Source organism: Amblyomma mixtum, chromosome 8 (assembly GCF_055824585.1).
Source record: "Amblyomma mixtum isolate Tamu chromosome 8, ASM5582458v1, whole genome shotgun sequence".
NCBI classification, from domain to species: Eukaryota; Metazoa; Arthropoda; class Arachnida; order Ixodida; family Ixodidae; genus Amblyomma; species Amblyomma mixtum.
In genome coordinates this window covers 95434664-95506482 of record NC_143019.1, presented here as the reverse complement: position 1 = coordinate 95506482, position 71819 = coordinate 95434664, and the positions used below count along the sequence as shown (strand labels likewise).

The window sequence follows — 71819 nt, the reverse complement described above, 5'->3', positions numbered from 1 at the left end:
AACACCACACCGGGCACCGTAACACGCACACACCAAGCTGGAAACAAGCCCAGGACACTTGCACCAAGGAGACGTGACTGGTCGCCATGTCGTCACTGGTGGCGAGAAGGTTGAGGGCGAGGAAAAGAGGTGGGAAAAGAGAGGTCAGATAAGAGTGGCTCACCGGCGCTAGACCTTCTGATAAGTGCCTTCGGCGATAAGCGCGTCAATAGCGGCACGGTACGGAACAGCTTTGTACGTAATAGAAAAGGGGAAGGGGGGGGGGGGGGGGGGTCATTTCGCGTGTCGCGGTAGCCATGGTAACTCTAGAGATAGAGGCGGTCAGTGTGCATAATAGTTCTGACGATAAAGGAGCCGTCGACGGTGGTTGGGATCTACTTCTTACACCGTGGTTCGGATCTTATTGAGTGTGTCCGGTTCCTCTAGCGTGGATGTCAGCGAGCTTTGCTTTTCTTAAATTATTGAAGGAAGAAAGGAATTATTGAAGGAAGGAAGGAAATAAGGAAGGAAGGAAAGAACAAAGAAAGGAAGGAAGGAAGGAAGGAAGGAAGGAAGGAAGGAAGGAAGGAAGGAAGGAAGGAAGGAAGGAAGGAAGGAAGGAAGGAAGGAAATAAGAAAGAAGGAAATAAAAGAATGAAGAAAGGATGGAAGCTGGAAGTAAAGAAGGGAAAGGAGAATTAACGAAATAACGAAGAGAACAAAAGAATAAACACGAGAGGAAAGACAGAAAGAGAAAAGAACGAATAAACACAGGAGTAAAACGGCAGAAAGAAAGGAAGAGAGCAAATTGCGAACAAAAGGAAGAAAGAGGGAAAGGATGCAGGAATGAACTAAAAAAGAAGTTAAGGAAGCAATGAAAGAGAGGGAGAGTGCTGCCGTGAACCTCTGTACTGTCTGTTTGTTCATTCTTCAAAGCTGCCGGCATGCGGCTTTATCGCTTCGTTGGTGACGCAAGGTGAGACCAGATTTATCTCGATTGATCGCATCCAGGCAGAGCCGAACCTATGTTGTTCCAGAATGTTGTGGTAACTTTGCACGTGAACTTGGCACGTCCTACTTTGAAGTTAAGCTGAGAGCGGCAGGCATTCCGTTGACGACAGCTCAGCACACTTCACGAACAAAACACGCTTTATATAGCAGAGACGATACAGAGAAATTTCCATTCACTCGTAACAACACATACAGTATGATTCCACAAAACGATGCAACACATGCAAAGTAGCTCTCGAGACTGCAATACAAGAGATCGTGCAACTGAAGTGCACCTACATACGAGAGAGACAAACCAAACAAAACACAATTTGTTCACAGGGCGCTGCGACAGTCCTACTGCCGGAGGATCAAGGATGGGCCGTCCCGACAACTATCGCGCGCTGCCTCGCTGGTCCGTGGCCGGGCGAGTGGTGTTGACCCGGGACTCGTGCGGGAGCGAAATAGAGTTCAAGCTTTAAAGGCGGCGCGGGCTGACAGGCAGTGCTTAACGCCCTTCATATACAGGCGCGCGCCGCGTCTGTTCGTTTCTTTGGACCAAAAGCACGCATGTACACAAAGTATTAACCGTACAACTGCTCTCTCACACTTCCGCCGGGCGCACATCGCCATCGGTCAGGCGTGTAGAGTGGCTTCCTGACAATTCGAGTCCATTCTTTCCGATTCGGCGCCGCCGGCGCGCTCGCGAAGTGGGGAGGGCATTACGCACGCCCGAGATAACCCACTCTCCGTTAGGCAATGAGTCACATTTTCCTGTCTGTTCTCGAACCGTCGACAGCGCGCGCGGGGGAGATACCTTTCGCGCCGCGCTGGCTTTCCTAAAGCGCGCCGAATTGTGACACTCATTGACACGAAAACCCGGCGTCGCCTAAAAATTAGTGGTGTTACAAGACTCGCGATTGGTCGAAACGGTTTCAAGTCATCTAAGGGGGGAAAATAAGAAGCATTAACCGGCAATAGTCAGTAGTAGCAGAGTCCTTCAAAAGCTTTTGAAGGACACTCGTACTAGTAACTACAACGGCACCAACTACAACGGAGTAGAATATAACTCGAATAGACTTAGAGCGGAACTGGAATAAATTCGGAATATGATTACAATGATTTCGCATTACCCCCACATAAGTTCTTTATGTTACTGAGGTAATCTTATAGGCGGGTAATTAATGACAAGACGAAGTACTAGTGAGAAGACTACTTTGCGTTTTGATTATGTAGTTTCCCTCTAGAAGTCTGTTCCCGTGAACGTCTGTTGAAGTTCTATACATCGCTAAAAAGGAGGGCCTTTTCTTGAATACCAGTAACCTGAGTGTGTTTGGTATTACTCGCACAACCTCTACATTGTTAGACGCACATGAACACACGCGAACTCCGAACAAATAAAATAAAATGGTAGGGTTTTAACGTAGCTGAACCGAGTGAGACGTGCGAAAGCACCTGAGGCAACACCGCCCACAAAGGCAACCGCATGCAAGATCTTATTGGCAGCTGCTATCGGCAGCCACGCGCGGGGAGGTGGAGATAACCCCCAACCGCATGGCGGCCGCGGGAGGGGGGAGGGGGGGTCAAATGTTTAGGGGAATCCCCCAAGGGGGAGTAGATTTGTAATAAGGGATACTCATTGTAATAAGGGATACTCAGGGATCCACCCAAGAGCAGCCATGCGGCTACAAAGGAAAGCTATACAGCTTTCTTTTATAGCTTGTATAGCTTTCCTTTGTAGCCGTATTACTACGCTTGCTGGATGCCAAAGAGTAATTACTCCCTTATTGCGCTAATAGAGTAGCGGCAAGAAGCGGAAAGGGACGCACCTTGTATAGATGGGCCCAGTTTCAGAGCGGTCGTCGCGAAGCGCTGACGGTGGCCGTGTGAGCCATCTGTGCCCCGGAGGAGTCCGTACACTACAACCCTCCCCTTCACCCATAACGGTGAAGCTGCAGCACGTATCAAATAAACATTATCGACCCTATTTATTTGTGGCCTCTCCGACACGGCAGCCGGTTTTGGCGCGGCAGTGTCACCGGCGCGCAAGCGTTGGCGACCTTGCGAACGCATGCCTCATCGGACGGCGTTTTCCGCTACGACTGTCTGGAGTCACCGTGAAAAGTTGTAAATCAGGAATCTCAAACACGCTGTTTCCGGGCTCTATGCAGCCCAGCTATATATAAAATAGGCGGACCACCGGGCTATTCATTCTCAGCATCCATATTCTCTCGATACATTTATATGAGTGTCTGCATGTTCTCGCAAGCCCGTTCACTGTGCCGTAGTATTCGAATTTTGATTGAGGCAAAATTCTAGAGGCCCGTGTACTGTGCGACGTCAGTGCTCGTTAAAGAACCCCAGGCGGTCGAAATTTCGGGGGCCCTCCACTACGGCGTCTCTCATAGCCTGAGTCGCTTTGGGGCTTTAAACCACACAAACCGAACCAACCAACCCTAACGCGCTGTAAATGTTTAAAATTTTCTTGTCGCCATTTTCAGTAATTGCTGAGTCTGCTAGCTACAGCCCAAGCATGGTATACGGCTGTAGTACGAAACGTGCCATGCACAGAAATTCCGGATAGGTGCATTTTTCAACGGGACTTTGCTTATGAAAGCCATTTTTTGATATACCGTAATATTCCACAATAACATCCAATATAACCGTATATCTTTCCATGGTAGGCTTGCATTTTTGTGCTATTAACGTTTTTACGGCTATTGTCACGTTGTAGTGATGGCATTCAAGCGGTCAGGAAGACAGCAACAGGACTTGCAAACGAAACTCTTTATTTGGGCTGACTTGCGCCCGCAAAATAACTGAATCACTCGGCGGCGGCGTAAGCAACAAACGTGCTCGTCAGTCGTCGAACTACGAATGCCCGCCGCTCGCGGCATCGCTCAATTTAAAGCCGGCAAGGAAACTTCGAGATAACAGGTCACAATCATCTACAGTAATCTGGAAAAACGTAGATGCAGTTCTTCACGGCTGTGATCAATCGAGATTAGTCCGGTCGCTTCTCGCGTCACGAACAAAATTGATAACACCCTTTTCCTGCGGTCTTGCGCGAACGAACGGACACTAGAATGATACGTGGCACTATCGTCAAAAACGTTCCACATTGGTATCCTAACCGCTGCTCTGACTACTCGATGCAAGCGATAGGCAAAATTTAAAAAATATTTTGCTACGCATCGGAAGAATGGATGATTACAGTCAACATTTCCATAATAGTACCTGACAATATTCCGCAGTTGCCTCGCAATTAAAACTGATGTCCAAGAATTCTGAGCTATAGTACAAGCTTCAAGCAAAGAGACCTACTCAGCGTTAAGGAAACAAGCTGCGAGCCTAGTGGCCGCGCTCAAAGGCACTTTCTTAGGCTGCACCGTTGAACCGTCTAATTTCTCAAAGTGGAGAAACTGCTGCTCACGTTAGGAATAACTGGTGCACATTTGTGAAGGATAGTCACCGAGGGCCTATTGATGTGGACATTCCGTTAGCTGCACCGAATGAAGCCGCACCAGGCGTTAAGCCAGCGAGTTCGGAGCGTCTGCTTCTTCTTTTGTTTTTTTTTTTAGTCGGTGGTTTACCATTATGCGCGTAGCACTAGCTTTGGCTGAAAAAAATCTAGTAGCTCCCCTTCTCATAGATCGGTTTCCTTCCCGGCTCCAACATATTTAGGCATCGGTTGGCACTGAAGTCGCCGCACTTTTCAAGCACGTGAAGTTTCGCGACACTTAAACGGAATATTGAGGCGCTGCGAGTTGTGCAGCGGAAACAAGTTGAAACGCTAAAAACACAAGGCAGTTAACGTTAGGAAAAGTACGCTGGTCACAGTGTGGTATAGCAACGTAAGGGTTCTTGCTAGAGGCTAATTCATGTGAACATCCTTAGCGCGAAACAAGACATGTCTGTTTGCGAGCTATGAAGCTTCATATCTTTCCGTGTACCATAAAAGCAGGAGCGAATAACAGCAATAAAATTTACCTCGTTACTCACCACACTGGAAACACAGCCAATACAAAAAAACTTTTAACCTCAATGCGGACATGTTCTTGCAAGACAATAAAGTTAACAGTGTGAAATAGAAAACGCGCAAACTTTTTGGCTCACCAGTTGATCTGAGAAAAAAATACTTAACACCCCCCTGACAGTACAGTACAGTACAGTACAGTACAGTACAGTACAGTACAGTGCAGTGCAGTGCAGTACAGTACAGTACAGTACAGTGCAGTGCAGTACAGTACAGTACAGTACAGGGAGTCATAGTACCACTGCTAGCGCAGTGGTGCAGCATTTAAGCGATGCTGCTCTGCCCCGGCGGGTGGATGTTTCTAGCTTGAGAGAACCAGGTTACTGTTTCCTATCTCCTGTAAGGCCCACTTTTGCCCAAATAGTTATTGGGGAGGCTGTCTCCCTCTCGACCAATTAGCTTATGCGCTGTGCCACGGTGGGTAGGTGGCAATTGCATTGAATTTATTTTGAATTAATTTCATTTCCAATTGCCATGGCGGGCAGGTTGTCCACAACCTGATGGAGAGGTGGGCCACCTGCTTTTTGCGACACGGACGAACGGAGGCCGCCTTTTTTAGCGAACCGGGCCTGTCGCATTAATAAGGTGTTTCTTAAAGCACTGGTTCCGCTAAAATTGGCTGCAATGATTGTTCATGTCAGTGGTGCCTTTAAGCAGATGCGTAAAAATTCTACAGCTATATGTATAACCTTCGTCTACTCGTAGGGAAGAAATGGTATGTGCCTCAACTCCCTTGCACTTTCGTGGGTCGGAAACAGTTTATGAATGATTCGCTGCGTGGCGGATCTTTGTTGAATTTCTCCGCAATAAAATGCAGCCCCCTTTTTTGAGAGTTCAAAGCGTCGCGAACAACACATTTGATGTATAACGAACGTAATAAAGTAAGAAGGATGGCACTTATTCTGGCCCTCCTAAATTATAGCCAAAGAGATCATTATTTTTCAACAGCGTTGATAAAGCAACATGGCTTTTTAACGTCTGCATATAGGCGAAGTATACTAAGAACAAGCTAGTGTTGTATCCAAATTATTTATAGCAGGGAGGTTTTGAAAGTTTTATCCTGAACCTGGTGCATAAAACAAGCGCAGTGTTCCTTATGCTCTGCACCTGAAAACGCTCCTCCAATATTGCCCCGAAACACTGCATTGTTTGTTCCATATATGTTACTTGCACATCTCCGCCTGCACGCAGCCTTGTCCCTTTGTTGGCTACGTGAGACGCAACCAGAGCGCCCACACAAGAAACTCCCGCGGAAAGATGCCGCAGCTTGAAGGCAGCTACAGATGATGATAAAAATATTTAGTGCTGTGCAGTTAGAGGGTGGTGTCCGGGCCTCTATTGGTGTAGGCGAACTGCTGCCCTTGCTAGTTCGATAAGCTGACGTTGACGTCCTCCATCCGAGCTAGACATTGCTGCCTCCCACCCCTCCGCGTTGACTGAGTTATAATGACTTGTTTTTTTGTTTTGCAGGCCCGTACCGTAAGGTACAGGTCTACCTTTCCCCCCAAAATTTGCATTTTGATTTGATGAAATCCAGGCTTTGGGGCATCTAGTTCTTAAGGGGTGCGGAATATATCAGTCTGTACTCTACGAAGGCAAACCACTTTTTTGCTAAGGTTATTGGAAGGTGGTGGATATGTCTGCTTCTCTAATCTGGGGTGTTGTAGTATCTCATGGTATGTTGTGAGTGCACCTAAATGGTTCGATTCTGAGGTACATCTATCGAGGGTATTCTCCCTTTAGCCTGGGGTCACCCATGCTGCGACCCATGACCTGCCGGGGCCTTCTGAACACGTACGTTATCCGTGAGCTTCGCTGTAATCGCCGCGCAACGTCGCGTTATCTGTTCTAGCCATCGCAAAAAGCAAATATATTCTGTTTGAATAACGTCGCTTTGATACAAAGCACAATCTGCTCAATAAGCACATTTCCACTCGTCAAGGGCAACCTTCAGCACAACATAGTAAGTAGTCTGCGTTTTTCATGTTTGTTCCTACGCCTATATTATAGGCCAGTAATCTTTCTGAGAAATGCTGATAAGCTCGAACGCAATTTCCACAACTTGGTGGACGATAACGTCACACTTAACTGCCACCACTTCGCCAGCCCTTCACTGCGACATCTCTTGCAAGTACGGAGCTACTGGAGCCCAATTCTCTCTGGTCCGGTCGTTTTTGGAGCGCAGCTCTTAGGCGCCCGTTTCTACGTTTCGCGGCGTCGCCATCGCCGTCGCCATTGTAACAGCAGTAGACACCCTTTAAGCTGCGAAAGCAATGGAGCGGGAGCTTGAAAGGGAGAAAATAAAAGCGCAACCTCCTCCCCTCTTTAGCAAACCGGCGAGCCAGGGGGGGGGGGGGGGGGGGGGGCGCAGCTGTGCACAGCAACCGTGACGTCACACAGAAGCTGGAGAACGAGCACGCGCGCGTCGGCGGCCGCAGCTACACCAGCGCTCCTTCCCCAGGCGTCTGGTTGCACTCGAGTGAATGAGACGCATGGCTTCGAAGCGGCCCAGTGATTCCGCGCCAAGATGTTCGGGGAAGCGGCAGTGTGTTGACCACAAGGCTTTCGTCAAGCACACATTAGAATTTCCAAACTGTCTTCGGTATTTTTTGAGGAAAGGAAATGTGCAGTATCTGTCTCCCACAGCTGCGAAACCAATAGAGCGGGGCTTGGAAAGCAGAGGGTAAAATTTGTAAATTGGTTTTTTGAGGAAAGGATATGCGCAGTATCTATCTCACACATCTTGGTGGACACCTGAACCACAGGGAAGACGCATAACTGCCCTTTTGGAACAGTGGCCACCTCCGTCGTGCTTTAAGCTCTGTGGCGGTAGTGACAGATGTGCGTTGCATGCTTTGTCATTGACAACGATGTGCCAGAAAGGCTGCCAGGGTGGCAGGGTGGGTGGGGACTTTAATGTAGATATAAAAACAAGCGGGAATTTTTTTTTGCGGCAGCGGTGGTGGCTCGGCTCCAGCCAGTAGGCAGGCCTCTGCAATTTCCATTTCATCCTTCTCCCAGTCACAACAACAACTTACCACTTATGCGGGAGAACACCCCGTTCGTCTCGCTCGTAACGGCTCCCACAGCTGTGACAATCTCGCGAAATACTTGCGCAGACCTCGTCTTTGAGAACCAGGCATTGGTGCAGCAAGTCGAGCATATATCCATCTATTTCTCCATCCACAAAGCTTCCTTCATGACAATCAAGAACTGTTAGTGCCGTGTTTCTTGAAGAAGGAATATGTGTGAACAATAACAAGTTGTCCGTAATTGTACATACATGTCTTGCTCGAATACTTTGACTCAATCTATCGATGGTGGTGGTGGTGAAAACTTTATTGGAACAAGGGAGTTTTGGACACGTCGGTCCTTGGGCCCCCGCACGGCCCCACTGCACTCAAACGTTCATGTCCCGGAGGCTCATGACGCTGGCAGCCCGGCCGGTGGCGATGGCTTGCTTGGCCGGGTCCCCAGAACGCAGTAGGGTCTCCCAAGCCTCCCAAGTGGTAAGGTGCTCCAGGCCCCGCGGGGGAGGATCCGCCGGGCAGAGGAAAAGGATATGGTCTAGAGTGAAAAGCTGTAACAGCTGATGAGCTGCGCTCAAATTTCGCATTAGGAAGTAACATAATAGTAGGCATTTTTTTTTTTACCGACAGGTGTCCTTCACCGCGTCTTGCACAGAATTTGTGCATTGTATATCCGCGGCCGGTGGAAAAGAGCATCAGAAAGCGTACAACTTGAATTTAGACACTGGCGAATTCTGTTAAAATAGGTTCGTTTACTTTACATACATACATACATACATACATACATGCATGCATGCATGCATGCATGCATGCATACATACATACATACATACATAAATACATACATACATACATACATACATACATACATACATACATACATACGTACATACATACATACATACGTACATACATGCATATTGTGAGCACTGTACGTGGCTTCGGCCTCACCTGTCTGCATGCGGCTTCTTCCTTCTCACCACAAATAGTTATCATCGCTTTGCGCTGTCGTCTTCGGCAAAGGACGGACACGAGCGAGCTGTTAAAAGAGCCGGCTGCGTTACTAGTGTCATAATGGTGTGGCAGATATACCTTATAGCTTGGCAGTGTAGCCCTGCCGCTAGCTTCTTGCAATGCGATCACGTCTGGGGTTGTAACAGACGGTGTTTTTTGGGTAAGGAGCTGCAAGTGGCCCCGCTTACGGCGGAAGCCATAGCAGTTCCATTGCCAAATTAGAAATTTTTGGCGTGGACCCACGTTGGGTTAAAGATGGCTGTGGCGTCGTGGGCACATCCAAGAGGAGGGTAGGCGGACCTCGATGGTTGCTAGTCTATCCATTATTTGCTGCATGCAGGTGGCTATTTGGGATACCTGTACCTCTAGTGTTGCAAAGCGAATATCTCTCTCGGCAAATTTGGTAGTAACGAGGCCTTGGAAGGTTGCATGTTCCATTGACATAACGCTAGTTATCTCTGACAGACTATTGATGTCTGCCCTGAGTTTTGTAGGCGCTTTCATCGCGCACACTTACTCTTATTAATACAACCCGAATTCTAAACACTGTGGCCAACCCGCCATCTACAATCATAATCTATCGGATCGCAAAATAGAGCCACCTACGGGTGACCTAGTTAACGCTTCTCCTCTCCAGCGGTGGGAGACCGTGCTGGCTAGCTCTGACCCCAGAACGCAAGTTCTGGCGGTGGAGTGGGCTGACAGAGTCGTCGAGGGCTTTGTATTCTCAACCACTTAACACCACCTCTTAGCACCAACCTCTTTCCGACGAGTGTGAGTGAGTGAAAAACATTTATTGTCCAACAGAATGAGACTACCTCACCCAGACCTCCCCTGTCCCATACCCTCAGTTGAGGGAGGAGGATCAGGAGAGATCCGGCCGCATAGGTTAGTCGCGTCAGATGCTGGCCGGGATCTCTTGTATCCCGGCGGCCTCTTCAGCCAGTCGGACGGCGGTGAGCTGGAGCTCAGGGTCCGAGCTCCGGAGCAAGGTCTCCCAGGCGTATCTACTCTTAATGTCCTTTGCCCTGCCTGGGGATTGGCTACACTCCCATATTATGTGGTCGAGGGACCCTCTCGCTCCGCACTTCTTGCATTTATCGTCTTCTATTTCTGGAATGATATGTTTGCATAGAATTGGGTGTGGGTAGACATCTGTTTGTAGACGCCTCCACGCCACCGCCTGTTGATTGTTGAGTGTTATGCTAGGCGGGGGAAAGTACCTGCGATGTTGTCTATAATATTCTGTAACTTCGTGACAGAAAATTAGTCGCCCTTCTCTCCCGTGATCTGCGAGCGGTGGACCGTCGTGTGCAGCTCGGTGGTAGAGATCTCGAGCCACCTCGTGGGCCGCCTCGTTGCCACGGACAGATTCGTGCGCGGGGGTCCAGATTATATTGATTGTTCTATTCAATGTCGCTTGTCTTAAAATTTTGGCAGCGAGGGGAGAGACTCTCCCTCTACTAAAATTTTGGACTGCAGCTTTGCTGTCGCTTATGACGTATTTAGCTTTGGAACCGACGCAAGCTAGTGCTATTGCGACCTCCTCCGCCGTCTCAGTGTTTGTCCCCAGGACGGTTGCGGCCGTAATGAGGCTACCCGCTCCGTTCACTACCGCGACGGTCGTGTACTGACTATGTATATCACCCGCTGCGTCTACGTAGGCGACCTCCTCCTCAGGCTTGTCACCGTAAATGTTTTGCAATCAATCTTGCTTAAATAATGTTCATTTGTCACGGAGCTCTGAAGACGTAGGTCTGTCGTCCACTTCCCGCTCCGCCGTGAGGGGTTGTAGCCATACGGTAGCCTGGTTTCTTGCGGCTGTAAGGTACGTTCGACATACTGCTTACCGTTTGCATCATTCGCGACACTCCGTGGTGGCTAGTGGTTTTGTCGTTCGGTTGCTCATCCCAAGCTTACGGGATCAACCTCGGCCGCTTGGGTCGTATTTCGATGAAGGTGAAATTAAAAAAATCGACCGTGAGCTGTGCGATGTGAACACTCATTATAGAACTCCAGGCGATCTAATTTAATCCGGAGCCGCCCACCATGCCGTCCCTCAACCGATGAATCGCCTCGGGGCGTTAAACCACACAATTTGCAACGTATACGTCGCCTTCCCTTCCCAGAGTGTTACTATTAGGCAAATTCCCGATGGTGGCGCAAGCCGTCATTGCAATGTGTTTTACAGACAAGCGCTTAACTAATGTAATATACATAAAATGTTTGATACACAAGAGACTGAGACCAATAAAAGTCTTCTTGTAGAAACGCTGCTACCACACTGTGGCTTCCCTACCGTCCCTTCATTTTTTGCTTTGAACTCACAACGCAAAATCAACTGCCTTGTCTGAGCTGCAGTGAAATGTTAATCTGCATCTGTGTCTTTGTTCAGAAAGCATCCTAGAAATACTGACAAGCGTGCGTACTGCTACCTGGTTTCTTCAATCAGAAAGTCCTGTTTCGATTTTTGCGAGCAATGAAAGTATAACTTGCTGCACAAAATCTTAAGTATTGCCAGGGCGGCCTTGTTGCCTACCACTGAATGCCAGACATGATGAAATCGCCGCCGGGTTTGCTAACTGTAGATGAAATTCATGACGCATGAAATGCTCTGTAGAAGACGTCAGTGCTGGAGGACGGTAAAGCGACTCAACCGCGAGTGATTGGCGATTCTCAGAGTAAATATGGTACCATATAAGGACTCAGCGCATTGCGCTGTAATCACCAAAGCAGGGGAGAGAAAGGGAGAGTTGACAAGCCCACCGCCACGTGAAATGAGCCTGGATTGGTTAAGAACATCACAGGTAAAAATCAATTCACCGAGGCTAAGGCTGTGCGAACAGTACTTTTTTCCAAACCAAATTTTTTTATTTTTTTATTTACATGATACTGCAGACCTTTTTGGTCCAAGCATGGAAGGGCAAAAGCAACAAGAAATGGTTATACAGCATCTTACGTACATACATATGTTTAAAATTCATGCATGCAGATATAAAAGCACTCCGAAATACATCTTCGTCAATCTAAAGTAGTCACAAAATTCAGAAGGGCATTTTCAGACAGATTGGTAATGGCCTCTTTGAAGTCAGCACACGTAAAAACCTCTTCAGGTAGTGAGTTCCAATCACTGATTGTTTTCGGAAAAAATGAAAACTTATGGGAGTTTGTTTTTGCGAAGTGAGGAGTTAAGCTGTAGTTGTGTGTGTGTCGCGTTTTTCGAGCTAATGATGGAGTAACATAAGGACTTGCTGAGATGCCAAACATTCCCTGAATTAAGCAGTACAAAAATTCCATTCTTGCTACCTTTCTTCGGATGATGAGAGGTTTTATCTGGTTTGATTGCATAAGGAGAGATGGAGATTCGGAGGTTTTATATTTTTTGTAAATGAAGCGCACAGCACGCCTTTGAACTTTTTCTACCTGTGCAATGTCCTTTTTCGTGTGAGGGTCCCACACCACGGCAGCGTACTCGAGTTTCGGCCTAACAATGGATTACAATACAAATCGAATACAAATAGCGTAACTTTTTTTACCACTAATAGAATCAAAATTTAGACCGTGCAAGTTCAACGGCAGGTGTAAAATCTCCATGAATTGTACATCTATTTTCGTCGGTTTGATACAGCGAAGCAAGATACGGCGTTTTTCCTTGAGACCCTCACAGCTGGACGATGACTGGGCGCCTTCCGTTTCGCTGAAAGTGGCCAGAGCGCGCTTGATTATTGAACTGGAACCTGAAAGATCAGCTCGTGTCGAAAACGCCTGTGTACAAAAGATATTCTTGTCGAAATCATTCAAAATATCCTACTGTGCGGCAGCTAACGCCTGCACTGTCGAATGCATTCTTAAGACAACCAGCACCCCGCAGCCCACTCTGAATGCAGATTCTCGCTGCATGTAAGGTATCTTTTTTTTCCTCATGCTGCGGTGGTTTCTGCCTAAATCTAATGCCCGCATTTCTACATCCGACGTTTATCCCGCCTTGCAGAGAACCCAGACGACAACATATTTTTGCTGTAGAGGTTTACGTGAGATAGCAGGGACACAAAATAAGCGATTGACGTGAAGAAACGAAATCAATATGACGATGAGCGCAGATAATTGTACAGGAATCAAGGCAAACGCGTGAACTAAGCCGTTTCTTCGTCATCTCTATTTTCGCAGTTTGTTAAGAAAAGCTTCAGAAACTGTCCTGACCACCATGAGGCATCGCGGACTTTTCGCGCATCGTACACGACGTTTTGAAGGCGAAAGAATAAAAAAAAAGCATTTCGGGGAGAAACATTTGAAAGGCGAGAAGTCATTCGGCAAAACTCTCAGGCCACGCCGCAACGCCACGAGCCGACAGCTACGACGGCGACTGCCAGGGCAGGCGTCGCCACGACAGCGACAGCCTTCGGTACCGAACCGCTTCGTATCACAACCGACGGCTTCATCACCGGGTTCCGTGGTCGGCGGCACGTTCGTCGTCGTCATGGTCTTGTCGTCGCCCAGCTGGTCAGCGGTGACCTTGCAGAGGCCCGCGGTCTCTTTGCATTCCGTTTCTTCCGGACAGAGGGAGTAGGGCAGCCCGGACACTATACGTAGTAATAATCCACCCGCTCCCCTGTAATTTCTGTTTTGCGTGCAGCTGCAGCCGAAGGCTTAGGAGCGCGCCCAGGCGATCTGGTGAAGCATTTGGCACCTGCACCGCCTCATACTTCTCCATCTTATACCTATACGAGTATAGGTAGTTGCGTAGAACCAGTCCCGAGCAACGAAGTGCCAAATGACGAAGTGCCAGTCATACTCTTCGCCACTGCGCTGGCTGTACACGTGGCCCACCTTGGGAAATTTTACCGTGCTTCAGTCCTGTGGCTGGTCATGACTCATGAAGCCTTCTTTAGTGACGCAGCAATGTCCCAGCTCCTCGGCCAGCTCCTCGTCACATTTCGAGCATGTTGCCCGCCGCCGGGGAGTCAGCCAGATCTCCCAGAGATAGCTGCGGTAAAGGTTGCGCATACAGAGAACGTCGGCAATCAATTGGTGCGTTATGCTATCCCTTGACACGCACGCTCTTAAGTCCTTACCGGAGCAGAGAGTGTGGCCTGGCATCTTACGGCTCTCACCACATCGGCTCGGCGGTGCGCAGCGGCAGCGATAGGACCAGCAGCCATGCGGCTTCCATCTTCATCTTCTGCTCGCTCAGGTGGGTCACGAGGCGGGTGCAAGGAGCACGAGAGGTGCACAGAAAAAAAAAGAACAGAATATGAACTGTGCAGCGAGAGGAATTTAGCAAAACACAATATGCTCGATCTAGTTACTTACCGCAGAAAGAAAACAAATGAACAAAACAGTGGCTCGGTCTGAGAGACTGGGGTGTACATTTGCACAAGCTTTTCTTTACAGGAAATGTCCCGCATACGACCTGCATACGTAGGTGACAGGTGCAAAACCGTCACTGCAGCCCCGACTGCTGGGCAGCAGAACGGACTGCTAGCGTCTCAAAATAGTGTGTGTGTGTGTGTGCGTGCGTGCGTGCGTGCATGTGTGTGTGTGCGTGTGTGTGTGTGTGTGTGTGTGTGTGTGTGTGTGTGTGTGTGTGTGTGTGTGTGTGTGTGTGTGTGTGTGTGTGTGTGTGTGTGTGTGTGTGTGTGTGTGTGTGTGTGTGTGTGTGTGTGTGTGTGTGTGTGTGTGTGGATTGCTTACATGCGGCGAAGGCGAAAACATTAGTGTGCTGGCCATCGTGAGCATTCGACCTCGACGCAGGTTGCGCACTGAGAAATGAAACGATGGTGCACCTCCGAACGCTGATCCCAAATGGGTTCGAGTGAAACACACACTCGGTTCTAATACCTGTCGCGAGCTAGCCTCAAATAAAGTCCCTAGATCAGCATCTAGGGGCTTTAGCCTCAAACAGATGTATGCTATGTGCAACGAGAACTCGTATGACACCTCCCGGAAGGTCAGCCAGTGATAAAACTTTAGTACCGGTACTGGGAGTGATGAGCCCTCAGTCAGTGCTGAAGGCGACCTCTTGGGTTAGTGCTGTGACCCGGACTTGTACTTACGGATCAGAGCTGGCCAGTGGGGTCTCCCAGTTTTGCGAGTCTACAAGCTTCTGTAGTTCTTCGGCCGGTGAGCCTGAGGGGAAGCCCCAAAAGATGTGTTCCACCGTGGCTCTCTGGCCACATTCACAGCCATAGGGTTTTAATTTGTCTGGGTTGATGCGGTGCAATCTTACCGGGTTTGGGGCACTATTCATTTGAAGTTTTCTCTATGCCTCTTGAGCTTTGGTGATACTTTTGTGAGGTGGCGGTAGCATCTGTTCAGCTAATTTTAAGTGCTGGGTGATCTCCTGGTAGCTGATGTCGTGGCGCACAGGCTATCTCAAACCCGGGCTCCGTTTGGTAGCGTGTTCAGTCTTCGGGCTGAAAATAGCCTGAAGCTTCGAAGTTTGGGAAAACGAAAACAAGCGGGTTTAACGGCCCTTTTAAGTAACATATTTACATACTGAAGACAGAAGAGCAAAGAATCAAGAATTAAACGTTTGCGTCGAGCAACTGGGTGAGCCTTTTCGACATGGCTCAGAGCGTCCTTTCGCACTCAGCATTATCCTTAAATCCCCTAAGGTTCCACCCATACACCAGGCGGAGTCCAATCCAACACGATGCAGTTTTAAGCAAGATGGGCACCAATCTAAGTTTCACAGCACTGTAGCAGGCGGAGTTAGTCGCTCCAGAGTCAACCAGTTGGAACGGGAGACGAGAAATTGCAAGTCCGCTGCTATTTCCTGTAGTGCAGCAACACTGATAACGCTAATAACCTTGAACGTCACTGATAACGCTGAACGACACGCGGTTGCGTCACAATTTTGATACGAAAATTGGTTTTTGAGGAAAGCAAATAGCGGTCTCACCTCTCGGTCGACACCTCAACGACGCCTTAAGGGAAGAAGTAGGGATTCTGGAAAGGCATACAACTGAAGGCGCATATGTCGTCGGTTCGAATCCCTGTCGAAAGCTAGCCTCCAACTTCATTAGCACATGCAGGCTGTATATGCACTGGGAAGTCGTATGATACACCCGGAACGCTGTGCAATAAACGGTTGCGTCACAATGTTTGCATGAATATACAAACCCGGCGCCACATAGTGGTCGGCCAATGACGTGTATATGCAGACGAACGACGTGTATATGCCTGTCTGAAGTGGCGGTGCTAGGCTTGCTGTGTGCGTCACACGGACGCTTGATGACGTCACCCTTTTTTCTTGCCACCGCTGGGATTTTCTGTACCATCTGAGAGTACACACATACGCGCCGCCGGCTTTTCTCGCGACGAGACTAGTAATGATTTCGCATTACAACTGCGTTATGCCTGTCTTCAAAGCAGAGAGGGACCTACCGCGGCACTTTCCAGGCTCTCCATGGCCGATACCCCCTGCTTCGACATACAATTGACATTTTCTCAATACATAACTAGTACTGCTGCCGAACAAATCGTGGTAGAAGCGTCCACAGTAAATGGTGGTAGGCCGACCACATTGAACACAGTACTAGCGGTAGGAGACTGCTCGTACTTGGCGTGCATCGGCTTCGTAAGCACACGCGGCGCTGTGATGTTGTGTATGAGGATTCTACGTCCCAAAGCGACTCAGGCTATGAGGGACGCCGTAGTGAAGGGCTCCGGAAATTTCGACCACCTGGAGTTCTTTAACGTGCACTGACATCGCACAGTACACGGGCCTCCAGAATTTCGCCCCCAACGATAATTCGCGATCACCGCGGCCGGGATCGAACCCGTGTCTTTCGGGCCAGCAGCCGAGCGCCATAACCTCTCAGCCACCGCGGCGGCTGCGATGTTGTCGTCCACAGGATCCAAGGAAACATCTGGCCAGCTATACGCCTCAACGACGTGTTGCCACATGCCTGATCACGTGTTTGAGAGAGGAGCATCTATCGTTCCTATAGAATGCATATCTACTGCCTCATCAGTTCAAATTGCTTATGACCGTGCCTACTTGAAGTTTGTTGCTTTCAATGTGTAATGCGTCCCTTTCCTGCAACGGCCTCAAATGTGAGGCTAGCAGTATGTTCAAATAAATAAATAAATATATATAGGCACATGCAGCGACGAAAGTAGCTCATCGCTCGTGGCACAGAATGTATCAGCTGCACCGTCCGTTGTCTGCACGTGGTAGCAGTACAAAAGACGGAGTCGACGGGGCAGGCGGCACATATACCATGCGACCAGCATGGCGCTGAAATTTCTAAAATCGCTGCAGTTCATCCACTACCACGGGCTGTAGCTTCGTTTTCGATGATGCACCTGTCTCGCGCTCACCGCGCTTCTTCCACACGGGATGCTTTGCCCATCCGGCGAACACGCCTGCAATGACTGGCATTAAAGGGGCTCTGAAACACGTTCCGAGGAGAGCACATAAACTCACTCGATCACTGCATTATCTTGTCATGAATACCCGAGCCAAATAATAACTTCTGCACGCAGCAAAGAACCCACGATCACGCGAGAAAGTTCGCCAGTCCCTTCCGGCGACTTTTAGAGCGAAAAGCTCTACTCCGCATGCAAAGCTCAAGGTCATAACCACTTGACAATGACCTTCGACCAGGAAGGGGGGGGGGGGGGGTCGAAAATGGGGCTGTGGCGTCAGATCACGTGCCTCGCTCGCCGAAGCTGCGCTCGCTTCTAGACGCTGCCTCCCTCGCCTTGAGGAACACCTGCGCCACCGCTTGCCGAATCACGTGCGTACAGTGGAGGGGGACAACATAAAAGGCGGCTGTGTGGCAAAGCCTCGCTAGGAGACATCATGGATAAACGGCCGGCCTGCCGGGCCCCGGTGGTAAACTGTTTGCAATCCAAGGCAAGCAGAGTCGGATAATACGGCTGGCATACGAGGGGGTACCCAAAAGAAACCGGACTAAATTTTTTGGTCGACAAAGCTTCTGTGGTACCGCGTTTTGCCACCAGGAGCGCATAGAACGAACATTCCAGAGTCAGTAAGCCGAGTGCCGTCGTTGAAGGAGGTGAGACTAGTATAGGCAGAGTTTTAGAGTGACGACTGTTTTGTGCGAATGTCGTTTTTGCAATGGCTGATTTTCGTGAACAGCGTGCGCCGGTGAAATTCTGATTTTTGCTCGGAAAAAGTTTAATGGAAACTCTTGAAATATTAACAAAGACGCACAAGGAAGATGCTATGGGGAAAACTCAAGTGTTCCTGAATCGAATCCTGAATCAAAGCAACAATCATGCCAATGGAAAACTTCAAATTCACCTCGTCTCAAGAAAGCTCGTCAGCTGAAACCAAACCTCAAAACAATGCTGATTTGTTTTTTCGACGTGAGAGGAGTCGTCCAGAATTGGTTCCGCAGGGTCAGACAGTTAGCCAGGCTTTCTACTTGGATGTTTTGAAAAGATTGGGCAACAGTGTGCGGTGGAAGCGGCTAGATTTGTGGCGGTCGGGTGACTGTTTTTTCCATCATGGCAATGCCCCTGCTCACACAGCCCTGTCTCTACGACAGTTTGGACCAAAAATGGCATGACCCCTATTCCTCAACCCTCATACTCTCCCGACCTTGCCCCGTGCTACTTTCTTTGTTTCCTAGAATGAAAAAAATATGTGAATGGAAAGCGTTTCGCTTCTGTTGCTGAGGTGAAGAAAAAAACGACGGAGGCACTGTCAAGCATCACAAAAGATGAATTTAAACAATGTTTTGAAAAATGGAATGAAAGATTCGACAAGCGTATCATTGCAAGTGGGGAATACTTTGAAGGAGATCGAAGGTCTGTGCTTAAAATCTGTACAAATAAGTTCAAACAAAAATAAGTCCGGTTTCTTTTGGGTACCCCCTCGTATACATCTCGGAGACAAGCTGCGTCACAGCGAAAAACCAGGCGTAGCCGCGCTTTTCGCTCGTCTTACTAGGTTCAGCCTGGTTGAACCACAGCCATTTTTTCATCCTCGCGCCCTTCTCCGTCGCACCGCTTCTGCGTATACTAGTTCAGAGATTGCTATTGGTTAGACGTCAGCCAGCTACCATCGCCGCAGCAAATAAGCGGCGTAGCTCCGGGAGTCAGGAAGCTCCGCCCCCACCGGTGGGGCCGGCGGATGAGCGCCGACCTTTCAGCGCGCGGAAAATGATGACAGGAGAGAGAAAGACGCTGAAATTGAAATTTTTACTACATATAACTCAGCTTCTACAAATCACATCAAAAAAAAAATTCCTGGAAGAGGATATTTGTGAAGCGGCGCCCTTTAATATCACAGCCCTGCTGAAAAAAAGTTCTATGATGCAATAACCTCATAGATCATTCATCATAGAATATCACACAATCTGTATGATATATCATACAATTCCTATGATATTCTATGACATCTCTATGATTTTACAGAAATGTATGACATTTGAATGAAATTTTCTATGATTTGTATGATAAGTATATGATATTTGTATGATAAACTCTGAGTTCATTGCATCATAGAACTTTTTTCAATAGGGAGGCATACTGCAACTAAATTAGAGCTCCTTTAAGGCCATTGGCGCGCGGTTGGCCGGTGGTTAATTAGTTCCAAAGCTGCCTTTTTATTGCTCTTTTCATATGGCTCACATGAACTGATAGGTTTTCTAGCTCGTCCGTGATGTCATGGCCATCATTCGATGGTTGAAACCAAATCAACTTCCAACAACATTCGATTTATAAATTGTAGCAGGTGCAGGCAAATTCTGTGTGTTGATCCATGCATACTAATGTTTCGTGCGCGATTTAAAAAAAAAAGGACGAAGAAAAAATTTGTCGTTTCTTGACACCCTAATGAGCTTTCTTTTTGAAGAAAAGGTACCAACTGGTCCTTGCAATCTGTTGGTAAACCAAGAAAAATGGCCTGGCTTAGCTTACGGTTAAGCCTAGGATGCGAAGCATACCGCCGGCGGAGGCTGCGCGTCCGCAAGCGAGCGCACGGGTTGAGCCCCAGCTTTCACAGCTGTTGTGACGTCCCACAACAGGTAAAATTACTAGCATATAAATCTCTTGTCAGGTCAAAGTTAGATTACGCATCGCCAGTTTGGAACCCTCATCAAGTTTACCTAATCAATGCGCTCGAGTCGCTTCAAAACAGAGCAGCCAGATTCATTCATTCCTCCTATTCGTACGACATCAGTGTAACATCTTTAAAAGCGGAATCCAGTTTAGCGCCCCTTTCACTTCGTCGTCGTATTTCTAGCCTCTGCCTATACCATAAATTTTTTCATAGTTCGCTGCGCTGCGCTCCCTACATTGCCCCACCAGCCGGCATATCCCACCACATTCGTCATCCTTTCCAAGTGTTTCGCCCCCGTGCTCGTACTGTTACCTGTGCCGCTTCTTTTTTTCACCGTGTTTCTGTAGGCTGGAACGACCTCTCCAATGACATCGCTACCATCTCATGCCCATCCACATTCGCCGAAGCTGTTACCAACCATTTTTCAACATAACACTTGTTCATTTGACTGTTTGTACCCACCCCTTATGTAATACCCCCAGTGGGTCTTTAAGGTATTAAAATGAAATGAAATATCACGTGGTGCGCCGACGTAGGTCAAGTGGTAGCTACGCGGCCGCGCGCGGCGCAGCAAGGAAGAGCTCGGTTGTGCGGCTAGTATGCTTCGCATAAAAAAATGCTTCGGATGAACGCTGCTCACATTCAACCACACACAACAGTGCCAGAAAACAGACAGACTGGACTCGATCCAGAAATGGCACCTGCTGATGATGAGCCTGGCTTGTCTAATTCCACTAGGGAGTTACAATAGTATGGTACATCACATACAGCCAATTCCAGATGTATCCAAACGAAGAAAATCGCGAAATAAAAACATGGCAATAGATAAGCTTATCAACAATGCAAAAGCTAGGATACACTGGACCTACGCTAGCGTCATGCTTCTGCAATAAAGTGCTGCCCAGATTCCGAAGCTTACCGTCAAGTACACTCCATGTTCACCTTGTCAGGTAGTTTCACAGCTTTAGCGCCGCCAGCAGTTTTCTATGGCCATGCAGTCGATGCGCTCCGAGCATGAGACGTGTTCACAGGAGCACCACCAGGAGCGGCACTCGCAGAGCAGCAGTGTAATTCGATGCACTGAATGTTCCACTACAAGCGAGTTCAATAAACGTGCACCCTAGTGCTATACTTTTGCGTGAGAGTTTCAAAGGAACGTTCTGTCCATCCCATATAAGCAATAATTCAATATATCCGAGTTCAAATGCAATACACACTCCATGCTCCCGAGAGTAAATACATGCGAGCGGCCATTTTAAACAGGTGTAGAAAATGCACTTGGGATAGCTCTGCAAGTAAACACCAGTACTAGGCAGAAAAAGGAAGAAAACTCAATGGCAGCCAGTGCGACCAAACCTTGGAGAAGTCAGCACCATCAACAGAATCACTAGGGCAGAGGACAGCAAAATTTAAGGACAAATCCTGTTGACGGCACAATGCCTAATACAACTCCTGGCTGCTTCACCTGAGCACATTGCACAGAAAAATGACAGGATAAAAAGTTTTGTGATAGCTAAATTTTAATAAACACGTTTTAAGCTTACAAAGAAAAGAAGTGAAGAAAGATGGTTCTCGCACGTTGCAGCAAAAACTGATGACGAGGGTACACAAAAAAGGACAATAAAATACTGACACTCATTCACGAAGCAAGTTCGGAAGTATCAAGTCAGGCTGGTTCAGGAGCCATGCTACAGTGCGCAGAAACAATTTTTACGGTCACACTGAACAAATCATTTTCTTTTATTTTTTTTCACTACAGTTCAAGTTACTAGGGCTTCCACAAAAGGCAAAGGAGTCGTCAATTCCTTGCAATTTTCTCCAGCCACAACTCCTAATTAGTTCATGCAATAATTTTGACCTACGGTCCAAACGACAGCAAAGGCAGCAAGGCAACTACATTGCTTTGTTAGTTTCGGCTTGCGTCCCCATGACGAGCATGTGTCACACCATGTCTGCACGAGATGAATCATTGAGAAACGCAGATGTGACAAAATATAGGGGAAAATAGCAACCTACACGAGCAATCTCGCTTGTAAACATAATGCACTAAAATAAACTGCACACATGTGTTGAGAGATTTGGTTGCTTGACAAGTGAACACTGAGCAGGGTCTCACGAACCCACTCGGAAACTAACAAAACGCCCCGTTCTCGACAGCTCGTGTGCAACAGGTGGGCTTAATCCATCAAGAGAATAACTTGCTCTGCAAGTGTAACAGCGAGAGCAAAAGTTAATTGCCCCTGGCTGGCTGAAATGCTTTACATTTGGGAATAACGCACTAGCATGTCTTCTTCCTCTGCGTAAAAGTTAAGGACGGAGCAAGCAACACACGTTGTGAAACTGAACATTGCTGAATGGGTAAAAAATAAGTGTGCTGCAGCAGAACTTATCAAGCAAAGCTCCCAACTGTCATTCAAAGCTGTTGGCTCTCAGTATGGAGCACTCCGGAGATGCCCATTTGAACGACCCGGCTGTGTGAAAAATTACGACAACACCACTGCAGTCACAGTTGCGTCAAAAAAAGCCTCGGTGAGAATACAGTAATACAAGTCCATTCCAGCATCAAAAGTCCGAAGCCTGCGACTGTGGGCTGGCAGCCTTTCACACTTTTGGCACGTATCTGCGAATGACCACTCCGCATCGACGACACAGTCTTGAAGCACTTGGTCATCAACGCAATGGCGCACTCATTATGCAGGCAAGATCAAAAGCAAACTGAGCACCCAGGGATGGAAATGCTAATTGTAGCTCGAGAGGTGCATTAAGAACTAACACTTTTCATAACAACAAGCCAGCACATGCTCAAGTAAAACCTGGAGGTGCACCCAGTTAATACTGCATGCTCCAGTAAATTTGGTCGTACATCCATGCTGTGCATGCTCGTGAAATTTGGAGGTATGCCAGCATGTTCAAGTCAAAGTTACAGGTTCACCCAGGCAGTAGAACACCCAGGTTGTGCATGTTCAACTCAAATTTGCAGCAACAATGAGGTAGTTAGTGCATGTTCAAGTTGAATTCGGACACACACATCACAGAGTGCACGTTGCTCAAGTTGATGTTGCAAGCCTGAATTCAGGAACGCAAGCCTATGCAAATTAAAGAAAGCCTTTTTAAAATATTTTTTCCCTCTTGCCGTGCTTGCGATCGGACGACCTCTGTCCCTGCACTGTGTACGGCTTTTGGGCTTCAATGGCGGAGGTATCACGAAAGTGTTGTTCACCAGACATAGAGCCCGTACTGCGCAAACTTTAACAGTTCTACGGCTTCTTGCATCCACTCTGTCCACGCCGAATCACACCAAAATAATATGAATCTTGCAGCACTGGACAACTATCCGAGGCGAGGCAGTAAAACGCTTGCTCAAGTTCGCACAAAATCAAGCAGGATGCTGTCCAAGTAGGGAGGGAGACACAACTGAAGACGGGGACCTTGAAAAGAAACGGGGCCATCAATTTCTTGCGATATAACAGTTGTGCACACATGCACACAAAAGAGGTGCAGTCTTGCAAGTTCATTTCAACCAGCACAACCCGCAACACAGTCACAACAGCGTCCCCGGTAGTGCTATCCATAGTTAGACCAGTCATAACAGGCATAGTGTCCCTGGTAGCACTATCCACAGTTGACTGCTCGCTTGGCTGCAAACCACAGCACATTTTTGACACACTGCGGGCAGTGATGCACTTTGCTAGCAAAAGCCGCCCGCCTGTGCAGTCTCCTCACCCGACCCGCAAATGACGAGATGTATAAGAATGATGCAAGAATGCTGCAATGAGTCACGAACAGAAAACACTCCTTCCTCTCATCTGCTCACTCCACCACCTCCGGACGCCTTTGCATCGTGGGAAAAGCCCTCTCACGTAACACAGATGCTGCACAGTCTCTCAAAAGTGGCTGCACTCATCAGCATCTAGTCTCTGCCACCACAAAGGAATATACACACTGCAGCAGTAGTTTGTGGAATATCTTTGACATTAGACTGAATTAGTTATCTTCACATAGAAGCAAAGGGAAAAAGCACAGTATCAAAGAGTGCCTTCACTTCACGTCTGCAACATGGCCAGCAACACTAGGCAGTTAAGGACTTAAGAATGAGAAATAATGGAGGCAAGGTGCTTTATTTTGCCACTTTCCTTTCTTGACCCTGTGCCTGGTATTTCGTAGCGCAGGGCCATAAAGATACCGCCCCTGTTGGTGCACACAACACTACTGCCACAACTGTAGCGTTCAGTTCTTATCACCCTAGGTGTCAAATTTGTCAGAGACAGTATATTTAAGGAAAAGGGACTACCACAGCATGCACAAGTGAAGTATGACCAAGTGAAGGCTAGTTGTGATGCTCCTATGAATACGAAGGAGTGCACGATGAAATAATGAAAAATGAAGACAGCTCCTAGTTTATTTTACCATCCAATACGGCCATGCAAAGGTCACGGTTTCAACCGAACCCTTTACCTCAAGTTATGACTCATAACCGGAAATACCATATTCAGCATTCATTGTGACTTATGGAACGTGCAGACAGTGAAACCTGACACACGCATTTATGAGATGTGCAAATGCCAAGCATCACAAGCTCTGTGAAGCTGTGTAGAATTATCTCCCTCACATGTCAATATGTCTAATACCTGCAGTTGACAACAGATGAATCTATTTAAACACCTTCTACTCTCAACCTGAGCATTCCAAATCGCAGAAAGATAGATAAGTCAAACCAGCTTAGTGATGCGGTTTCAAACCTGAGCTGATAACAAGATCAGTGCATCCTCTACATGGTTGTTCTCCAGAAGCGAGTGGAGCAAAGACAATTATGTCTCATTTTTGCAGCACACCACTACAACCAAAGAAGACAAGAAAGAAAAAGAAACTAGTAAGAGCCTGTGCAGCAACTCTCCTGAAAATTCTTGACCTGCATTACAGTTTGCAGTGAAGTCAGGGAGGCAGTGTTACCGCGACGAAAACAGTGAGCAGTTTTCACAGATCCCAGCTCATAGCTAGCCATGTAAATCGGACGTCCTCAGCCTTCTAAAATGGGACCCAAAGTGCTTCCGTCTCTGTTCACTGCATCGTTCTCAAATAAAGTGAAGAGCCAAGCCAATCCGGCAAGAAGTTGTTAAGTCTGCAGACTGAAGAAGACAGTGGTGGTGGCTAGAGAGCAGGAGAGAGGAGGAGGAAACCGCGAGAGTGAAACGTGATGCAATCGGAGGATGATGTCTCGCTAGCGGTTGCCACCCAGCCGCGAGAAGACGTTCTGTGGTGCGGCTGTGCTCTCGCTGAAGCCCGCACGTTGGCCCAGCAGGACGGCACGCTTGGACATTGGCACCACAATGACGCCCTTTCTGGCAGCCACGGCCGATGTCGGCACTGTGGTGCGAACGGTTGTCTTCCGCACTGGGCCGGCCGTTGCCAGCGCCACCTTTGGGCCCAGACGGTCGCGCGCCGGGCCTAGCCTCTGTGAAACAGCAGCAGTGCCTGCAGCTTCAAGGAAAAGGGTGGGGGGGAGAGATAAGGCATGGTGCGTTCCATGGTGCACAAACCGATCATCATCAGCCCAACTTCCAGCTGACGCTAACTTCCTAATCCCTGCCGCGGTGGCTCAGTGGTTATGGCCCTCGGCTGCGGACCCGAAAGACACGGGTTCCATCCCGGCCGCAACGGTCGCGTTTCGATGGAGGCGAAATTCTAGAGGCCCGTGTATACTGTGCGATGTCAGTGCACGTTAAAGAACCCCAGGCGGTCGAAAGTTCTGGAGCCCTTCACTACAGCGTCCCTCATAGCCTGAGTTGCTTCGGGACGTTAAACCCCAATAAACAAAAGCAACCAAACTTCCTAATCTCATACGCCCACCTGACTCGCTGCTATCCTCTGCTGCACTAGCCTTCTCGTGAAATCAAATACGCTCTGTTATCATAAGGAACCTCAGTTCCCTTGCTTTCGTATCAGAGTGTAAACCAGTTGTAGCAATAACAAATATAACGATATATCGCTCATAACGATCAATTCTTTAGATTGATCCATTGCCCCTTTGTAAAAATAAACCATATAAAATGTTAAAACTATCAGTGAAATAACGGATACAATGATAGAATTCTGGCCGCCCGGAAGGTTTTTTTACCACCAAAATTGCTCTGAAAGTTTCATAAAAAATTAAGATATTTTGAAGCAAGTGATGTAACAACTCTGACAACGGACCAACGTGGCGAAATCCGTGAGGGCAAGTTGCACACTGACTCGGGAACCATGAGCAATGATCGTCAAAATCGCTGCCGGGGGGGGGGAAGAGCTTGCTTGACCACCACTGTGCACAATTTTCTCGCACAACCGACATCATTTCCATCATTTCCGCCCGTTTGTGTGTTCCAGAAGTGGGTAAAAATGGCGGCGACTTAAGCACAAGGCAATATCTCTGAACCCACACCCACTACTGTCGTTGAATATTTTACTTTTTTTTAAAATAATTTTTAAAGCATTCGCTTTTCTTAGTGCGTTCCTGCATTTCAATACGTCCACCGCATACCTCTGCAATGCACCAACATGCTGTGTGCCAATAACATGAGGTAATGCCTGCATGCATGGGGGAATTTGTGTGTGCTTTTTTTTCTTTTTTGTGTGGACCCAGATATAACAATGGTTATAACAATTAGATTTTCCTGTTTTCTCAATACAGTAGACTCCCGTTAAGACGAACTCGCTTAAGATGAACCCTTGGTTAAGATGAACAGTGGTGGTCATTTGTTTGGTTTCCCATAGAGTCAATGCAAAAAAAATCTGCTTAAGATGTACACTGCACACGTGCTAATTGGTTAAGATGAACTTTCACGACCAGCCGTGCCCAAGCCATGCAGCTTTACTCGACCATTTGAGCAGTATTTCAGCGGAAGGAAAGAAAAAAAGCTAAAAAACTGAAAGCTTTTTTGCACCGCCGACGATCCATGCGACGCGGGGAGGCACAGAGACCTAACCACGTCTCCGTTGAAAGGGCGATTTCTGTGAAAGCAGAACTGTCGCGGCTCCTCCCCTGTGAGGGCACTGAAGGATATCTTGGAAGGTTAAGTGATATGCCTACGCTTGTAGCAAGCAGACGATTTTCTAGACAGACACAAAAGAAAATAACAGACTGGGCAACACTCAACAGTGCCTGATGCACTGCACTAGTAGTGCAATAAATGCTTATGTTGCAATTATTTTTTTCCTAAAAGACTATTTCATGGCTTTGTTCACATATACGAAGTATTTGGACACACACTGCATGCTCGAACATCATTTTAAGAAGCACTCCTAATTAGATGAACTTCTGATAAGATGAACAGTCTTCATGGTCCCTTGGAGTTCGTCTTGAAGGGAGTCTACTGTATCATTATAAGTGGATTGCACTGTACTATCGCGCTCAATATGAGTTGCAACGCGCGGTCATCGACCGGGGCTCGTTCCGTGGTGTGCCTCCTCCAAACAGCCGCTCGGAATTCTGGGAGAAACTTTTTCCTGAGCGGGGGTGCTGTTGTTTCCTGGAACAGCAGTTTCTCCCAGAATTCCGAGCGGCTGTTTGGAGGAGGCACACCACGGAACGAGCCCCGGTCGATGACCGCGCGTTGCAACTCATATTGAGCGCGATAGTACATGCCCTGCCCATGCCCATTTCTTCCTCTTGATTTCAACTAGGAGGCCGTTACACTCTTTTCTTAGTGAGGCAAAACAGGCAGTGTAAAGGTTATGTGCGTAAATATTTTACTCAATCGTAAATTAAAAAATTTTGCACTTATTTGAGACACCACACAACCAGTTTTGGAGAATACTGGTTGAGTACAAAACAAAGCCCTTAACTCATACTTTATGCCACGCTAACGCTTATAACTGTTTCCACAGAGAAATGATTCCAAATGACTATTTGTGTGCATAGATTTGCTGAACGATAAAACGTTGTGCTCGATTTTGTTGAGTTCATAAAAATTGTGACCCAAGCTGTCACTTACCGTCACCAGTTTAGCCGATTAACGTGCATGCGATAAGTTTTGGGACAGTATCCGTGACGTCATAGGTTGGTACACCCAGACATCATAGTTTGGACGAAACCCAGTTTCGGTTTCCTAGTTTTTCCGTTTTAAAATAGCTCTACTTGGTATTTTGAAAACAGTTTTTTGCACCGTGGTGAGAGGGGACTTTAAAAAATGCGATGCAATTATCAGCTCGCAATGTTCAAAAAACCCCCGGAGCACCCTGTAATGTTGTAGTTAATGAGTGTCTAATCCATAATGATAGCTAAGCCTATGAAATGCAGATTAAAGCAGGGAACACATGTGCGACAACTTCGCCGACGCGCCGCACCGATCGTCGCGTGCGATCTGCCATCCCACTGCAAGCAGGGACACACGGAGCGGTGAGCATCGCTGCGCCGCTCTACCCAAGCTCCGCCCACAACCGCTGTCACACTTCGCCGCCGTGCAGCAGTGCCTCAGCGCTGCTTGTGATCGTGTACAAATATCATAAGAAAATACAAGATTGCCTTGTTATCAGAAAGTCTGCTCGAGCAGCGACAAAGCATGCCTGCTTATGTTGCGAGCTTTCGGCAACGGCACCGCTCGCGGGCGCTCTGGGCGACGAGCTCTGCTACTGCCTGGCAGCCGTGGTCGTCGCTAGGCCTATAGCCTCTTTCGTATCGAAGCCGCAGCGGCCGGCGCTTCGGAAGTCGCCTGAGCTATAATAAAAGGCCTACTCCACACATCGCTCTACTGTCAACAGCATGATCTCACAATAAAGTAATAATATGGTCAATTTCCGCGACGCCTTCGGCAGCGAAGCGAGCGGGCACCAGGCGAGCCGGCCAGCGGCAGCTGCGAAGCGGTTGTGGAAAGAAGTTTGCTTGTATCGCAGTCGTTACCTTTAGCAGCAGCTCAGTATTGGTCAGCGATCCTCAAAAATGACATATTCTTTCACATTTCTCATCCCAGGGTTTATTATTTAAGTCAAGAACACACTTTAGCTCGTTTTTATGACACCGGCAGACGGGATGGCTCGGCCCCGAGCGCCCTGAGCATCGCGCTCTACGTCATTATGACGCTGCCGCTCTCTGCGCTCGCATTGGCTCCTGCTTCCCGTCGTTGCGTTTGTCGCATGCGGCTCGTCGTTGGCATCCAGCAGGTTGGACGCATGCGACGAGCTGCGTTCGGTCGTTGCGACGACGGTCGCAACGACGCGCCGCAGCGAATCGCACGCACTTTTCGCACATGTGTCCCCGCCTTAAGGGGGGACGCTACCTTTGAAAACCGGAAAATCGCGAAAAAGTCGATTTTTGGAAAAGTATATAATTCTGTCTGTACATGTTATAAACTACCTTTTCTGTAATTATCAATGCCTAATTCGCCATAAAAATATTGAAAATTAGAAATATAACAAGCCACGGCGGCCCCTGAGCCGCGAGCAAGCGCCGAAAATGCCCCAACTTCGCGCGCGCGCCATTCCTCCCACGCTGAACCGAGCGCCGCCATTTTGGTTTTGTTTTGTTCGTGAATTCTTGCGCTTTTCTTTGCTGCCAGCGGCGGCGACGGCGGCAGCGTGCTTGAGGCGTGGCTAGCTTTTGATTGGGGGCCTCGCGGCTGCTTTCGAGTTTCCCGCGTCCGAAATCCGAGGCTACGATTGGACCAAGCGCGCGCTCCTCGAGAACGCGGGGGAACGGGCGGCTGCTATTGGCTGCTGCGCGCGCTGACGCGATGGTCTCCGCCGGCTGCTCCCTGCGCGTCGTCTGCTCCGGCTGCTCGCTCTCCTTTGTGCGGTGTGTTCGCCTTTCGCCATTTTTGCGATCGCCGTCTTTACAGTCTGTCGCCGTGCCCTTTGAACAGTGTCGTGTAGCTTGTTGATCGTTGCGCGGTCGGTCACGATGCCTACAACGAAATTCAAGACGCGACATGCGTTCGGTGCACGGACGCATTCTATGAGGTCCATCCGCATGGCGAAGCGCGCTGCCGACGACTGCATCGACGCATCCAGCGTCCTAGATATGTGCGGGTCGGTCAGCGGCGGAGAAAGATGCCCTGCGCATGGGCAAGGCTGAGGAACAGAATGAAGTGACAACTCAGAGGCGGCAAAAAAAAGAAAGCACGGAGACAGCTCCAGCTATTCAGCGGGATCGTTTTAGGCCTGGAAATGTCTCAACTTTCGAGGGTCATTTTCTCTGAATTTTTTATTTTTTTCCTTGTATGGCTGCTCACCCCAGCATATCTCAGAAACCACTCATCGGATTTCTGTGTGGTCTTTTTACCCTATACATAAATAAATTTTGGGGGGCAAGAAAAGCCAATTTATTGATGATATTGTGTTTGGAATTGTTGATAAATAAAATTTGGTTAATTAGTGTATGTCTAAGTAGTAATTAAATTCAGTGATGTGCTAAAATTTTTTACCAAAGAATTTTCGAAGGGCCTTGTTGTTGCCTGAGGTGCCTATCCAGGAATTATCATAAAATAACTTCATAGTGCCAACACATTCTGCATATTCTCCTGGCCTGTCCCAAAGAACCCTTGTAAACCACCTCGATATACTCCTGTAACTTGAGAACCAGAGGGCACAACTCTGTGAAACTTAGTAATTCTTCAGGTGTTTATGCTGTGAGCCTACCCTGAAGATTTCATCTAGATATCTCAAGAAACAAAAAAGTTGGTGTTCTCTCAATCTTCTAAGGCCATTTTCTCAGAATCAATATTTTGCCTGGCATGGCTGCTAGGGAAAGCCATATCTTGGGAACCACTTATCAGAATTTCATGGGGTTTCTTTTGCACCATACCTGAATAAATTTCTGAGGGCAAGACAAGCCCATTTTTTTCAGATATTGTCTCTGGAATTTGTAATAAACAATTAAAATTTGGTTAATGAAGGTCTAATAAGTAACACTAAATTCAGGGCTGTGCTAAAATTTTTCAGCAAAGAAATTTACAAAAAGGGCCTTGTCTTGCCCTGGGGTACCTATCCAGGAATGACTATGCTGAATTTCAAAGTGCCAGCACGTTTTGCAGATTCTCCAGGCATGTCCCAAGGAACCCATGTAAACCACCTTGATATACTCCTATAACTTGAGAACCAGAGGGCACAGCTCCATGAAACTTGGTAGTTCTTCAAATGTTTGTGCTACAAGCTTACCCTGAAAATTTCATCCAGATATCTCAAGAAATAAAAAAGTTGATGCTCAAGGGTAGCCTCCCCCCTTAAAGGTTAGGAAACAATACTTGTAACACTTCCTTCCAGGAACTAAAGACGAATAAAGGATCTGCAAATTGCATGTTTCTCTAAGAGCAAGTTCGGGTGATAGAAAAAATGTCGGACATCAAACCTTGTGAAATGCATTTTTCTCGATTACTAAAGTTTTGTACAGGAAAAAAAGACATGGTTTACTGTGAGGTTGCCTCTGTGTGCTTTGCGTCAAGGTTTGTCTTGTTTTGTGGGCACAAAACACTTTTTTTTTTCTATTCTATATTTTATATTTTCTATATTTTTCTGTATTTCTATATTCCTTCTATAATTATATTCATTCTATATTTATATTCATGTGTGACTGCTGAACACCCCTGTACCACCTCCCCCCCCCCCTTACGTAATGTCCCTAACGGGACCCTTAAGGGTTAATAAATGATGATGATGATGATGATGATGAAAGCTGTGTGCAAAGTGTGTGCGTTAATGCAATGACAGCATAAAACCACTTCAATAAAACGTCTCTTGCTCCATTCTCCTAAAACTGGTTTCACAAAATAGAGGTTGCGAAGTACCGTACATTGCCGCGCATAAGTCGATGCTTTTTTTTTTTTAAAATGTGTTTCCGAAGTTGGAGGCTCGACTTATAATCGGAGTCGACGTATATGTGGACTCTTAAAAGTCTGCCTATATGCAGGGTCAGAACTACTTTCGACTGAGTCGCGGATAATATCACGCCCCGTGCACTCGTAACTGCATAATAGTTGTCAGACACGGTGCGAAAGTGGATCTGCTTAAAAAACTTGAATGTAATTGAGATATGCACCAAAGGTTTGTTTTAATAGGATAGAAACTTGCTATCGACAAACCGTGGGCATTCCACAGAAAAACGGCCAAAGCCAGGCGGGCTGGCAGTGTTTGATACAAATGGGGCAGCTACAAATCTAATCCAATCCAAAACTAGACCACACGTGAGCAGTCACATGAGCCGAGAAGCATTTTCGCGCGTTGTGTGCCTTTCGCCATTTCTGCACGTCGCACCGCCTACGTGACAGCTAACAGCGGTGTATGTGGCTGGTGTCACTGCCCGACGGACGCCTTGCAAGATGCCGTCGCAACCTCGGCAAGAGTACAGCACGGCTTTCAAGCGGCAAGTCATCCTCAACGCCGAATCGGAAAACGTCACAGTGGGGCGGAAGTTCGACGTCTCAGAAAATTGCTCGAGAGGCTGGAGAAAACAAAGAAGCAAGTTTTTTGCGTGCGCTGCTACTCGCCATTCCTTTTTCGGGCCAAAGTCCGGACAATACCCTGCCGTTGAGGAGGCGGTTCGAGATTGGGTTCACGACCAGCGGCAGCAGTGGCTCATAAGATCGCGACTGTGTCCTCACAAGCGACGACGAGTCAGAGGTGTCTCGTGAACGAATAAATGTTTCTTTATTACTCGGCTTTCTGAAAAACTTTTTGGGTGAGCTAGGACCACAGGGTGCGGCAGCGTCTGCCTAAATTCGGAGTCTAACTTTCTTTTTGCCCAAAGGGGGTCGCGAGTTTGGGGGGTCGACTTATAATCAGAGTCGACTTATAATCGGCAATATACGGTATATCCTTATCCCCAGTATGCGGCAATTTACATTTTGAGAGACACCGAAAGGACGTCGATTTGCTGGAATCAATTAATCTCAACATCGACCAACTAGGCACAAATTAATTAATATAGAGTTGCAACCAAATAATATGGAGCACATTTCAGCATTCCAATCACTGTCACATGTAATGCAGAAGAGAAAGAAAAAAATTGCTGAGGCTCAGCTTGGCTAAGCCTGGGGAATGCAAAGCATATTAGTGGCTAGGCTTGGTAATACATGGCTTTCCCTGGTTGAATACTTGGTCATTTTAATACAACCACTAGAAGCCTTCGTCGTGGGGGAAGGCAACGGCATGGCTACAGCGGAACGCAGACTAACCCCGAGACGCGCGTTGGCTGAGCGCCTGGATTCCCACGGAAGCCGCGTCTGCCTGCCCGGTGGAGCGAGCGTTTCACCTACACCGAGTGTGAACGCGCGTTCGAAATGCGCGGGAATGCGCGGGTGTGACGGCTAGGGGTCCCACGGCGACGACGCGAGGTGGAGGCCGGCTCTCTCATCCGATGTCACGTGGTGTGATGTCACGGTGTCACGTGGGGGTCTCACAGCGACGGCGTGAGTGGTAGCTCTAGCAATATGCTTCGCATAAAAATTTCCTTCTGTTTCATGAACGAACGCACCAGAGCAACTTGCCAGCATATGCATAAAGTTCCACATACCTTTTGGGTAGGTAAGGTGTGAGAAGAGTTAGATCGCTGAAGCACGCCCGGTGTTACTGTGCCCACTACTGTCCAACACTAGTCTATCATTGTTGTCGTCACAACAAACGTAGCTAACCATCACAACAAACGTAGCTAAGTCGTCCGCGTGACACAGACCTCTGTCAGCAATCTCCACCCCTTACCAATTCAGCATGATCTGCAGCCAACGCGCCTGAGAAAAAATTTCCAGCCTCACAACTGTCCACCTACTCATGAATTCAATGGAAGGAATGCCGACCAAAAGGTTGTTGTTTAATATGTATGAAGACAAAGACGTTTCGGCTTCCATACAAAAGTCTTGATCACTGGGATCATAGCAGTGATCAAGGCTTCCGTATGGAAGCCGAAACGTCTTCGTCTTCATATTAAACAACAACCTTTTGGTCAGTGTTCCTTCCACTGAATTCATGAATCTTCTACCCGACCAGACGAGTTTTCGTCGAACGTTAGGCTCCACCTACTCACTGCTGCTCTCAGTGAGGTTTCCCTGCATTGAGTGTCCTCATTTTCTCCTTTCTTAACAGATAGAGCATCACCAACCGACACTTTGCTCAATTCGAAACTGCTCTTTTCTCGCCTCTAAGCACTGCCCTTATACTTCTTTTGTATTTATCTATTGAATACTGCTAGCTGCCTTTTGGTAGCCAAGGCAAGAGTCTTGAAGAGGTACATCCTTGCGTGTTGTATAAGTGAACACAAAATGAGCTAGAACAGACACACTGCGTTTCTAAACAAAGAAAATGGATGCGAAATGATGAACACGCACTACGCTTGTAAACAGTACATGACAGCCGATATGAAAGTCTCATGATTTCCCGATCACACCAAGTCAGGTGGAAGCCCATTCCATTTGGACACTGTGGCCCCATGACAGTTAGTTAGTTATATGGGGTTTTATGGCGCATAAGCAACTATGGCTATCATGCGCCAAACACAAGGTTAGATGATGTTATGTCAAGTGTACAGAGGTTACATTACAATAGATTTAAAACATTGGCTTTCTTTAGAAACTTACAAACAAGTGAAAACTTGATGAGTGTTTGCTCGCCTAAAAGCAATGCGGGATGAAATGGAATGTGTTCATTGTAAAATACCGTAAAAATTTTTTTTCTAAGTTCTTCGAGATGCGAACAAGAAATTAAAATGTGATTAACTGTGAGCTCCTCACCACACATTTGACTAAGAGCCAAATGGCAAGCTTCCTGGGAAAATGAAGGGAACAAGCTGCATACTGTAAAGCCCATCTTAAAAGAATGGAAATCAAGCCGCCATAAAGAGCGTTTCATCGAAGTAATTTTATGTCGTTTACGCATAGGTCACACACACATCACCCATAGCTTCTTATTAACAAAAAAAAAAAGGCACCATGACTGTGGAGTTGTCTTTGCTCTGTGTTGGACGTGATGTGCTATATTGCACGACTTGCTACGCTGTTCGCAGTCTTATTTCAAACTTCTATGCTGGCTTAAAAAAACACCGAGGACTTATTCTAGTGAGCCTGTATGGATAGCTTACTATGCTTTCATAAAAAGAGACAACAAGCTAGAGAAACGGAGAAAAAAAAAAATGAAACGCAGGCCACCTTTAGTGTCATGCTGCTAGAATGTCAAGATCTATCCAGCGGGTATGCAACAGCGCCATTCACTTAAAAACAGTGCACGTGGAGTTCTTTCCTGCACTCATGTTATAAATTTGAATTGAGTGATGGAAGGAAATATATGGATTATTCCATATTTAAACCTAATTTTCTCAGCAATACGCATTCTGCTGCCAGAGAAACATGCATATAGCCACAAAAGGACAAACAATTAAAATAAAAATTTTCATAGTCATCCTCGGTGTTTATGTCAAAGTTGCAGCGCCAAACTAAGACACCCAATTATTCATATAGGAGATTAAAGGTGCACTGAAGAGGAATCAGAACTCGTTTTTTTGCCGCGGGAACTCAATCTACACGTTCCCAGCGTTCTTAGACACTGCGACTTATTTCCCTGTGCAGCCGGTTTTCCTAATTTAAATCGGATTAAACGTCCCGGCTCCCGCCTTTATTTTGAATTCCCCGCATACGGTGGGAGGAGTCGACCAATGCCTTTCAGGCAGTCACGTGGCAACTTTGCTTTTACTTTTTAGTTTTTTTAGGTTTCTCTGAATAAATAGATCTAGTCAGAGACTACACAGCTGCAAATTAGGTCCACGGAAATAAAAATATGCGTGGACTCTTTGCTTTCGCCGATCACTACGTATCACTCCGCCGATGGCAGAGCGGCAAGCTGCCACGGGACTGGCTGAAAGGTTGGTAGACTCCTCCCACAGTCTGTGGGGAATTAAAAAAAAAAAGGTGGGAGCTGGGACATTTAATCGAATTTAAATTAGGGAAACCAACCGCACACGGCACTGGTTCGAAGTTTCTAAGAACACTCGGAACGTGTAGATTGAGTTCCCGCGGCAAAAATACTAGTTCAGATTCCTCTTCAGTGCACCTTTAAGGCTCCAGGTGGGTGTGGTCACCTATGGACTGCAAAGCTGCAGCAACAAGCGTGGCTCACCTCTGGCAGCGATACGCCCAGGCGCAAGGCCTAGCCTCGCCGACGCGGCTTCAGTGAGTGATCGCCGCAGCATCACCCCTCCCCCTTCGGAATCACCACCACCGCCACGAGCCGAGGGACGCACCACCGATGACGAGGGTGGCAGCACCTGCCTCCGGGCCACTGCTCTTGCGGCTGTGGATGCTGAAGAAAAAAAAAAAAAATCATCCAGATTAGTGCACCACACTGCCAGTCAATCAATCAACACCTGGATGAAGTGTCACCAGCTCACACAGTCAAAAAGACTCCTCCATACAAAACCTCACAAGTGGTGCCATCTTTTACAGCGATGGCTGTTACTCTCACACTTTCCAACTGTTAGGGTGTCGGCGTAACACACCAGGGGCACTGTGTCACACCAGAGTTCTTCAATGCTTTCTCGTCACAAAACTTCTCCATAACACTATGAGACAGTTTTAAAAGCCGCGATCTGCCTGTCTGTGAAAGTGGATCGTCCAAGGAATTTGGAGCTTTCACAAGTGAGGAGGAATGCCCTCTGCTATTAATCTGACGGCGAGATTCAATATTTACTGCGCTTTTGTGCGCTCGGGTAACCTAATGTGTGTGAATGGCACCATGTCAGGCATTTATGTGTCGGAATGCCGTTCCGGCGATGGAGAAGCGACCCATGGAGCTGCCGAGGAAAATGAAGCGGGCAGTTGCACAGTAAGATACAGGTGGCCTCCCCTCAGCCTTGAAATATCTGCACGCTTGTGAAAAGCATTTTTCATTTGACGCTTTACAATAGTTGATGACAGTCCCCTTGTGCGACAAGTAGGCCTAGCAAGCCCACACAATTCATAAGTGAGATTTCGGTGATTGTGAAGAGCGAACTCACAAGTTTTAGAGCATGCAACTGGCCATCCAGTGTACTTCCAGCAATGGTGACCTGAAATCTACAATTGCTTACGTCACAGGACGGGCATACAGTTAGTGGGAAGGGCTGGCGTGTCCCTGTCTGCCGAGCAATGCTGAAAGGAACCAGTGGCTGTCATTAACGTAACTTGTTGGGAACAAATTAGACAATTTTTACTATTGCATATAGTCACCAAATATAGTTCTGAATAACAATTTAAAATGAAGTACTGGTCACATCAGAGGCAGCAGATAAAATCAGCGGGAAACACCCCGATTATCAGGCATTTCCCAGACACTCACTCGCATCAATCGGCGCTGCTTGCAGATTTATCACATTGTACAAAACAAGTAAAGCTACAACTAGTGCAGAAGATAATCAAGCATTTAAAGGTGCACTGAAGAGGATTCTGAACTTGTCTTTTTGCCGCGGGAACTCGATCACACGTTCCTAGCATTCTTAGAAACTGCGACTTATTGCCCTGTGTAGCCGATTTCCCTAATTAAATCGAATTAACGTCCGGCTCCCGCCCTTTCTTTTGAATTCTGCCTCGTACAATGGGCGGAGTTGACCAACGCGTGAAGTTCCTTTCAGCCAGCTCCGTGGAGGCTTTGCTTTCGCTTTATTTTGTTTTTTAGGTTTCCATGAATAAATAGTTTCATTTGCAGATAATATAGCCGCAAAATAAGCCCGCAGAAATAAAAATACGCGCAGACTATTTGCTACTACGGACTACTACGTATTACTCTGCCGATGGCAGAGCAGCAAGCCTCCACGGGACTGGGTGAAAGGCACTCCACTCCACGCGTTGGTCGACTCTGCCCACCGTACGAGGCAGAATTAAAAAAAAAGGGCGGGAGCCGGACGTTAATTCGATTTAATTTGGGAAACTGGCCATACAGGGCAATAAGTTGCAGTTTCTAAGAAAGCTCGGAACGTGTCGATCGAGTTCCCGCGGCAAAAAGACAAGTTCAGATTCCTCTTCAGTGCACCTTTAACATAAGCAGAGTTGAGCTTGCTTTTTACGCCATGTAAACAAGCAGCATCTGTTTGTACACAGCTATTATAAACAGCAGTAATGCTGGGGTGCAGTCATCCTCACCGGTGCATTCCTGGGGGGAATGTCACGCGCACTTGCTAAATGCTGAATGGTTTAGTACTATTCTTTTGAAGCACTCATTTAGTGAAAACACAAGGTATTTAATATATAGGAAGCAGACAATATTGCCCAGCAGATATTGAAATCAACGCCATGGGAGCAGGAGCAATCGCGGGGCGCGGTTTTGGGTGGGACGAAGTGAAGATGGCGACAGTTATTGGTTGGTGCAGACAGCGAGGCATCGTGCCGGCCAACCCAAATGACTGTTCCAATTTCGGCGATGCGTCACCTACACTGCTGTATGCCCACCATCAGCATGACACTGGCGCAGTGTGACAATCAACAGCAACAACAATGCACAAAATGCGTTTGCCGACAGTCTGCCGACCGAGACGGGCCTAGTGTGACCACACGTTTTGCGAAGCGATGATGCACCATATGCTTTCTAAAGCAAGTGTTGAACACGGATGGACTGCAGTGACTTTTTCGTTTGCGTACTGCAAGTTTTGTGGTTCTATAGTACTGAATGAAGGCGGGAGAGAAGCAAACGGCATTGTGGCTTGTCTGATAGGTGTTTAGTGTGGCTTGTCACGTTAAAAAAATTTTAACCATGGAAAACTTGAGTTATTAAAATCTAGTGCAGGTTGTGAGGATACACATGAATCCAGTCCCACAGCAATGGCCACGTGTAATTATGTTTGGGAGGTCTGTGACAGAGAAATGGCTGTGACAGAGGTGAAGCCTCTGTGGTGTTGCTGCAAAGGCTTTGAAAATGTTGAATATTCGTACAAGCCTAACAGAAGCCAAGAACCCTGGTGTTCCTCAGCACCTTTTGAAAGCCCCCATGGTTCCCAGAATCTAAAATTCAGGACCCCTGCGCCATAATAAAGTAAAAAAAACTGCCTCCCACACTGTATCCAAAAACACAGCTGAACAAGCCTTGTCCCCTGTGATGGACACTGTGGGAGGCCCCTTACGGGTGTTGAGCCGAATCACTCGGCTTGGCTTGGCTGCGGCTGCCAGGACGGCCTGGTATGGAGGCGGGAGCTGCTGCTGCCTGGTGGTGGTGGTGGTCAGCACCGTCCTGGCCGGCTCCACCTCTTCCTCAGAGCCTGTGCTGGGGCCAAGGCGCTGGAACACCGTGCTGGCTCCCTGCTCATAAGAGAGGAGACTGCTGAGACTGAAGTAATGAACAGAACCTGGTTGTTCAGCACTAGAACCAGCATGACCTCACATGATCAAAGGGGCACACCTAATATGAGTCTCCCAAAAAAATAGGTTGAGGTGAGCATGTCCACAGCGTCAGTGGTAGCTCACTGGCATGGCTGTAGCACGCAATGATCCTTTGTGCGCGTGTAGGATGCGTGAAACTCGGAGACAGACAGGTGCTCCACAGATTAGCGAGAACTGACGCATGTGGTGAATGTGGTGTGGTTGAAATGGAGCATCCACTCCTTCTCTGGGCTGCGTTCACCAAGCCGCATCACGATATTTTTGTGGTCTACCAGGCTCAGGTGCTACCCCAGACAACCTTATGGCACTCTTGTGGCAATGGGGCAGAGCGCGCACCCTTGAGCGAACTCTGGTGAGCCTCTGTGTATGCATGGAACAAGTGGGCTTGACATCCCTTCGGTTCCGCGCCAGGTAGTTTAGTGCAGTGACAAGACGCTCCACGTGTGCCACCTCAGACACTTTATATCTGGGTGCCCACAAATCAGCAGTTGTGTGCACCTGCATGCTCCGTGTGTTTTAATGTGATAGAGTTAAGGTGGGCAACCCTGGTCTTAAGCAATTTTTTTTTTTATTTCCAACAGGTAGATTTTGACTAAAATTGCCCTGTTTATGTATTTTTTTGTACTGATTTAAAATATGTAATTATATTTTCTGTGAGCCATCTAGTTCACAAGATATTAGGTAATTCATGTTCTTTGTTTGGAGGTGACCTAATTTTGAAACTATAAGTGTTATACTCAAGATTATCATTGTGCAATAATCTAGAACAAACAGAGAGTGCAATACGCCAATATAAATGTTCTGGACCAATTTGAACCAAAGTTAGAGCAATTGAAACTGCGGACAAAAAAAATGAACATTTGGACACACAAGAAAAAAAAAGGTTTAAAAAAATTTCCCTAAAAAGCACCACAAAAATATTCACATCTTTGCATTCCACAGGAGTCCACCTTTATGGCAAAAAAAGAATTATGACGACAGCACATGCGAAACCAGAAATATTGCACCTCTGAACCTGCAACACAGTCAAAAATACAGTTTTGAGAAAACGAAGAAAAACGTTTTACAGATTATTTATCCCCACAAAACTTTACAAGGAGCTAGAAAAATGCAATCAGTATGCCCCAGGAGCATAATCTGGGTGCATAGAGTCCCGGTGCTTTCGCTTCACACCCTTCTTCAATGCATTTGACCTTTCATATTTCTTGTCACATTTGGGACTTTGACGAACATCTTTCTCCGTAGCCCTCTTGAGGCCTGTTCTTGGCGTATTTGTTTTTAGCTCGCCTAGTATTGTGGCAGCTGCATTCTGGCTCCCTGTATTGAAGCGAAGCACCACCTCAGCGACAGCTGCTTCGATGGCAAACAGTGAGGATGACGCTCTTTTGGCACCAGACTCCAGAGGACAGAATGAAAACTCTCATTAGAGTTCTGTGTTTTCCCATGGAAACACCTTTCCAGCAGTTTTGTTTCAGAAAGCCGCTCATAAACTGGCAGCAGTGCACGAGCTACATCCTGTGGTAAATTGTAGCTGTGTTTCGGTGCTGGATCTCCTTTTGTAACAGCGGCATTGTGCCAGCACCATGAATCCCTGCCAGTTGGGCACAGGTGGTCAGAGTGATCATCCGTAGATGTCATATGGCGGTATGTGGCCATGACTGCTCTTTTCATGTTGTTTATGTCGCCTTCATGCGATCTGAGAGCACGACCATAATACATACTCAATTTTAAAATCAAATCACCCGTTAGTCGGCCTTTACCTCCTAAGCTTCGACCATCTTCGTTTGTGCTTCTGAACGAGGCTGCGAAGAGCCGTTCCCATTCTTTTTTTTTTACGTAGTTGACGCAATCATCTTTCTCGACTGGGATAAACCCATAAACTTGCGCCTGGTTTATGGCATCAAACATGCGACTGTCCCCATCACAAAGGAGAGTCGTGTAGCGGAGGTTGTGGCATTCAACAGATCTCTGAAATAAAGTGAGGCCTGCCGCAGTCTCCATTTGACCTGATTTGCAGTCAGTGTTTTTCTGGCATCTGACCTGGTGCTTTTCCTCCCCGTCTTTGTAATCCTCTGTGTCAGGTTTCAGACAGAGTTCACAACCTAAGCAAAAATTACTTAGGATAACGTAGTCCAACATGTAGCCGGTGAATAGCTCTATCACAGCTCAGACACCGATATGCGATGAGTGGCCCCGCGTCATCCATGTCTCGTCGAAGCATATGGCAATATTATTTCAGTGGCCAAAGCACAACTCTTCATACAGCACAGCCACTTCATGCGAGCACTGCTTCATTGCAGTTTCTGCTGCTTGAGTGGCAGCGGGCTGTAGGGCAGTTTTCAGGTGGTTCTGAAAAGTTTTTTTTGTGCAATGCTCACTCAGACAACCCCATGGCCGAAAATATGTCGTTCATGGCCTTTTGGCCGTTACCAGTTGACAGCATTGTGCGGCCCACAAGCACGTTTACCTCGAAGGGGTTGCAACGTTTCATGTCGTCAACCCTCTGAGAGCTCCATACGGACGAAACTTTGCCACAGTTTTCGCACACCAGTACCAGCTTCGTAGCGAGGCCATAATCTCGATCACCCCGCACTACCTCCACACACCCACGGCACGTTCTGCACTCCACAAGACTCACAAGCACATTCGAAGAGGTGAGATCTAGTCTGACACAGGCGACGCTTCCTTTCTACTGTTCCTGAAACACTCCAGCTTCCTTTTTTGCTGCTGGCGTTGAGTCAATCTGTCGAAGCGCAGCTTTCTCACGGGCACTCGCTCGTTGCAGTTCGCTGCTCATCACTACCGTCGTGTCAATCCTCACGCAACCGTAGTTGCTGTGAAGAGACTCACTGTTCAGGCAGCCCAGCGAAGCCGACGAGGCACAATTTTCCGGCATTGCAGCATCCATGCCAGATTGCAGGGCATCACATCCACTACATGCTGCAGTGGCGTCAATTCATTTTCAGGCTCCGTGGCGCCAGTTCTTACGCGGCCGGAGTCGCGGCGAAGAGACGCGCTGTCCACATTGTCCAACACAGTCGGCGCAGCCCGAGACCACGCAGCCAGGCGTCCCGAAAACGATGATTTAGTTGGCATGCCAGAAACATGGGTGCTCCGACTTTTTGAAGCTGTTCTGCAACGCGCGATACAACCATGCCAGCAGCATGTCTTTCTGTTCGGACTCTATTTAGAATCGCTGGCACTCTGCAGCAGCAGTGTGTATTGGGCATTTGCATCATAAAAGAGGTCACGATGCTCGCCTGTGGCACAAATGCAGGACTACAGTGCACCAACACTGATGGCACGCTTCCTACAGTGCACCGGTTGCTTGGTGTCGCTAGGCCTAACGCGTTCAACACTGAAGCCACAGTGGAAAGCACTTTCAAACTAGCCACCACTGATCATAGAAACGACTAATCTTGTTTGCGCCTGCCTCTACAGCAACTTGATGCGGGTACAAGCATACAACTGCTTTCTGTAATGCCTTTGTTAGCAAAGTGCACGGAAAAGCACTCCAGGTGAGACTCGCCTCACACTGACGGCCGTGAGTCGCACGAGCAGAGTCGGAGCCATCAACATAACTGTAATTACAGGCTGTAGTGCACAGGATCGCATTGTTGCGCACATGTCACCATCTTGATTTTGATTTGGAACAAATTAGGTTTAAGGGGAGACACTGCGGTTTGACCTTTTTTTCTTATTTCTTAAGGTATGAAGTTGAAATTTTTACACCTGGTGTAGTTTCTTCTGCTGATAACAAATATGCAATTAGATTTTACCTAGCTTACATAGATGTCAAGATATTTCAAGTGTCATGTTGGGTCACCTTGCCCAAAATTATGGCAACTTGCAGTGGAAATACTGGCCTGTATTTTACATGGGCATGCTCTAGAAGGATCAGGGAATGCAACCATAGCACAGGCATAATTTTACATCAATCACCAGAAAAGTTAGGTTTGGTTTATGGGGTTTAACGTCCCAAAGCGACTAAGGCTATGAGAGACGCCGTAGTGGAGGGCTCCGGAAATTTCGACCACCTGGGGTTCTTCAACGTGCACTGACATCGCACAGTACACGGGCCTCTAGAATTTCTCCTCCAAAGAAATTCTAGCCGCCGCGGCCGGGATCGAACCCGCGTCTTTTGGGTCAGCAGCCGAGCACCATAGCCACTGAGCCACCGCGGCGGCCCAGAAAAGTTACAGCCTTTAGAAATTTCCAGTCTGAAAATGCAATTTTCTAGTGCCAGATAAATTGATTGTAATTTATATTTATGCGCAGAAATATGTATATGTTTTAGTATGGTTGCTCAAAGCATCGCATAAGCTTTCAAATGCAACAAAAATCATGCAAATCGGACCAGTAGATCTCAAGATATCTTGGGCAAGGGTTGTCAGTGTAGCAGAAAAATCCATTTTGAGAAATCAAGAAAAGAAGTTTGAGAACCCAGTAACACTTTATTATGGCCAATAACAGCCATGAATCTGCAATGATTCATCCTTAGAATGCACCAGGCATGTAATCGGAGTCTTTTTCAGTTGTGCGCTTTCTTTTCATAGCGCTGCGGAACCTTTCTGCTTGTAGATGCTTTGCATCGGATGTTGCAAGCCGGCGCCGATCCTTCTCGGCTGACCTTTCAATAGCTGCAGTGCCATGATTTACGCTTAGCTGCTGCAAAATAGCTTTGGTAGCATACTCCTTGCCGGCATTGAATCTTGTTACTGCTTCGGCAACAGCTGACTGCACTGCAAACAAAGAGGCGTGTTTGGTCTTGGGCACCAGTGACCAAATCACAGAGTGAAGACTCTCATTTGAGTTCTGCGTTTTTCCCCGTTGGCAGCGCTCCAGCAGCTTCCTGTCGGAGAGGCGGACGAAAACAGGTTTCAGAGCATCTGCGACATACTTCGGCAAGTTATAGCGATGCTTGGGGGGTGGTTCACTCTTCGCCAAAGCCTGGTTGTACTTGCACCAGGATTCCTGGCCTTGAGGGCAGAGACCATGGTTTGGCTCGGCATCCGTTGATGTCACATGGTTGTAAGTGGCAAGCACAGCATTGTGCATCTTATCGACATCACCCTGGTGTGTTTTCAACGCCCACATGGTGAGCTTTGTAATGAGCTCGCCAGTCAGCTTTCCTTTACCGCTGAGGCTTGGCCCGTTTTCTCCTTTTTTTTTATGCACTAGGTTCCGAAGTGCCGTCCCCATTCTCTTGCTGACATGGTTGGTGCAGTCTTCTTTTTGTATTTGGATATATCCGTACACCTTCGCCTCTTGCAGACTGTTGAAAGCGCGGCTGTCGCCATCACAGAGCATGGTGACATAGCGCAGCCCATACTTTTCAAGTGAGCGGCTGAAAAGAATCCTGGCTGCTTCAACTTCCATTTCACCTGGCTTGCTCGAAGTGTTCTTCTGGCATTTGTGTTCCGCTTGCCATGCTTCAAATTCAGGATCGCCCTCCTTCGGACCACAACGGCATCCCAGGCAGAAATTGGACAACACAACAAAATCCAGAACATAGCCCGTGAAGAGTTCTATTACGGTTCCAACGCACACATGCGATGAATGGCCCCGTGTGAGCCACGTTCCATCGAATGACACAGCTATGTTTGCTGGGTGATCAAAGTTCAGGTTCTGGTAGGCAAGTTTCACCGCATCAGCACAGTCACTCATCACTTGTGTGGCAGCATTTAGAGCAGCAGGGTTCAGCTTGTCTTTCAAGTAACCCTGGTATGTTTTGCAGTGCATACCCCGCCGGGAAATGTTGAGCGCGGCGAAAATGTCGTTTAATGCGGTCTGCCCGTTTCCCGTGCTTGCAGCCGCACGCGCGGCGAGAACGTTGACTTCGAAGGGCTTACAGGTCGCGTTCGTGCCTACTCTAGGCGAGCTCCAAGTGGTTTTTAACTGCCCGCAGACTTCGCAATTGAGCGAGAGCTTCACAGCAATCCCAAATTCCAGCTCACCTTTTGCAATGTTCACGGAACCGCCGCACGCGTTGCACTTCACACACTCGAGCAGCTCATTCACGGCGGTTAGGGCTAGCACCGTGAACGGCGTTCCCGACGCAGGGGCATCGTCGATCGTTGGTCCCAAGAGAGATTGCTTTCGCCGAGTGCCTGAAACTGACGAAAGTTCACGTCGCACCTCCGTCGCGCGACGCTCTAGCTCCGTTCGATCGGCGTCGGTCAGAAACGGTGTGTCCACACGGACGGCTCTCTTGGCTCCGTCGGTTGTTGCAGCAGGAGCATCTTGCAACGACGCCGCGGCAGGGCTCGTAGTGTCGGCGGTCTCCAATGCTGATGCATCCGGTGACATTTCGCGTGACTGCGGCCGTGGCGGCCGCGATTGCCGTCGTTTTTTCTTTTTTCCGAATGCATGGGCAGTGCGGAACTTCCTTTTACCGCCAGCCATCGTAGCGCGTTCGAAAAAGCTGTATCCAAAATGGCGGACGCGGTGCCGTTTTTTTTTATCTTTTTAGCAGACAAATTCCCAACATCCAATAGAGAGACGGGATTCAGGACACGTGACACGAAAGCGCCAATGCGGTACGAGTATTTTTTATTTTTTACTGGCTTGGTGCACCGCTGTTGCCAGATGCGCAGACGGTTTTCCACCGAAAACGGATAGCTAAGAGCTTCGCGTTTCAAACGAGACCAAAATGGTTGCGCTCCGCGGCGCGGTTCTTGCGCGGTACGCGTTTGAATTTGAGAGTTTTTTTGGTGATTCTCACGAGAAAAACTGCTACACAGACGACTTTGAAGAGCAATAAGTCGATAAATACTTCATAGACGGTTGTAATATTTTATTTATGGGTTCTTCAGAACGTCTAGATTTGGAAAAAAAATACTATGAGAAGTCGATTTTTTGGTCATTTTTCGGCCGCAAACCTCCGTGTCTCCCCTTAACATGGCCTCTGCCATAGACACCTATAGCATACCGTGTACCGCATTACCAGTACTGGAGTACTGGGAGCCTGCTCACTGCCAGTGAGCATGTCCTGTTTGGTCTCGATGCTGCAGATGTGCACACAGCTGCCGGGTACCCGGTGCTATCTGGCGGCGTCAAGCTGATTTACATATGCACATTGGCTGCGTGCGAACTTGCGGTACTCCGGTACTAGTAACGGTAACAAGGTACACGATATGCTAATAATGTGTTATTATACAGTAATAACGGTTATTAGAAACGGTAAAGATGTCTAATAACACACTCTGCCAGTCTCTCTCATTCTGAACAGCTCCCGCCAGCTGCCATGCGAAAAGGAGCATGCATAATTTTCCAACATAAAAACAAGGCTTTCAATGCATTATCAATATACATAGAGAATTTGCAGGGCTCGCACTAATTCGTAGTAAAATCCCAGTCACCCCATGAACACGGATGCCCAGTAAGGGTTCCACTGTAGTATTTGTACATTCCACAACAGGTGGCTTTACGGGAAAGAGAGAAAGGGGAATGAGCACACAAAAAGCAAATTTGTTTGGTTCAGCTTCATCAGGCTTTCTCCCAAATGTTGCACTCCAAGTGCTTCGTTCACACATGCAAATATGCATGTATGCATGCGTATATACATAGGCATATGCACAAACACATGAAAAAAAGAGGACAGAGCACACCAGCAGGCGGCTGCTACTGTGTTAGAGATTTATGTTCAAATTAGGTATGTGCGTATAGTGGTTTTTTGGTTCAAAGTGAATTTGTAGCAAATAACTTTGGTTCACAAAAAAGACTGAACAGCACAATAGGCATTATCAACATCATGTATTTTTTTAACACACAAAAGCCACTATATATATAAAAAAGAGAATGCATTCAAGCTTTCGTCACAAAATGGAAATTTGGGGAGCCGACCTACATGCAGTGCTGTCGTACCTGTGGGGTGTGACACCTATATGAGGGGGCCTCCAAATGCTGCTTTCAAGCGATGACCCCATGACACAAGCTAGGCATACGAATGAACCACACACCTGACCCACACACCACCCCACGTTAGAAGTCAGAAAGGGGCACCCATCTCCACGTGTCTAATGCCAGCTCCCTTCATGGTTGTGGCATTGTGCTTGTTTAGTGAAGTTCACGCGAAGAGGAGTGGCTGCTGCAGCCACAGTCAGCTAAGACTCACTCTGCAGAAGTGAAGGAAGCTGCGAGTCCCCTGATTAGAGAGATTTAGCATAGCGCAATCCACTTGCACGGGGAGTCATTGTGCATGCGCAGATCACCGCCTAGGATGCCAGAAGGCGTCAGGCATCAGCCAGCCGTTTGCACGCCTGCCCCATCGGGACCAATCAGCACGTGCACACTGGCGGCACACAGAAGCAGATTGCACTAAGCTAAATCTCTCCACTCATGCACACCACAATGCCAGTTACAATGCGTGTGCACCACGAGCAGCATGGCTGTAGACACCTGGCAGGCACAGATCTGGGCACCAAATTTCTACCTGCTCATGTTTGTTGCATGGGAACGCAAGCATGCAGTGCGGAGCTGGGCCTTCGGTTGCATGCATGTCGCAGTGCTATCTCGGAGGAGGTATGCCAAATCGAAACCACATGCAGCAAGAGTTCCAAAACATTACTCACTCAAGATAAACATTTCAAGGTTTCCAATACCAAACATTCAGATCTAACCGAATAACGAATACTTAACTATTTGACTTGAATATTTGAAATTATCGAATATTCGCACTTGCCTTGTTCACACGTACATCCATAAGCACCCCTCTTTGACCTTGCACTATTTGGAATTCTTTACAGCCTCAGAATAGCCACGTCATCCCTAAACACCTTCATCACAGCTGTAATCTGAAGGTCTGCTAGAAGCCCCATTAACATGCGACCCAAGCTGGAAATGAAGACGTTAGCCAAGCTGAACAGGCATCAAAAGCACGATAAGCGAGGAACAGAAAACCGAGCAAAGAAATGCGAGGGCAACAAGATGAAAGGGAGCCACCCACCTTAGAGGAGGAGACCAGTGAGGAGTCCGTCGTGCTGCTCACAGTGCTTTCGCCAAGCCGGTCGAACACAGAACGCTTGCCACCGGCCACCTGTGTTCCCGCTGACACACCTGAAAAAAGTCCGTGGGAAAAAGGCCATGACTGTATTAAGGGCATCCATAAATACTACATTTAAGCCAGACTTCACCACATCTAGATTTAGTGAACTTCTCAGCATAAAGTAAAGTTCGTCATGTATTCCTGCATTGGCATGACCCACAAGACACAGGCAAACATGGATCAAAATCGCTCTGCACCAGGTAAACGATTATTTCATTGAATTCTTTTTCTCCCATGCAGTTCAAGTTTTAGCTCTCACAACAGCACCGCAGCTATGATGCAACAGATGAGGCTGAGATCACGTGAGGCCTTCCTAAAGATGTGTGACAGTGGACATCTAATGACTGCATACTGACACTCTGGAAAGTACAACAATTAAAAAATCCTCAGCAAATCTGCACAATTGATCACACTTAGTTTGCAATGATGCCACAGGAACATTCACGTCACCAGTGAATGCAGGCTAGCCTGCTTTCTCACATGTACCAAATATGTTTCTGAAGTCAAGCTTTGAAGCTTGCCGATGACACCCTGACTAATTAGCAGCTAACTCAAGCGTGACAATCACCGTGGGAGCCAAGGGTGATTTACAGTTAAAGCTCGTTAATTCAGCCCCAGCTAATTTGGAAATCCAGAGAGTTCGGACTGCTGGTGGCAGCCACAGCTAACACCCATGTACCGTATTTACTCGCGTAATAGGCGCACTCGCATAATAGGCGCACCCCTAGTTAGGGCGCGAAAAATCAGAGTTTTTTATTTCCGCGCATAACAGGCGCACCCCGAACTTGACACTGTGATCAGTACTGTATTTATACGATTGCAAGCCGACGCTTCGCCACCCCCCGTTTCCCAATCTTTATTTTAACAAAGTTTTTGCTGAACTGACTACTAGTCCCTACTAGTGCTGCTGCCGTCGCAGCTGCTGCGGACCCACAGCACGTACAACGACATCGCGTAGAACAGCCGCACAGTTTTCAGGGATGCTCATTTTAAACGTCTGTTTGGAAAGCTTCATCTCCAGCCGGAAACGTTCCCGACTTAGGCCCACGAAAAACTCTGCGCCTGGAGTCGCGTACGAAAATTTAGGGACGCCGCAGTCGCAACTGCCGCACTTCTCCGCCACGTCGTATTTTCCGACCTGCCGCACGCTTGCCGCGTTCGAGAGCAAACTCCCAGCCGTGTAGCTGTTAAGGTGCTTGCCCGTCGAGCTAAAACATCAACGCTCCGCGGCAAAGCCATAAACCACGATAACTATCGCGCTACCGCAAATCCCGGCACTTGAAAGCAACAACAACAACAAAAAAAAACGAGCTGGAGATGCTGATGGCGATATACTAGATAGGGAAAGCTCGCGGCCATGGAGCTCGCGACGGAGGAACATGATGATGATGATGATGAGCTTGGCCTTGGGCGCCCTCCGTGGGCGGCGTCTGGAAGCTCCTGCGCGCGTGTGTGGCCTCCGCGATAAAGCGCCCGTTGCGCGCAGCCGGAGCCGATCGCGGAGGCCTCGGCGCGTGCATTCCGAAGGCTATTCCCGCGTGTGTCGTGGAAAGTTTCGGTGCGGCCCTTACACGGATCTTTTTTTTTTTTAACATTTTCTTCGCGAAAACGGGGTGCGGCCCGTACACGAGTGCGTTTACGCGGTGTGTTCAATTTTGCGAGTCGAAAAATTTCCGGAAATTTTACCCCGCGTAATAGGCGCACCCCGAACTTTGAGCCGGATTTTCTGGAAAAAAAGTGCGCCTATTATGCGAGTAAATACGGTAAGTCGATAGCATCGTACGCTCGCTAATTCAGATGCTAAGGTCGCATCAGTTAAATTCAAACAGAATCCCAATGGGAGGCCACATCCAGATATGACAGGTGTGGCAACACAAACTCCAAATAGCCCCAGCCAAACCTGAATTCCTTTCTGCAGATTCGCATGCCCAACTCAGACATGTGTGCAAACAGCAGGCCTTGCCATTTTGAAGCAGTTCTGTTATGATCCTCCCGACAGTATGCAAGCAATCAATCACTGATGGAAACATAAAAAACAGTCACACGTTGTTTGCATTTAAAAGCAGCGACCATTATTCAGTGCTCAAACAACTCAAACTACTGGATAATTCGAAAACTTTTCAGGCTCCTTGAGGTTTACAATAACAAGTTTTTACTTCAGTAGCAATCACAGATATGTCACAACTGACTACAAAAATTGCGCACGTGTGATAATCCCATGGCGACCATCAATGGTGTGCAAGAGTCACATGGCAATTACCGTATTTACTCGCGTAATAGGTGCACTTTTTTTCCAGAAAATTTGGCTCAAAGTTCGAGGTGCACCTATTATGTGGGGTAAAATTTCCGGAAATTTTTCGACTCGCAAAATTGAACACACCGCGTAAACGCACTCATGTACGGGCCGCACCCCATTTTCACGAAGAAAATATTTTTAAAAAAAAGATCCGTGTAAGGGCCGCACCGAAACTTTCCACGACACACGCGGGAATAGCCTTCGGAATGCACGTGCCGAGGCCTCTGCGATCGGCTCCGGCTGTGCGCAACGGGCGCTTGATCGCGGGGCCACACACGCGCACAGGAGATTCCAGACGCCACCCACGGAGGGCGCCCGAGGCCAAGCTCATCATCATCATCAACGTTTTCCTCTGCCACGAGCTTTCGCTATCCATATCGCCATCAGCATCACCAGCTCTTTTTCTTGTTGCTGTCAAGTGCCGGGATCTATGGTAGCGCGTTAGTTCGTGATTTGTAGCTTTGCCGCGGAGCGTTGCTGTTTTAGCTCGACGGGCAAGCACCTTATCAGCAAAAACTTTGTTAAAATAAAGATTGGGGAGCGGGGGTGGCGAGATGTTAGCTTGCAATCGTGCAAATACAGTATTGATCAAAGTGCCAAGTTCGGGGTGCGCCTATTATGCGCGGAAATAAAAAAAATCTGATTTTTTGCGCCCAAACTAGGGGTGCGCCTATTATGCGAGTGCGCTTACCGTATTTACTCGCATAATAGGCGCACCCGCATAATAGGCGCACCCCTAGTTTGGGCGCGAAAAATCAGATTTTTTTTATTTCCGCGCATAAAAGGCGCACCCAGAACTTGGCACTGTGATCAATACTGTATTTACACGATTGCAAGCCGACACCTCGCCACCCCCCGCTCCCCAATCTTTATTTTAGCAAAGTTTTCGCTGAACTGACTACTAGTCCTCACTAGTGCTGCTGCGGACCCACAGCACGTACAACGACATCGCGTAGAACAGCCGCACACAGTTTTCAGGGATGCTCACTTTAAACGTCTGTTTGGAAAGCTTCATCTCCAGCCGGAAACGTTCCCGACTTAGGTCCGCGAAAACCTCTGCGCTTGGAGTGCGCTTGGAGTGCGTACGAAAATTTAGGGACGCCTCAGTCGCAACTGCCGCACTTCTCGGTCACGTCGTATTTTCCGACCTGCCGCACGCTAGCCGTGTTCGAGAGCAAACTCCCAGCCGTGTAGCTGTTAAGGTGCTTGGCCGTCGAGCTAAAACAGCAACGCTCCGCGGCAAAGCCATAAACCACGATGAACTATCGCGCTACCGCAGATCCCGGCACTTGACAGCAACAAAAAAAAAAAATTGAGCTGGAGATGCTGATGGCGATATGGATAGCGAAAGCTCGCGCGGAGGAAAACGTTGATGATGATGATAAGCTCTACCTCGGGCGCCCTCCGTGGGTGGCGTCTGGAAGCTCCTGTGCGCGTGTGTGGCCTCCACGATCAAGCGCCCGTTGCGCGCAGCCGGAGCCGATCGCAGAGGCCTCGGCGCGTGCATTCCAAAGGCTATTCCCGCGTGGGTAGTGGAAAGTTTCGGTGCGGCCCTTACACGGATCTTTTTTTTTTAATATTTTCTTCGGGAAAACGGGGTGCGGCCCGTACACGAGTGCGTTTACGCGGTGTGTTCAATTTTGCGAGTCGAAAAATTTCCGGAAATTTTACCCCGCGTAATAGGCGCACCCCGAACTTTGAGCCGGATTTTCTGGAAAAAAAGTGCGCCTATTATGCGAGTAAATACGGTATTATGCGAGTAAATACGGTATCTCAAATCTGCAGTGATTGGCCCGGTGCCTTTGAATGGTACCATCCGGGAACACCGTGACTGCATGCAATAATTTCCTACATCCGCTATTCACCAAGACGTAAATGGATTGTTCTGTTGGTTTTGTGGCACTTAAGCAGCTAATGCTACACTGAGCCACGCACAGCATTCGAAATGTCTATTGTTGTGGTACCGAATAGAGTTGTAAGAGACGTTTTCAATCTGCAGTAAGAATGCACTACTAGTAGTTTCGCAGTGAAGAGGGCACACAGCGTGGCTTGCCTTGGCTGGCGGCAGCCAGGAGCTGGCGAGTGCGGGCAGTGGCCCCAGAGGGCAGCACCACCTTGAGGGTGGGGCCCTCCTGGTGGGGAGACAGGGCAGGGGACTGCTGAGGCACCACCTGGTGGGAGGCCGGGGAACCGATTCCCAGGCGCTTGGGGGCCACCCGGGCCGCCACGGGCTCCTCATCGGCCATGCGACGCTTGGACAGTGGCCGCACTGTGGCTCTCGGCTCAGCTGCTGGGCGGGAAGAGTGGCAGTTCCTTATTAAAATACAAAATAATAAAATTGACAACAAACAATAAAAGAAATGTTCCTAATAGTCATCATCATCGTCAGCCTGACTACGACCCCTGCAGGGCAAAGGCCTCTCTCATGTCTCTCCAACTAACACTGTCCTTCGCCAGCTGTGGCCACCGTATCCCCGCAAACTTCTTAATCTCCTCCGCCCACCTAACTTTCTGCCGGCCCCTGCTACGCTTGCCTTCTCTTGGAATCCACTCCGTTACCCAGTTCCAAATGTGAGAATGTGTCTCAAGCCTTTTGCTCGAGCTGCACTGCACTTCACACAGAATCAATACAAAGGTGACCACTTTAGGACAAACTAACTCAGATAAAGTGCTCCACTGCTGTTTACATTTGCCAGAAGACCGGACAAAATACAAGAGAAATAGCTGACTCCCTGTAGCTTTCACCAGCACTTTATTTTTCACAGAACAAGAGATTTTCAAGCCATAAACTAATCTACTAGTCTTGGGTGGCCCTTCACAGTGACGCTGACGGTACACCCTTCATAAAAAGTCTGCAGGCCGCATGCATGATGTACTTCTGAACTGTACATTCAAGCAGTAATGGCAACCTTCGTGCAGCTCAGAGAACCAATTGGAGTGAGGGAGAGAGTTTTTCTTCCGGAGATCTGGAACTTTGGGCAAGCCCTGCCCGACCTCACGACTCGACAGCAAACCCTCTGGCCTCAAGGCTTTTGACCAAGGCCATATGTTATGAGCGCAATGGGCATTGAAACTCCCCTGGACGTCCAACGGATGTTCAGGTTGTTCAGTGCACATTGGGGAGTATGGGTTGGAGAAACATTCCTTGCAACAGGGCAGTAAGCCTGCGCAATCACCTTGAGCTTTGGAAGTGCTTACATGCATTTGTGAGTGCTTTTTGCAGTGAGACCTTCCACATGGCACACCTTCCACCATCTACATCAGTTCTTTCACTTAGCAGCACGGATGAAAGCGGGACGTATAACACTGCCATGGAGCGTTGTGCTCAACAGCTGGAGCACCACAAGTCAGGCATGTCCGACACTGCTCAGTATGAGCTGCAACACAAATGAAATGAAATGAAATGTTTATTCGGCCATACTTACAGTATGGGAGAGGCGAAAGGAGGCAGACAAAGCATGCCTCCTGACGAAGCCTACACCCCAGCTAACACATCAGGACATAGGTGACAAGACGGCAAATCAGATATGCAATAAACAAAAACACTTTACAAGAAAAGAACAGCATACGTTAAGGTAATAGCATACTTTAAGCTGCAGCATGGAGTGAACCAACTGAAGCAGCATTTTATGGTACACCAAAATGTCTTCACACAGACCCCAAGACGTGGCCAAACGTTCCGTGCACTCTGTAATCGGCTGCTGTCAGCACAACTTTCGAGAGCCGCTGTGCTCACAATTTGGGAACTGAATCGTCAACTGAAGTCGTAAAAAGGAAGAAACATCGTGCATTCACGTAGATACAGCTACTGCAGCAGTGGCCCGCCATCTCCGCTACAGCTCGAACACCATGACTACGCGTGGGTTGTGTGTGGGAGGAGGGGCAGAGGTGCTGGAGGCACCCGCTTCTCGCATGTGCCCCACTCTCAGCCTGCCTAGGCATTGTTGCACTAGGAAATCAACTCCAGATTCTCCCTGCTGTCACTGCCATCACCCAGCACGTGCCATCACCCAGCACGTGCTAGCTGCTGGTGCCGGAATAGGCTCCCAAAGCATCGCCGGGTGGCGCTGCTGCGCCTGATGTGCAGCGCCATCTATGGGAGAAAAGTAAAAACTGGGGCGCTGCTCGCTGCTCGCGCTGCTTTCACCACGCTTCTTTGCACGCGCGCTTTCTTGCACGTGCGCGCGCCCGCCCTGTCGCGGTGTGTCGCCTGCATGAGCCACAATAAGATCGTTCAGACTGACGCGCAGTACTGCAATGCAAACTTAATTAAAAGGGGGAAACTGATTAGTCGCGTCTACTGTGTGGAGCAGACGATCGACGACGAGGAGGCCCATTTGACTGTAAAATGCGTTTCTCGAGTGAGTATTAACGTCGTACTGTATGACATGTAACTAGAGGTAAGTCCACTGTATAATTATATGCTCGAAATATGCGAAGTACTATCAGCTCTGCGAAATAAAGCGAGACACTTGTTGATCGTAGTTGTCAGTTGTTGCTTGCGATGCGCAGGGCGATCCACTTACGTGCGAGTCGAAAGGACATGCGACCAGGCAACAGTTCGTCAACATTCTACTCCACCTTGGGGGAACCCCCTAAACATTTGACCACCATTGTTCACACTTGCAAGTGCGACCTGCGGGTCGCCTTCTCGCTTGAAACGAAAACTCTCCGGAATAACATTGCTTGCGCGTTTTAGAGAATTTCGTCTGCTTTGACCGCGTCTCCTGCACTCGCGCTCGGTGCGATTCGCAATGCACTACGGCGACCAGAAGGATGTCGTGACGGTATTGATGTGCACCGCAGTCGTATAAGCGTCATGATGACAGCGACAGCGGCGCGCTTCTCAGGGCCGGCCTGCCGACCTGTTTGCCTGCCGCCGCCGTCAGAAAAATACGCTAATATTGTTTGTTCGCGTTCATACCAAGCCCTGGAGTAGAGCAACGTCAAAATTGAATCATTTTTGAGGATCGTTGGCCAATACCGAGCTGCTGGTAGAAGTGATAACTGCGCTACAAGCATATTTCTTTTCCAAAGCCGCTTTGCTGATGCCCAGTGCTGCTCGCCTGTTGTCACCTGGCTCCGCAGTTAAAGGCATCACGGAAATCGATCACGTCTTTGTTTTATTATGTGACGGTGAACATAGTAAAACGGTGACGCGAGTAGCACCTTTATTACAGCGCTGGCCAGTTCCGAAGTGCCCTCAGCTGCAGCATCAATGCGATGCAGCAGCAACGACTACGGCAGCGAGGGAGCAGCGCAGCTCGTCGCCCGGCGTGGCCGCAGGCGACGTCGTTGCCGAAAGCTCGACTGTCCGCGGACGGCGTCATTGCCAAAAGCTCGACTGTCTCGCCGATTAGTTCAGCGGCTTGCGACTCGCAGTCGCAAAGCTGGAAAATCGAGCAGCGAGCGACTTGCCTACGCGTCGTCTGCCACTTTTTTCGTGCATGGTAGGGACAGACTCACTGGCTCTCCGAAGAGCGCGGCCGTATACTCGCGTGTTCGCGGTAAGAGTGGATCACCGTGTACATACGCTTTGGTTTTTACATTACGGCCTTCGTACTACCTCCTTTTTGCTTCGCCGAGACCGCGTCTGTCAGCGCGAAGATTGCGCCTCGCGCGACTCTCCCGTCGCACGTGCACACAAAGCTAGCAGGGCGTCTGCTACGGCGCCGCCCCGAGTTTCCGCTGCTCGCCGATGCAGCGCTGGCGTCGCGCTCCCAAACTTGAGCTTGGGTTCCCTATAGCATGAACACCGCATCGGTGATGGGCGAATACTGCTCGTCTCGTGCCTTCTTTGCGCTATCCTATTGCTTTGCACTGCTTTTGAAACTCTTCTGGTGCCACTTGGTGTGGCAATACAAAAGTAAACGCTACGAAGACTGCAGCGCTTACGCTGGAGGGACGCTGGATTGCAGATGGGTGTTTCAACTTCCCAAACTCCTTGCTATCACACAAGTTCTTCACACGGCATGCGCTCATATTACAGCTATGAAACTTACATGTGACACAACTGAATCTCGAGTAATGCAGCACTAGAAAATAGATAAACGGCGAAGCGAGTTTGTGTTATGTTGAGGTGAACCGCTCCAACACCTTTGTTACTCTGGACTTCACAAATACAAACGCTGATGACATTGTTGGAAACCTCAGAAACTTCGTAACATTGAGGAATTCACTACATGAATGTTCGTTACAATTAGCCTTAATTGTATTGGAAATGTAGTCACAGGAACGAATGCAGTGCAGTTTCAGAAAAAAAACCCAGGAAGATAGTTTGCACAGTGGTTGCCTAGTGTTCACCTAGTGCTCTCAGATGTCCAGTTCCACTGTAGGCCCATATCCCCGAGGAAGTGTGTGTGCACAGATGACATTCCCAGAGATACAAGAGGCGTAACACATCACAAGCATGCAGTGATGCGCTAGTGTCCAGGGCTAGTAGTAGTGTGCACACTTAGCCAACACTAGCCACGTCCAGTGTACTGATACCTCTGCCTCCCTAGTAAGACTATAGAAAAGCGGCAGAGAACAGGAAAGAATTATTGAGGGCTGTGATACATGGAATGGGAGACAATGTGACAGAAGTGGCGAGGACTGTGAGCTGTCTGGTGGGTTCAAACATGTCAGGGTGTGTGTGTGTGTGTAATAAGGTGCAGTTCAGGGACTAACTTGCTGCATGGTAAGGATGTGAATGATTAAGAGGATGTCAACTGTCATACAATAAGACGTACCGTCTTTGTCAAAAGTAACCAGGCTGCATGGTTTGCTTCTAGCTCATACAGTGGAGCCCTTACAGCTTCCCTGAAGATGAAATGGTCGTTAAGGGTAAGGACACGGGGTCTTCTTACCCTCCAACACCTTTTGATCTTTAGGAAGGCCATAGGGGCTTCACTATACACGCTAGAAGCCAAACTTGAAGCCCGGTTACTTGTGACAAAGATGGTACGTCCGTGGGATGTCGGAAACAGGATGTCAAGCTCACCAGCAGGCCGCTCGTAGTCCCTCTGGAAGCTGACCCTGCTCACGGGTGGCGCCTCGGCAACCACGGGTGTTGCTCTCTCCGAAGCCCTGACAGGCGTGTAACGGCTTGGTATGCCAACAGCTGCCACAAAGAGAGAGAGAGAGAAAACATCAGAAAAGCCCAATGAGGGACGTAGAGTCCTGTGCACTGGTCGCACTTCCGAAAAGGTCCCATACAACGTTTAACACTGCACTGATTTTCACAGCAGTTGCACTGCCATAACTTTGGGAGCTGAGATTTGTTGCTAATCATACCAGGCTGACTTTAGCAATGCATTTTGCGAACACAACTCTTTCAACAACAGCTAGTGGATTTAAATTAGTGGGCACTTCTCAACCCACGTTTGCTCCCAAATATCACGCATCAGACGGGTGTCGAGAAGCCCTTTCTCTCTCGCTAGCACTGCTGGCATGTTGGAATGTGCAACAGCAGGCCTTTGACAAAGAGTCCCAATGAAACTCCCATGGACGTCCCACAGATGTCCTAAACGTCCACAGGACATCCATGGGAGTTTCAGTGCCCATTGGGGTATAGTGCATGCGAGGCATGGAGATGCAATACCATCATGGGGCACCTCTCTATGAGTTTCACGTTTTCCCAATGCTGCTAACTGTGTATCTGCTCCCCTCCTCAGGTGTTAGGAAAACGGCCAATCATGGGACTTTATTGTTGAGCCTGCAAAGCTAATCCACACAGAACAAAAGGTGCAAAGGGTGGTGTGAGGCATAAAAAAAAAGAAGCATAGAAGAGTTCATTCCAGCCATCCTTTGAAAATCCAATCTTCTGTACTTCCAAAATCCAAAATCTTCTGTATTTTGTGCGCTGTTTTTCCCAGTATACACTTATACCAACTTGCTCAACTGAACGTTCTACGATGAAAACCATTTGGTTGACGCTTGCAATCTAAAGATGCCCCTCTAATCTGCGAAGTAGTGCAACTGTAACAGCCTGTGCTCACATGCATGCCACGACTGTTGATGCACTTCGCGCGGTTCTGGAGATCATTTTTTCCCGCTTCTGAGAGTTGTTGCTATAGCCGACAGTAACAGAATGGTAGCTGGATGACCTGCAATCTCGATTCATGACACTGTCTAGACATAAAACGGTTTGCAAATACTTTTTCACTCAAAAGACTGCGCAGCGCATACATATTCTGCGTAACACGTCGTGGTGCCTCTGGTGCATTCCAGAGAGGAGGAGTGGTGTTGAACGCACTGAGTTCAAGGCTATCTTTCCTTCTCACCATGAAAACGGAGCATAGTTTTGACAACAGTGACCTGAAAGCGGTGACTCCTTACATCCCAAGATGTACCCCCTTTGCCAAAAGTCACCGAGCAACAGGTTTTTGCTTCTCAACCGCATAACGGAGCCTTTGTGGCACCCTTCAGGACCGAAAGATGTCAGAACTTGACAAGGGCTTGCCTTACTTTACACAGATTCATAGCTTAAAGGGACCATGCAAACAATTAAAAGCCGCATGTAAATGTTAGAAGTGATGCTCAGAAGCATTGACACCAAGTATGAGTCTTCGGAACTGAGCCGGCAATTTATTATGAATTTTTAAAAACTGTTTTTTAAAATTCGCGGGCCGTTTGGTGTCTTCGTAGGGAGCCATTTTGGAACCAAAATCGGGAAAACAGACGTCACTAGTCCCATGACGTCGGCAGGCCACCACACGCTGTCATTCGCTCGAGCCGCGGCAGCTACGACGTCACGGGCACACTTCCGGTAGCGGCGAAAATCGTCTGCTCGAGCCGCCGCGCGACCCCCTCGGGCAAGCGCGAGCTAGGGATTGCCTTCGCCTTTTTCTGTCGCGAGTTCGGGAGCCAAGGAAGCGCAGAGACCAGAGAGACGCTGCCGACGCACGCTGCTCATCTGGAGTGGAACAACCGGAAGTCGTAAACCGAACGTCAGCGAATGACGTATTCATGGGCGGAGCCCAGTCCCGGAGCTGTTTTCTTTATTTTTTTATGGTGCCCTGCGCGTACGAGTTGAGGGGGGAGAGGAGGAGCGTGATTTTTAATCGTCTATAACTTCGTTGTTATTGATGCTAGCTCAAAAATTCTTGCGCTGGGGTGACGAGTGATGGATTGCCTATCTTTACGTAATCGCAATAAATTTATTTCACAGTCCCTTTAAGGGCTGCCGTAAGTGCTTCGCTGCGCAGCTAAGAAACAAGCCATCTGTGCACGGTTACTTTTGACAAACACTGTACATATGAGTGGGAAAGACATCACAAGGCGGTGTGACCCGGTTTGCCAAGCTATGCTACAGGCATCCAGCAGCAGTCATTGGCATCGCTTGTGGACAACAAATTAGGTCAGTCTGAATTTATTTAATGCAAATGAATGCCAAACATGCTTCTAGATAAAGCAATTTAAAATCAAGTAATCGTCACATTGGACGAAGCTGATACGACTGAGAAACGCTGGTGCAATGTGGCGTCAACAACACGGCTATGAAGCACTTCCCAGGCTGGCGCTCGCATTTATCAGCACTTCTTGCCAAGTTGTCGCCTGGTGTAAAGGAGTAGAGATACAAGTGGTGCAAAACAGGAGAGGTTATTTTACTTAAGGGGGGACATGGGTCTTAGAACATTTTTTTTATTTACAGACCAAATGCAATGAAACTGCACAGACTTATTCAGTTTTTTCTGCTGATTTCAAATATGTAATTTGTTTACTTCTAGGCCAATTAGTTCCTCAGATATTAATATATATCATGCCATTGAGCAGACAATGGCATGATATATATTAATATCTCAGGAACTAATTGGCCTAGAAATAAACAAATTGCATATTTGAAATCAGCAGAAAAAACTGAATAAGTCTGTGCAGTTTCATTGCATTTCATCTGTAAATAAAAAAAAATGTTTTAAGACTCATGTCCCCCCTTAAGCAGAACGCAGCTTGTATTTCATGCCAAACAAACACTTATTTGCTGCCTGTACACACGTAGTTACGTGAAAAAAAAGTAGCCCTGAAGTGTAGGCATCGTCACCAGTGCACTCCTGAGGCAACTCGAGGCTTGCACTAAACCTATGCAAATAAAATATGCACTGAAGTGCAGTCATCATCATTATTGCATTCTCGGGGGAATATCACACTGGCACGGTAAATGCTGTATCATGCGGCATCATCTTGCATCGCTCGTACGTTCTACTTGATGAAAGTAAACATTTTTTAACATTATTAAGCTTCGGCATGGATAAGAGTTTTCTCACTTAACAAATACACAGACTGTTTGCTACACAAGCAGCAGATATTGAAATCAACAGCCGCGGGATGTAGAGTGTGGGGACGCCTTCGTCCCCTGCGTTTGCTTTCCCTCAACGCACTAGTTCCCTGTAGTTAGCTCCTCCGCAACACACTCTTCTCAGTTGGGTTACTGTAAATAACAGGGGAGGGCGCTCGTGTCGCAGCGACACCAGCGCCACGGATGGCGTTTTGCTGCGCGCTCGCGGGGAGCTACGGGGTCTCTTCTCCCTGGGAACGGGAAGCTCGCAGACGTTTCCGCGCGCCGCTCCGCTCTTCGTCGACGGGCGCCTCTTGGTCGGAACTTACTCCCGCCGAGCCCGTCCCACTCGGCCTCGGAGTATATCCCTCTGCCCTACCGTGGGCGGACGTTCGCTCGTAACCGTGCTGGTAAGTCGGACATCCTCGATTCCTCAGTGTATTTTGTTGCTAGCTGACGTTATTATTGTTATAGCAATAAATGCCTTGTTTGTCTCAGCCAGTGTGTCGTTCCTTTGTTCCCGCAGAGCAAGGCCCGCCGTGGTCGGCGTGCGCTCGGTAGCGTACGCGACCACGGGGTGGGGTCCGCGCGGTTTTGAAATGTGTCAGCCGCGCTTAAGCGGGGAGAACGTGTTTATCTCCCAATTTTCAACCCCACAAGAGGTCTTGTGGTTGTGGAATTAATAATAAATTATCCACAGCACACACACAAATCCTGGAGAGCGTATCATGCGTACTGAAGCAATGTGTATGTAACTTTTGAAACAAAGAACACGCAGACAAATTTAGTAGTCTCCATGTCTTTAAGCCAGAATTTTGAAAGTATATTTGGTACTAGAGTGACCTCGGAAGTAGAAATTGTAACATGCAAACACCGGTTGAATCTATGTTGACATCTGTGTGTACAAGTCTCCTGTCATGGCCAACACAACATCCAGAACAAGCACTATTCACAAACAAATAAAATAAAGAGAAAGACACCAAAATTACCAAAATTAAGTTAGGAAAAGAAAAACAGAGCCGCTCACCAAGTTTTGTTCCTGAGGACGGCGCACTGCGCATCAGCTTCTCTTGCGCCTCCTGCAAGAGTGATATAAAGCATGAACAAGGTATGCATCAGCTCTCTTACTCAGCCACAAGCTCGCGAAATTAATAATTTCTACAATGTTTACTCAAGTACAGATCGCCGTTTTTCTTTTTCTCTGTTTTTCAAAATCGTTCTGTCCAAATCAGAGGCCAAGTTGCACCTTTATCATCAGAATGCAGCTATCTATCAGCGCACACCAACTTTAATTCGTTTCCAGCGTCTCCTTAAGCCTTGACAGAGTGTAGCAGTTGCCACTGTTAATAGAGTGCAAAGATTACACACATGCCATATTTTCAAGACAAACGTGGCGACAAGCACAAAGCCCCACGATGCCAAAACTACACATGCCACAATTCATGCTTATAAAGCAGTATCTCGACGATGCGAATCTCAATGGGTCATGAAAAATATTCCTATCATTTGAAATTCACTTAAAACTCACCCAAACGAACAAAATCCATATGCATAAGCATGGGAAGCATATTCACACAGATCTGTTTGCAGCTGACGGGACTTATTTACAGCCAAGCACTGTCGCCCATTGCGCATCGTGCAACTGCCAATCATGACATTTGCGACGAGTAGGCCACACGCTACCACACATCCATTGGTTGCAATGCGTACTGCACGACTGGTGCTCAGGGCGTCGGTGATATGTGGGCAGCGCTCAGTGCCTAAGGGTGTGTTCGGGGCTCGCGCACTTGCATGATTTGTTTTGGCAGGGGAGAGTATAACACCCGAAATTCTGCACACTGTACTCAATGAACTCTGGTTGAGGAATTTCTGCAAATTTGTATCCCAAAATTCCTATCAACTGTGATTGTATGACCAAGATCCTACTGTAACACCTCCCCCCCCCCCAACCCTCCAGCTATGACCAAGCCAACCTACAAAGCAATGACCCTGGGTTCCCAATCAATTGGCCACCAGGCGAAGAAGCAATGCCTATTGAATGATGCCAAGTGCTCGCGATGCCATTTCTAAATATGTCATTTAATTTCTCATAAAACAAGCCCTTGAGCACTTATGTGATACTATATTACCGAAGTTTTTTGCCGAGAGCTTTTAAGAAACTTTGCTGCAGGCAACTTGCCCAAATGAATGTAAGCCTTAAAGGGATACTGAACCAAACTTTTGGAGCTGCTCTTTTGCATGTAAACAAAAGCTTGACTGCTAAAATTGATAAATATGACAAGCATTTTAGCGAAAAAGGCGGATAACATGCTTTTTTTAGCGATTTATTGCCGTATCGTTGCACCTGGTGGCCGCCTGTGGAAGCTGCAACTAGACGTCATAACACCCGCGCGCCCACCGTTCCAGCAGAAGCACGACTGCCATCGCTACTCGCGGCTTTTCTATGTCTGTCGTCTGCTCACGGCGTACACAGATATGTCAAAATGTTAATCGATGCTGTCTACATACCATAACATTATGCATGCTTACATCCGCTAAATGCAGCTACTTTGTCCGGACCTTGTGCCATTTCTAGCATTCTCGCTTTTAAAACAGAAGCCCGACGATGTTCAAACTAGTGGCACCATCTGGTGGTTAGGAGGGGAAGCATTGTTGTCAGCAAACCGACACCTCTCTTAGCCTAAAGAGGGCAGAATCATCACTCTAAATAAAAAATAAAGCAAATTTATTACTCTTAAGTTTTCTTATGTGCAACAGCAGATGAAGCGAAAGACTGGTGGCCCATTTATGGCCAGTGAACGCGCTGAAGAAGCCAGTAACAACGACGCAACCAGTCCGAAGCGAGGTTTCATGCATCGAAGGGCGCCGCCATATTTGTCGCCGCGGGAGGGTGCCATGACGTCAGGCTTTCCACCTCGCGCCGAGCGGGAGGGCTTGGCGCGCGCTCATGAAACATCGAAAATAAAACCATCCGCTGAAAGATATGCGCAGTGACGACTAGATTTCGGTGTAATCACATTCCGAGAGTCTATATTCAGCCTTTTTGTTCAATTCTCAGATTTTGCTTCAGTATCCCTTTAACTTGTCCCGACATCGGGCAATGCTATAAGGGCATAATTACCATCCTGCCCATCACAGAGGTTGAGTTAAGAGGTTTTGAAGTTGTCACTTCAGAAACTGGAAGAAAAGTTTGTATTCTTGATTCTGGAGTGGAAACTTCTAAAACCCTACAACTCAAGTTCTACGATAGACAGGATACTTTTCCCTTTATACCATTCTTTACATTCTTTGATATAATGAAAAAGCAATGGCATGCATTTTACTAGCAGAAAAATTTCTCAAAAGCTCTCAACAAAATGTTAAATACCATATTACGTAATTGCACAAGCACTAGTTTTACATGAAATTACGTGGATTACTTAAAATCACGTGCACACACACACACATGCATGCACGCACACACACACACGCGCACACACATAGCGAAGCATAAACATCGCTATATATTTATTTAATAGTCAAGCACTTTACATTCTCAAAACATATACGTGTGTGTGCATGCGTGTGTGTGTCTGCTAAGGCGGAGGGGGGATGACTTGCCTCCGAGCAAATGCCAGGAAGAAAAAGTATTGGGGGAGGCTTCCTTCGGCAGGAGCAAGAAGTTCAAACAAAAAGGATGAAAACAACACAACAAGAAAAACACAAGAAAATAATAAAGAAAAAGAGAGAAAAACCATCACAGCACACACATGCACATCACAGCACGACCCGCTCCCCAGAGATACAGCTGTTGAAGACCGCTGAAATGTTTCACCCACTGGGCGGAGACACAGCGTCGCCTCAGGTCATACCTTGGTTCCGGAATAGCAGGGTTCTCCGCACGGTTGTTCCCAGTGGAAGGTGTTTGTTGATACCTCTCAGCCGTCTGGACCCAAGTTGTCCTCGGAGTCTTCGATGGACTGGCAGCTGAATGAGGGTTGTCGGTGCGGAATCCATTGGCGCTTCCCTTGGTTTGTTGACACTGTTTTTTTCGCCAAGATTTTGGTGCAGCAGAGTAGTCCAGATGGTGTTCCACACTGGTAAGTATTTACTGCTCCACTGAATTAGATGGGCCTGGAGTGCAGTAGGAGCGTTCCGGAATTCTGGAGCCCATTCCTCTATCTTGGTGTAGGTTTAATGCTGGCTGAGCACTTGTATTGTCTGGTGGGAGCTTTAGGCGGAAGATTCATGCACCCCCTAGCTCATGCTTCCACGAGATTAGGAAAACAATCGCTTGCTGGGGTGTCAGTTGTATTCCTGACAATGACAACCCCGGCGTAGGAGGGAGATATTGGTGCACTGTTTTATGAGGTGGGAAGTCGAGCCATGGTGTCTTGCTGTGCTGCCAGATTGTGAGTAGTAGGTCATGGTTGTTCCATGCCAGTATGGAGACACCATCATAACTTGGATGAACCACATTCGCAGCCAAGATCGCAGACGGGTGGAACGTTCCCAGTGAGTGGCGCAAGTAGAACACATTGTTGTGCCTTTCACAGAGCTGAGCAAGTTGTGAATTGAACTTCTCAGCTCGCCTGTTGAACTGCTGTGCTCCTCGCTGGTTGCCGGAACGCTGCTGTTGGTTTGGGGCTCATGGAAGTACCAATGTGGTGAATATGTCTTCAACTTCAGGTTGTTAGGTGCAAACAGAGTTGATCCTGCCCGCATACTGTTTGATGTAGATGCGAATTTCCGTGGCACAGAGGTCATTTGTGCCAATATGTAGGATCACACAGGTCACACTGGGGGGCACAAAGTCCAGAAGGTTTGCAACATCGCTGATGAATGTAGGGCAATGCTGGCCTGACGGGTCGAAGTGGGTCGAGAAATGCCTGGTTTAGGAGAGAGTCCGCAATCACTGCACATGTTGGAGAGTAACGTGGAAACTTCTATACCATGTTTCTTGAGGCGGCCATTGAAAGGTAAAGTATGTTACGATGAAGAACTTACTTGACTGCTGATAATACAAGTAAAGAGTTGAAATATGTTTCTTGATAAAACATTTCTTATATCAATGGTTTCAGACAGTAGACCATCGTTCATCACGGTAAGAGATGTCTGAACAGGAAGATCAGCACATTCAGAGCACTGTACAAAGATGGAGAGGCAAAACTCGCTCTCCTTTCAGGAAACAAACACATCATGGAGGAGACAAACAGAGCGAAAGACAAGAGTGCTCAGTTGATCCAGGAGAAAATAGCAGGGTGGCAAAGGAGATGGGAAAAAAAAGCAAAGAAAAAAAAGGAGGCAGAGGTAGGAGGGACTGCAGTGGAGCTGGAGAGGGGTGAGTTGAATCCGAGGAAAACTGGCACCAAGAAATAGTTTTGGGGGAGGCTTCCTTCAAAGGGAGCGAGAAGATAAATATAAAGGAAAGAAAACAACATAAAAGGAAAAACACAACAAGAACAAAAAAGGCCGCCACCATCTGGAAGACGTTGAAGTAAAGAGCGTTAGCCATTTTGTTTGCTAGAATTGATATGGTTGTTTCTACAATGGTATTGCAGATGGCGCTACAAGTCTCAATGCGAGATGTGCTGCTTCCTGGTTGCTGCCACAGATGGCGCTGCAATCTCAGGGTGGTAGCAGACCCCAAGGAATCTAGAAACTTGACGAGTAAGAGCTCACGCTCTTAAAAAGAAAAACCAATGCAGCACGCATGTGCACATTTCAACACGACCCACCCCGCAGAGGTGCAGGTGCTGAAGACCGCAGAAATTTAAGTTATGACATGCTGTCAAGTCTGCATCGTTCCTTCGTTGTAACATGCGTATTGTAACGGGACTTACAGGGTTCATTTCCCAGGGAAAACAGCCTGAGGAAAGCTAATAAAGCAGTGTGAACTTTGACAGTGAACGCAACGATCTCATGCCGTGAGCTAGTGGTGAGAGTGCCGCCGTAGCCCATCTTCCTCTTTACAGTATACATGCAAGTGCACGCACACACCCACACAAATGCACACACACAGACACCCCTCGCAGGTTGCCCACAACCCAGTGGGCAGCATGCCACAAAGCAAGCAAGCAAACAGACAAACATACATACATACAATGGCTAAATGTGGTGAATGGCAACTATAACTGCTATATCACATTAAAATTGTTTAGGATCACTTTCCCACCTTAAGCAAGCCATCAAATTAAGCACACAGGTTTCAAACTATAATACATTGAGGATGTAAAATTTGTCTCTTGGCTTTAATAGAACAAAAATGAAGGCATTTCTGAGCCGTGTATTCTTTCACATGCTCCTAGGAACAAAGTGTCTTCATGCTCAAAACGCAGCCTCCAATGGCAGGTCGATAACAGTACCGCTGTATGTGCAATATGTGATATACTCTGTCTCCAGACACCTTAAATGTATGCTATCACCTTGGAGCTTATGCTGGTCGATCTGTACAATCATCCTTTTTTTTTTTTCATTTGTCAAAGTAAGGAAACTGAGCAACACACTGTATTAACCAAAATGAGGGTATATTACAGCAAATCATTTGTGTTTCCAATGTTCTCACTATCTAAATTTTCGCTTATTCTTAGGAGTGGCCATTTCTCGCACTTTATTCTTCTTTGAATGACCAATATACAACCACCAAAACTGCACTGCCACCTACAAGCCAGGATTAGAGAAAGGAAATGAACTTCAACTCCCAACTTCCAACGAGTAATATCGCCTGTTTAATAATTCCTCCCTTGCCTGGCTGTGGACGTGCTTGGCGTGCTTGAGGATGGCGATGACGTCCCCCATGGTGTGGATGCCCATGTCGAAGAGGTACTCCTTGGTCAGGTCCATGAGCATGCCCCACTGGATGCGGTTGTCGGCAAACACCACCGCATACTGCACCGACACCTGCTGCGGCAGCCCCGCCGCGCGGAAGAACTGCACCCACTGGGAGGTGCCTGTCAGAGCGGAGGAGGGACACGTTGAAGGAGCATCAATGCATACACCAATGCTGCACATCACAAGGGCATTTACAGAAGGGATTCACTAGCAGGAACTTTTGGCTCAGCTATTGGAGAGAAACACGCCATTCCTGTTCACGATGGGTTCTTGAGACAAACAAACCTTGAAGTGAAATAAAATGAGAAATCATTGCGATACCGTGGGAATAAATCACTACGCATGTTAACTTCCGAAAAACTACCTAACTAGCTAAATTTAGATCAAAAAGGAAAGCCAGGTTACTCCTGTCACACCAGATGTCAACTACGATGCATGCATTTCAGAACTATAGTCAGATAAAAGTTAAGTCTGCAGTAAAGCTCCACTCACATTAAAGGTGCACTAAAGAGGAATCTGAACTCTTCTTTTTACCGTGGGAACTCTTACCTACACGTTCCGAGCACCCTTAGAAACTTTAAATTATTGTCCTGTGCGGACGATTTCCCTAATTTGTACAGGATTGAACGCCCCGGCTCCTGCCTTTTTTGAACTCATCGCTGATGGTAGGAGGAGTCAACCAAAGCGTGGAGTGCCTCTCAAGTGTCGGCTTGCCGCTCTGCCATCGGCGGAGTGATACGTGGCGGTCAGCAAAAGCAAAAGCATAGTCAGGCTGATGGTGATGACATCACACAGGACATGAGCATGTTTTTTGCACTTTGTTCCTACTGAAATGTGGCTACCACAGCATAGATAAAGGCCCCCAACCTGAAGCTTAGCAGCTGAACACGCTTAGCTACAAAGATACCATAGCCACCACCTCAGTATACATACCTCCATCTCAGACTCTGCTCTGAGCGTATATTAACTTCAGCAGTTTTATCCTCGGCATCTCTTACAAAAATCACAAATGTGCAAGTGCTAACTGTGGCATTGCCCACTGTTGGCTTCTACCCAGCACTGCATTACCTGTAAAATGCAGCGAGGGTTTACACGACATCATAAGAGTGACATTACATGAAATTTTACTTTGCAGCACTCCATCTAGAGTAGCTGCTAAGATCCTCTGTACTCTATGCAGGGCAGGGCACTTTTTTTCTTATTTATTTTTAAGCCCACACTAATATCTGTACTCTATGCAGACTGATGTGTGCTTTAACAGCTGTCTCTACGTTTGTTCAAAAGAAAATTCTTTTTAAAGCCGACATAATGCACTTGCTGCTTTGTAGAGCCTTCACCAAGACTCCCCTCGACTAAGACAAGTTGCATTTTTATTCACTGTGTCACTCACAATGAAATGCCATAAAATTTAAGGTGACAATCAAGAACAAAGCTGGAAGCATCTGCCAGACCAGAACACACTCGTTAAATGATTTTCCAGGACAAAAACACCTCGAAATGGACTAGAAAACGTTAGAAGCATCCACTAAGTACCAAAAGGAAGAGCAGCTGGATGGGGAATTTTTTGTTTTCACAGAAATCGCATCTGTGATGTGCCAGAAAGAATGGTTGGTTAGTGCAAACTATCCGGTTTTCTCACAAATATCTACGCTGCAAGAGGCGACACGGTGCGTTCAGTTCGGTAGATTTGTAAACAACCCGCTCGGGGCCTATATTTTCCTACTACCCGGCCCTTTCTGCCTTCAAAGGCACAGAATAATTACAAGAAGTCCCGGTCAAGGCCTGAAAGGCACGAAGAATTTCGCGCTATGTAAGCGAACGTGAAGAGTTCGAAGTCAGACTGCGTAAGAATAATGAGCAAAAAATAACAAGACTTTGTACACTGCACCGCACTGGACAGAGCCGAACCAACCACGACGACCTGAACGGATTGACAAGCGTGACTTTGACAGCGTATGTAGTAACTGGCACAGGATGGCATGTGGTTGATAGTAACTCAATCGTTCAACAAAACCACATGCACTCAATCACCCTGGGGTTTTAAACGGTGGTTAACACCCAACTAGACCGGCCTTAGTAACGCGCCGTTGGCCTTACTGCGATCAAAGCCGCAGCATATCAACACCCAAATAAAGGTTGTGGCATCGACAACACGCACAAGCGCTTGGAGAGGGGTAACATAGCCTTGCTTCGAGCTCAGCTCAGTTCGTTTCTGGTACTATTATGACCCGGCTCACGTTTTCAGAACGAGCAAATGTTGCAACTTTGCCACATAGGCGGTCGGTTTTGCCGTGTCGCTCGTATTGCTGTGCCCACCCATGTCGAGTGCTGATTCGACGCGTCTGCTCACACAGTGGAAAGTAAGCAATAAATTAGCCTGTCGTGGCTCGCTGAGGGGCACCGTGAAAGAAGGCTGGGTGCCTATTTTTGGAGCCGTGCGCGAACTGGGAGATGGTGGAACGGGTACCTACTCATTTCGTCTTTGGCGGCCATGCTTTGGACTTCGTCGAATTGTGGAGCGTCTCAATACGCTCCTGACTATGAAACGAAAGCGCAGTTTTTGCACAAACAATTGCCTCAGCGCCCGTAAAATATGAAACGATGCGCCCGAGGAACCCCCACCACGCTAAAGAACTCCTGCAATTTGCGTTTTTTTTTTTTTTGTGAGGCGGAACCATTGTTTGTGGGCCAACAAGCGACTTCGGCTGAGTCCGCGGGAAACTGGTACCCGCCGAGAACCGGAGCTTGGAACCGCAGCAAGGAAAAGCGCCAGAATTTTAGGCCCATTATTCTCCAACTAGTCTCAACAAATTAACAGTTCGCTAGCGGCCTTCTAATTTTACTATCGTTCCAGTAAACTCAGATGGCGTGGAAGAGATGCACCTACACAGAGTCGAGCACAAGTGCATGTTTAGACATTGCGAGCGCATATTAATGCAAGATTTCTTTGTTTTGCCGCTAATAATGTTAAATGCTAGTTGCGGTTTCGTTCATACTAGACAGCGTCACGCGGTGCAGGATGATGATAAAAACTTTATTTGGAACAAGGGAGTTTTGGACACGTCGGTCCTTGGGCCCCCGCACGGCCCCATTGCACTCAAACGTTCATGTCCCGGAGGCTCATGACGCTGGCAGCCCGGCATGTGGCGATGGTTTGCTTGGCCGGGTCCTCGGAGGGCCTCCCAAGCCTTCCAAGTGGTAAGGTGCTCCAGGCCCCGCGGGGGAGGATCCGCCGGGCAGAGGAAAAGAATATGGTCGAGAGTGGCTTTGGGGTGGTGGCAGATGGTGCAGGAAGGGTTCGTGTGGACTGGGTGATATCGCGAGCATATATAAGGGGAGGACAAAGTGCGTGTTTGGAGCCGCCTCCAAAGTGTCTGATGGTAATTGTCGAGGGAGGGATGAGGTGGGGGGTAGAGCCGACGCTCGGCTTTTCAGGCCTGTGTCATTTCACTGAATGAGTGCATGCGCTCCCGCGAGAACCCCAGGTCGGAGGCCGCCGGTGCCCGGTTGAGAGACCCGGAAACGAGACGGTGCAGGTCATGAGCAGCTTTGTCAAGCTCATCGACTTCCCTTCCTCGCTGCCAGTGGCGCCGATGTGGGATGAGAACCAGTTGAAGGGAGAGACTGTGGCCATGGTCTTCCAGGGGCTGGAGCTTGCCATATGAGAGTGGCCACTGGGAGATGGCATCCTGGCGTCTGATATTTTGGAGCGCGCCTCAGGAGCCACATACAATGGCGACTAGTTGTCGGACGTGATGTTGGCCAGGACGTCCGACAGCAAGGTGTAGTCCTGCGAGTTCTGCAGCCGGTGAACGCCCGGGGAAGTCCTGTTGGCAGGTCTTGAAGAGGTTCACCTAGGGGATGGAACAAGCTGCCGTCCTGTACCATCCCTGAGCCATATCCTGCCCCGTACCTTGGACTACCGACCCATCTATCTGTGAATATATGAATGCTGTCGGATAGGGTCTCCTCCCTCCAAGAGTGTTTCGGCTGCTTGCTGAATTGCAGGGTTGGGAATGCGCAGCTTTGACTGA

At 47.9% G+C, this 71819-nt stretch overlaps 2 protein-coding genes and 1 pseudogene across 6 annotated transcripts; all 3 read right to left on the bottom strand.

Moving 5' to 3' along the window:
• Positions 1-21583: 21583 nt before the first annotated feature.
• On the bottom strand, positions 21584-70427 carry LOC149333614 (uncharacterized). Of its 5 annotated transcripts, none has more exons than XM_089558716.1 (9): positions 70257-70427; positions 67702-67904; positions 62003-62054; positions 57703-57822; positions 52774-53010; positions 48326-48435; positions 39123-39297; positions 36152-36334; positions 21584-25564 (listed from the first exon to the last, which is right to left on the bottom strand). In XM_089558716.1, exons 1-9 carry the CDS (start codon positions 70276-70278, stop codon positions 25305-25307), a joined length of 1362 nt encoding a protein of 453 aa, XP_089414842.1. In that variant the 5' UTR covers positions 70279-70427; the 3' UTR covers positions 21584-25304. The 5 variants fall into 5 exon arrangements, with proteins under 5 accessions (XP_089414842.1, XP_089414845.1, XP_089414843.1 ...); XM_089558719.1 differs by having other exon boundaries at positions 21584-25558; XM_089558717.1 differs by having other exon boundaries at positions 52774-53007.
• On the bottom strand, positions 39305-42559 carry LOC149333616 (uncharacterized; annotated as a pseudogene).
• Positions 43572-46271, bottom strand: LOC149333615 (uncharacterized). Its single transcript, XM_089556088.1, has one exon. The coding sequence runs from the start codon at positions 45781-45783 to the stop codon at positions 43876-43878; it is 1908 nt and encodes a 635-aa protein (XP_089412214.1). The 5' UTR covers positions 45784-46271; the 3' UTR covers positions 43572-43875.
• Positions 70428-71819: the final 1392 nt, after the last annotated feature.

What these genes read in the sequence shown, in the direction of transcription:
- LOC149333615 (XM_089556088.1), bottom strand. Translation starts at nt 45,783, where the DNA reads ATGGCTGGCGGTAAAAGGAAGTTCCGCACTGCCCATGCATTCGGAAAA.
- LOC149333614 (XM_089558716.1), bottom strand. Translation starts at nt 70,278, where the DNA reads ATGGCCGCCAAAGACGAAATGA. An exon ending in CCTGGCTGCCGCCAGCCAAG is followed by an intron (nt 48,436 to 52,773) that starts GCAAGCCACGCT and finishes GACTTTTTTCAG; the next exon opens with GTGTGTCAGCGGGAACACAG. An exon ending in CACTGGTCTCCTCCTCTAAG is followed by an intron (nt 39,298 to 48,325) that starts GTGGGTGGCTCC and finishes TCTTATGAGCAG; the next exon opens with GGAGCCAGCACGGTGTTCCA.